General features: G+C 37.6%; 1 protein-coding gene across 1 annotated transcript; it reads right to left on the reverse strand.

Annotated features, from left to right (window-relative positions):
- Window positions 1-15787: 15787 nt before the first annotated feature.
- zfpl1 (zinc finger protein-like 1) lies at window positions 15788-51019 on the reverse strand. The gene is made up of 8 exons (XM_052591328.1): window positions 50854-51019; window positions 50399-50507; window positions 49889-50000; window positions 49210-49403; window positions 48842-48917; window positions 17175-17327; window positions 16600-16723; window positions 15788-16311 (listed from the first exon to the last, which is right to left on the reverse strand). Exons 2-8 carry the CDS (start codon window positions 50498-50500, stop codon window positions 16125-16127), a joined length of 948 nt encoding a protein of 315 aa, XP_052447288.1. The 5' UTR covers window positions 50501-50507; window positions 50854-51019; the 3' UTR covers window positions 15788-16124.
- Window positions 51020-72089: the final 21070 nt, after the last annotated feature.

Consider the following 72089-nt stretch of genomic DNA (forward strand, 5'->3'; position numbering starts at 1 on the left):
TTTGAAGATCAAGGTAAATTGTACTTAATTTGTGTACCGGGAAACATACAAGTATCTTCTGTTGCTTAAGAAGGGCAGAACTAAATGGAAAACAATTATATTTCAACAAAATAAGAAAAATTTGGCCATCTTCATTGTGTTCAAAAGTTTTCACCCCCCAGCTCTTAATGCATCTTGTTTCCTTCTGGAGCATCAGTGAATGTTTGAATCTTTTTAAATAGTTGTGTTTGAGTCCCTCAAATGTCCTCAGTCTGAAAAGATGCATCTCAAAATCATACAGTCACTGCTGGAAAGGGTTCAAATATGCAAAGATGCTGGAAAACTGAAGAATCTGCAGGACTTTAAAGATTTTTCTGAAGAACGCTGCTCAGTTTAACTGTTCAGAACAAACAAGGGACTCATGCACAACCATCACAAAACAGAAACACAGCCGAGGATCATCAGGTAACAGAACACAGTACTAAGAACCAAGGGTTCCCAAACTTTTGAGTGGGAAAAGTTTTTTTAATAATTTCAGCAATTCTTTTGTCTTGTGGACTAAATGTTAATATCTTTTATGTACAATATCTTACTCAGGACAGTACTAAATAAAAAATAACATGCATTTAGTATGATCTCTCTTATTTTTTGAAAATTACTCATATTTTCACAGATTCTGCAAGGGGTGCCCAAACTTTCGATCCCCACTGTAAATGCATAAAAACTATCATATTGCATTATTTGTCTGATGATGTTCAATTATCAATCAATCCATCCATAACCAAGATAATTACTAGACGATTTTCATTATAGTTATTATTACTATCATCATTATCATAGATTTTGGCCTTTATCATAGACTTTGGCCTTTTCAGAACTTTTACTATTATGATCATTATTATTATCAATATCTTTATTATTATTATCATTACTATTACTATCATCATTATCATAGATTTTGGACTTTTATCATAGACCTTTCAGTGTCCCACATTATCACTAAAGAAAAATGAAATGTTGGGTTTAATTAAAAATATTATGTCAACAGGTTCCACACAATTTGTTTAACTAATCTCAACAAACAATAATTTAGTTCATTTTACAAAAGATGTTAAAGTAAACTAAATTAACAAGCCTTAGTAGAATCAACAAACAATTCAGTTCATTGTACATAAAAGTTATAATTAATGATTCCACTTCAGAAACACCGCCCTCTATAATAAGGATATAATAAGACTATAACACCGAATAAATAAGAGTGCAGTCGTTCAATACAATCCAACATCGCCTCTCAATTAAAGTTCATCAAACAGACCACAAAAAGACGTTTTGAAATGCAATGTTACATTTCTAACAACTTATTTGTGTGATTTGTTCTAAATTACATTAGAACAAGTTCATTAACACAACTGTGATCTGTTATTACTCAGGTACCTATCTAATGGTGCTACACTTCTGCAAGAGGGTGACAGAACAACAATTACCCATAATACACTGCAAAATCCTCAGCCAATGAGATTCAAGTCTGTATTGGTTTTATTAATCTGTTACTTTTATGCAACAGTTATGTTGGCTGAACAAATCATTTTTAAGTAAAGCTGACAATACACACTTTTTTGTTGAATGAACTAGACTAAATTAAGTTCACATTGTTAAAGTAAATTGGCAAAAGTGAAAGTACATTTTTTTGAGTGTAGGAAGCACCAGATTGTTTTTAGACAACTTGCACTAAGAGCACTAATATGTCTATAATTTCTTTTATGAATGTGTTATCTGCATTTTCTCTTTTTATTTTGTTAGGAGATGTCCTGGGGTTTTTAAAATGGTATTGTGTTTGAATTTAATGTTTTGGCTACAAATCGCAGATATTGCAGACTGCTCAGACTGCTCAGCCCTGCCTCTCCACCGTGTACTTCGTCCATGTCAGCTGGGGGCGCCAAAATTTCCCGCCTTCCTGTTTATATACCCCAGTTGAATATGCATAAGGCACGATTAGCATAATGATATGTCGCCGATTACAGAGCTCTGTAATGCAATTGTTAGTAGTAAGAATTGCTATTGTAGAGCTCTGTAATTCAATTTGAACTAGTAAGATTGCAATTACAGAGCTCTCTCATTCTAATTGTTACTAGTAAGAACTGAATTATGGAGCTCTGTAACTTAATTCTTACTAGTAACAATTCAATTAGAGAGCTCTGTAATTTAATTATAGAGCTCTATAATCAAATTGTTACTAGTAAAAATTGAATTAGAGAGCTCTATAATTAAATTACTACTAGTAAGAATTATGGGAGGCCCTTTCAGCATAAAAACGTCCCAGCGTTACTCGTCGTAATTATATTTTTACTAGTAACAATTCAATTAAAGAGCTCTATAATTTAATTTCTACTAGTTACAATTACAATTATAGAGCTCTATAATTCAATTGTTACTAGTAACAATTACAATTATAGAGCTCTCTAATTGAATTCTTACTAGTAACAATTACAATTATAGAGCTCTCTAATTGAATTCTTACTAGTAACAATTACAATTATAGAGCTCTCTAATTGAATTTTTACTAGTAACAATTATGATTATAGAGCTCTCTAATTCAATTGTTACTAGTAACAATTCCAATTAGAGAGCTCTACAATTCATTTATTACTAGTCATATGTCTCCATTGACTTCCATTCATTTTTAATTATAGAGCTCTGCAATTCAATTGTTACTAGTAACAATTCGGATTATAGAGCTCTCTAATTGAATTGTTACTAGTAACAATTACAATTATAGAGCTCTGTAATTCAATTGTTACTAGTAACAATTATGATTATAGAGCTCTCTAATTGAATTCTTACTAGTAACAATTACAATTATAGAGCTCTCTAATTGAATTCTTACTAGTAACAATTACAATTATAGAGCTCTCTAATTGAATTATTACTAGTAACAATTATCATTATAGAGCTCTCTAATTGAATTCTTACTAGTAACAATTGAATTACAGAGCTCTTCAATTGATTTATTACTAGTAAAAATACACATTAAAGATATGTGTAATTGCAGAGCTCTATAAATGAATTACAGAGCTCTCTAATTCAATTGTTACTAGTAACAATTGAATTAGAGAGCTCTCTAATCGTAATTGTTACTAGTAACAATTGAATTACAGAGCTCTCTAATCATAATTGTTACTAGTAACAATTCAATTAGAGAGCTCTGTAATTCATTTATAGAGCTCTATAATCAAATTATTACTAGTAAGAATTCAATTGCAGAGCTCTCTAATTGCAATTCTTACTAGTAACAATTAAATTATAGAGCTCTCTAATTTAATTGTTACTAGTAACAATTTGATTATAGAGCTCTATAATTAAATTACAGAGCTCTCTAATTGAATTGTTACTAGTAAGAATTAAGTTACAGAGCTCCATAATTCAGTTCTTACTAGTAACAATTAGAATTAGAGAGCTCTGTAATTGCAATCTTACTAGTTCAAATTGAATTACAGAGCTCTACAATAGCAATTCTTACTAGTAACAATTGCATTACAGAGCTCTGTAATCGGTGACAAATCATTATGCTAATCGTGCCTTATGCATATTCAACTGGGGTATATAAACAGGCAGGCGGGAAACTTTGGCGCCTCCAGCTGACATGGACGAAGTACACGGTGGAGAGGCAGGGCTGAGCAGTCTGCAATATCTGCGATTTGTAGCAAAAACATTAAATTCAAACACAATACCATTTTAAAACCCCCAGGACATCTCCTAACAAAATAAAAAGAGAAAATGCAGATAACACATTCATAAAAGAAATTATAGACATATTAGTGCTCTTAGTGCAAGTTGTCTAAAAACAATCTGGTGCTTCCTACACTCAAAAAAATGTACTTTCACTTTTGCCAATTTACTTTAACAATGTGAACTTAATTTAGTCTAGTTCATTCAACAAAAAAAGTGTGTATTGTCAGCTTTACTTAAAAATGATTTGTTCAGCCAACATAACTGTTGCATAAAAGTAACAGATTAATAAAACCAATACAGACTTGAATCTCATTGGCTGAGGATTTTGCAGTGTATTATGGGTAATTGTTGTTCTGTCACCCTCTTGCAGAAGTGTAGCACCATTAGATAGGTACCTGAGTAATAACAGATAACAGTTGAATTTAATGAACTTGTTCTAATGTAATTTAGAACAAATCACACAAATAAGTTGTTAGAAATGTAACATTGCATTTCAAACGTGTGTTTGTGGTCTGTCTGAGGTCTCTTTGACGAATCTTAATTAAGAAGCAATGATGGTGTTGAGTTGTATTGGGTGACTGCACTCTAGTTTACTGATTCGGTGTTAAAGTCTTACAAAATCCTTATTGCAGGGGGCAGTGTTTCTGAAGTGGAATCAGTAATTTGTCTTTGTCATCATTAATCACAATTTTCATGTACAATGAACTGAATTGTTGTTTGATGATTCTACTAAGGTTTGTTAATTTAGGTTTACTTTAACATCTTTTGTAAAATGAACTAAATTATTGTTTGTTGAGATTAGTTAAACAAATTGTGTTGAACCTGGTGACATAATATTTTTAATTAAACCCAACATTTAATTTTTTTTGATGTGGGACACTGAAAGGTCTATGATAAAGGCCAAAATCTATGATAATGATGATAGTAATAATAATGATAATGAAAATCATCTAGTAATTCTCTTGGTTATGGATGAATTGATTGATAATTGAACATCATCAGACAAATAATACAATATGATAGTTTTTATGTTTTTACAGTGGGGATCGAAAGTTTGGGCACCCCTTGCAGAATCTGTGAAAATATGAGTAATTTTCAAAAAATAAGAGAGATCATACTAAATGCATGTTATTTTTTATTTAGTACTGTCCTGAGTAAGATATTGTGCATAAAAGATATTAACATTTAGTCCACAAGACAAAAGAATTGCTGAAATTATTAAAATAACCCCACTCAAAAGTTTGGGAACCCTTGGTTCTTAGTACTGTGTTCTGTTACCTGATGATCCTCGACTGTCTTTCTGTTTTGTGATGGTTGTGCATGAGTCCCTTGTTTGTTCTGAACAGTTAAACTGAGCAGCGTTCTTCAGAAAAATCTTTAAGGTCCTGCAGATTCTTCAGTTTTCCAGTATCTTTGCATATTTGAACCCTTTCCAGCAGTGACTTTATGATTTTGAGATGCACCTTATCACACTGAGGACATTTGAGGGACTCAAACACAACTATTTAAAAAGATTCAAACATTCACTGATGCTCCAGAAGGAAACAAGATGCATTAAGAGCTGGGGGGTGAAAATAGTATTTGGTAAGATTTAGATTTTTTTTTTTTTTTTTGCAGTGGACCTATGAATTTAACATGATTTACTGAGTTAAAATACTCAACAGCACTCCATTTTCTGTTTTAATGTCAGGAAATAAAGTTGATACCCATGTAGTGGAGTTGGAGGATTTAGATGAGAGCAGATCTGAGAAAGAAGGTAATGGCGTAGACATGGGGCAACAGATAGAAGAGAAAACAGCCAGTAAAGCCTCCAGAGCAGAATCAGATCCTGATTTATCGTCAAATAGTGAAATCGATGACACTGTCTTGGATGAGGACTATACACCTGAGAAAGATGACAGCCCAGATAATGGTAGTGATACAGACACAGCTCAAGGAGCTGTCAGTGAAGGAGATGCAGGAGATGTACTTGAAACTTCTGCTGTTCAACGTCATAGGCGCCCAAGGCCAGATATGTGAAGCGAGAGCTGATAAAGGAGAAGCGTCTTAAGGGGGAGAATTAGAAGAATCCAATGGGACAGGAGAGACCACCAAAGACCATGGGCCCACCCTGCACATCACATCACTGCTTAAAGTCAGAGAAACTGACAGAAGAGCATGGAACAGATATCTTCAACAATTTCTGGTCCATGCCTTTCTGGGAGACACGCAAGCTGTATATCCAGACTCTAGTCCAAAATGTGCCCATAAAACAGAAGAAAGGTGGTGTTGCATCTTGGAGAACAACGTCCCTATTATACCACCTGCAACTGGCAGATAGACGTAAACTACCTGTGTGTAAGAATCTTTTCTGTTCAACACTTTGCATCGCCCCCAGAACCATCGGATCATGGTTAAAATCCAAAACTGATCCATGTAAACCCGAGATCAACAAGACTGGCCCATGTGTGTCCATATCAGATGCTGACCAGACCTTCCTGAAAGAATGGCTCTCTGGACTGCCTACAGTCCCATTCCATTACTGCCGTCAGGACAAATTACACATCTTGGTTATATTTAGGAGAATAAAAAAAACTTTGGTTATGTTTGCACAGCACCTAAGTGGAACTTTGATTAAGGGTAGAAAAGTAAAACAGTGGTTAAGGTTAGACATTAATAAGAAACAACTTGGTTAGGGTTCACAAGTTACACATCTTGGTTACATTTAGGAGAGTAAAACAAGTTTTGTTATGTTTGCATTTTATATGTAAGAGAAAGTCATGGCATATTCTGCCTAAGTCACTTTTATTGGTTAGGCAATTGATGATGGATCTTTTTCTTTTTGCATACTTGTTCACACATCTGGTTGAATGTACTGTTATAATATCAATAAAAAATAACAATGTGATTTCTAAAAAATTTGTTTTTTCTTGTCTACCAAAAACATTGAAATATAACTTTTATCAATTATGATATGAGACTAACGATAATATATATTTTTATATATACAAAAGAGTTAAATGCACAGTCAGAATTCCTCAGTGTTCGCTTGTTCATTTTACTTAACAACAAACACATGAGAAAAAAAGAAGAAGAAAAAAAAAAAACTTGAAAAAAACTTTAGGCTAGATTTAACCTCGAGTCACAATTTATAAAAAAGTTTAAGACTATTCGGCCTAATATTTTCTATTTTACTAAACAACAAACACAATCATTCTATTATTGCATATCAATTCTAAACACTGTAAATATTCATCTCAGGCATCATCTTAATTTTGCTTTAATGTGAACATGATTAATGTTACCTAAGTCTGTAAAATATTTCAGGATACTTTAGAACCACGCTACAGGGCTTTTATTTTGAAACGCACTGTTGTAGGCGGGATATCTGCAATCTGTTTTGCATCTCATGAATTGGAGTTTCTACTAGTAATAATACAATTATAGAGCTCTGTAATTGGAATTGTTACTAGTAAGAATTGAATTAAAGAGCTCTCTAATTCAGTTTTTACTAGTAACAATTACAATTAGAGAGCTCTGTAATTCAGTTTTTACTAGTAACAATTGAATTAGAGAGCTCTCTAGTGGAATTGTAGAGCTCTGCAATTGGATTATTACTAGTAACAACTGAATTACAGAGCTCTGCAATTGTATTCTTACTAGTAATAAATGAATTGTAGAGCTCTCTAATTGGAATTGTTACTAGTAAAAATTGAATTATAGAGCTCTTTAATTCAGTTGTTACTAGTAAGAATACAATTGCAGAGCTCTATAATTCAATTAGAGAGCTCTACAATCATAATTGTTACTAGTAAAAATTGAATTATAGAGCTCTATAATTGTAATTGTTACTAGTAAAAATTAAATTATAGAGCTCTTTAATTGAATTGTTACTAGTAAAAATATAATTACGACGAGTAACGCTGGGACGTTTTTATGCTGAAAGGGCCTCCCATATAAGAATTGCAATTAGAGAGCTCTGCAATTGAATTCTTACTAGTAATAATTTGATTATAGAGCTCTATAAATGAATTACAGAGCTCTCTAATTGAATTGTTACTAGTAACAATTATGATTAGAGAGCTCTGTAATTCAATTGTTACTAGTAACAATTACGATTAGAGAGCTCTCTAATTCAATTGTTACTAGTAACAATTCAATTAGAGAGCTCTGCAATTACACATATCTTTAATGTGTATTTTTACTAGTAATAAATCAATTGAAGAGCTCTGTAATTCAATTGTTACTAGTAAGAATTAAATTAGAGAGCTCTATAATGGTAATTGTTACTAGTAATAATTCAATTAGAGAGCTCTATAATTGTAATTGTTACTAGTAAGAATTCAATTAGAGAGCTCTATAATTGTAATTGTTACTAGTAAGAATTCAATTAGAGAGCTCTATAATCGTAATTGTTACTAGTAACAATTGAATTAGAGAGCTCTATAATTGTAATTGTTACTAGTAACAATTCAATTAGAGAGCTCTATAATCCGAATTGTTACTAGTAACAATTGAATTGCAGAGCTCTATAATTAAAAATGAATGGAAGTCAATGGAGACATATGACTAGTAATAAATGAATTGTAGAGCTCTCTAATTGGAATTGTTACTAGTAACAATTGAATTAGAGAGCTCTATAATCATAATTGTTACTAGTAAAAATTCAATTAGAGAGCTCTATAATTGTAATTGTTACTAGTAAGAATTCAATTAGAGAGCTCTATAATTGTAATTGTTACTAGTAAGAATTCAATTAGAGAGCTCTATAATCATAATTGTTACTAGTAATAATTGAATTATAGAGCTCTATAATTGTAATTGTTACTAGTACAAATTAAATTATAGAGCTCTTTAATTGAATTGTTACTAGTAAAAATATAATTACGACGAGTAACGCTGGGACGTTTTTATGCTGAAAGGGCCTCCCATATTTGCTCGCTTTAAAGCAAGGTTGAGCAGCTACATTAACAACTTGCTATCAGAACCCCTTGCTTTTTGAGCCACGTCTGCTGCTTTGGAGGAAATAGAACTGATTGCTGTGATTCCATCCCGTTTGCTGTTCAGGCGAGCTGTTTTAGGCTCGAGTGGGCCTGAATGTGTTTTCTTTGGTTTCATGACTTTGTTTATCTTTTTTTTTTTTTTGTATTCCACAGGAGCTGAGTTTTCCTGGAAGCAGGCTGGTGATGGTAGCTGCATGGCCTTCACCTTAACTGGGGTTCATTAGTGTTGTGTTATCTTTGATCACAATTTGTAGTGGAGTGATTTTTTTTTTTTTTATCGTGTTTTCCTTGCCGTGTGCAGCTATAGCTAGCCTGCTTGTCGGGTGCCTCAGCCCCTGCAGTGATCTACTTTTTTTTTTTTTTTTTTTTTTTGTCTTCGTTTAGGGATCGAGAATTTATTGTGATTTAATTGTTTTCTTTAATAAAAATTGCTTGTGTAAATAAACTCACGTCTCTTGCCTCTCCTGAGCAAACTGATTTGTGTCCCGTTTATTAGATTATTTCCCCAGTAAATTGGGGTGGCGTAGTCACTATATAGTAGTATACTAGTCGAGCCACGTTTTGCTACACATGGAAAGGTTTTAGCACGACTATATGAAATGAGGTAAAAACATTTCTCATTTAGTAAAACTCGGGATTTGCATAGTGTCATTTCAGATGTGGAGTGTTCAAAACTCCCCTTTCGATGATCTTTTTAATCATCTCAATGATTGAATACAAAAATGCAAGGCAAAGATGAAAATATTCTCACCAAGTTGTGAGGCTTCAGGACCTAGCTCGCCCTCTGCCTTTATTTTATTTTTTTTGATAAACAGGGCCAACTTGATATATTATACATCACTGGTTGGAGGTGACCAACATTGATCTGCCATGAAACAAGTCATTGTGGAGCTGGAAAACGTGCCATCTTCTCCTACTCCGTAGTTTGTCTTTTGTAGTTTCAATAATGATTTTTGTCATTTGCAGCACGTTTAGCTCTCGGCCACTGTAGGAGGTCCTGTTGGGGTATGGGTGTGTTTGTTTTGGTGCAGGCTGAAGCACAATAATAATCTAACCATTACTTTGTACCCACTTTCTCACTACACGTTGTTCTGTTGTCAAACACACGACGATGGTGCTGCCACTGACGTTTATGTTCTGTGTGTGTGCGCTATGACTCCTGACCCCGGGGTCCTACGAGGAGCTGGTAGCTGCCTCAATTGTGCCTGTAGTGTAAACATAGTGATCTTATACAGGTGCATCTAAAAAAAAATTTGAATGCCACAGAAAAGTTCTTTTATTTTTTTTGTAATTTAATTAAAAAAGCAAACTTTCTTATATCCTAATATCACAGACTGAAATAGGTCAAGAGTTTTTTGTTTTAATTCTGATGGTGACTTCCAGCTTAGAAAAATTAAAAAAGTAGGAAACTTTGAAAGAGAAAGAAAAATTAAAATCCAAAGTAGGTTTAATTATGCACTGAATACTCAAATACAACCTGGGCTTCAGTGCGGCGTGCCATGAAGGCAATTGGTCTGTGGCACTGCTGAGGTGTTACTGAAGCCCAGGTTGCTCTGATAGCGGCCTTCAGCTCCTCCGTATTGTTCGTTAGATGTTACTTATCTTCCTCTTCACAATAACCTCTGTGAGGTTCAGGTCAGGTGAGCTGGCTGGCCAAACAAGCACAGTAGTTTCATGGTCAGCAAACCACTTGGAAGTGGTTGTGTCACTGTGGGCAGGTGCTAACGTCCTGCTGGAAGAGGAAATCAGCATCTCCATAAAGCTTGTCAGCAGATGGAAGTTTACCAAAATCTCCTGGTAGATGGCTGCATTGACTCTGGACTTGATAAAACACAATGGAGCAACACCAGCAGACATCACCGCACCCAAATCATCTCTGACTTCAGAAACCTCACACTGGACTTTGGATTCTGTGCCTCTACAGTCTCCCTTCAGACTCCAGACGTTGATTTCCAAATTAAATGCTAAATTTACTTTTATCTGAAGAGGATTGTGGACCACTGAGCAACAGTCCAGTTCTTTTACTCTTCATCCCAGGTGAAATGCTTCAGATGTTATTCTGAGGTTCAGGAGTGGCTTGGTTCTAGGAATGTGACAGCTGTAGCTCCTTTCCTGAAGACGTCTGAGTGTGTTGACTCTTGATGCACTGACTCCGGCTTCTGTCCACTCCTTGTAACACTCTCCCAAGTTCTTGAATCGGCTTTTCCTGATAATCTTCCCAAGGCTGTGGTCACCCCGTTGCTTATGCACCTTTTCCTACCACACCTTTTACTTCCAGAGAACTTTCTATGAATATATTTTGATCCAGCACTTTGTGAACAGCAGCCCTTTCAGCAATGACCTTCTGTGGCTGACACTCCTTGTGGAGGGTGTTGATGATTGTCTCTTGGACAAATGTGAAGTCAGTAGTCTTTCCCATAATTGTGGTTGCATGTTCTGAACTATCCCAGGAGGTACCCTGTATCAAACTAATCAAGCTCAAAATTGAATAATACTGAATTTTCTTAAACTGCAAGTCATAGCCATCAGAATTAAAACTACTGAAATATTTGTGCAATGAATCTAGAATATAAGAAAGTTTACTTTTTTGAATTAAGTTACAAAAAATCGTCTGTCTTAAAAAATATGACTGCTGGACAGCTTTGTCCCCCTCAGGTTGCCCTGTTGTCTTCGTCATCAGTTAGGAACCTAGGTGTGCTATTCGATCGCAATCTTTCCTTAGAAAGCCATGTTTCTAGCATTTGTAAAACTGCATTTTTCCATCTCAAAAATAGATCTAAATTACGGCCTATGCTCTCAATGTCAAATGCAGAAATGTTAATCCATGCATTTATGACCTCAAGGTTAGATTATTGTAATGCTTTATTGGGTGGTTGTTCTGCACACTCAGTAAACAAACTACAGCTAGTCCAAAATGCAGCAGCAAGAGTTCTTACTAGAACCAGGAAGTATGACCATATTAGCCCGGTCCTGTCAACACGGCACTGGCTCCCTATCAAACATCGTATAGATTTTAAAATATTGCTTATTACTTATAAAGCCCTGAATGGTTTAGCACCTCAGTATTTGAATGAGCTCCTTTTACATTATAATCCTCTACATCCACTACGTTTTCAAAAATCAGGCACAAAACTCAACTGCGGGCGGCAGATCCTTTTCCTATTTGGCGCCTAAACTCTGGAATAACCTACCTAACATTGTTCAGGAGGCAGACAAACTCTTGCAGTTTAAATCTAGATTAAAGACCCATCTCTTTAACCTGGCTTACACATAACATACTACTATGCTTTTAATATTCAAATCTGTTAAAGGATTTTTAGGTTGCATTAATTAGGTAAACCACAACCGGGAACACTTCCCATAACACCCTATGTACTTGCTACATCATTAGAAGAATGGCATCTACGCTAATATTAGTCTGTTTCTCTCTTATTCCGAGGTCACCGTAGCCACCAGATCCAGTCTGTATCCAGATCAGAGGGTCACTGCAGTCACCAGGATCCAGTACGTATCCAGACCAGATGGTGGATCAGCACCTAGAAAGGACCTCTACTGCCCAGAAAGACAGCGGAGACCAAGACAACTAGAGCCCCAGATACAGATCCCCTGTAAAGACTTTGTCTCAGAGGACCACCAGGACAAGACCACAGGAAACAGATGATTCTTCTGCACAATCTGACTTTGCTGCAGCCTGGAATTGAACTACTGGTTTCATCTGATCAGAGGAGAACTGGCCCCCCAACTGAGCCTGGTTTCTCCATTCTGTCACTGTTGGAGTTTCAGTTCCTTGCCGCTGTCACCTCTGGCTTGCTTAATTGGGGTCACTTCATCTACAGCGATATCGTTGACTTGACTGCAAATAAATGCACAGACACTTGAAGGAGTGGATGCCGAGTTGCCATATCCTTCATACTGATATTAATTATATTATTACATGATTTCGTGTTTGATTATTAATCAAGTTATGGCAAGAGTGAAATGTGTACTTTTATGTGCGCTTATGAGATATTAAAGAATCCTGTTCTACCCTGTATTTCTTTTCCTCAAGATTGTCCACATATTACGTGTGTGTATCCAACCGTAATGATAAGACACTCGCCAGTGCTAGAAAGCCTGAATTAAAGATAAGTTCTCTGTGTATGTGTGTTAGTATCTGTCTGTACATGGAGAAGCTCAGACAGTCCCAGGACAAACGATCAACTGCCAGGGTCCAGCGTATCAGATATACGTCTTTGGAGAGTTTATCTAGGTTTTGGAACCAATCAGAATTTTGTTGACTTATGTATTGACGCAATTAGTATCCTCTGTCAGGGTATAACTGTGGTTGATTTGGAGTTGTACGGGGGCGGCCTACGAACTCCGTCGAGAGTATTGAAGCTGACTTCTGCTGATGAAATTGCACACTATTTTCTTCAAGTAAAATTTTTTTATTATTAATTGAACTCATCTCTGACTCCTGGTCTTCATTGCCAAATATATGGTCCTTGGGTTTTAACTGTAAATTCCCCTACACACTATTTAACTGAACAGAGATGACATCACTGAATTCAAGGGGTCGAGGGAATGGGATGATGGTCAGGTTGATCAGGGCGTCTTGAATTGAGGGCTCTGAGAGACTCAGGGTGGGGGTACCGTCTCTAGCTTATATTAAGGCCAGACAATGAGGACCCCCCCCCCGATACAACCTGATAGAGATAAAATGTGGGAGAAGGTTGACTAAATGGATGAGAAGGGTGGGTTCGAGAGAACGAGACTAGCAGTGCGGTGTGACGTGGCCTGGTATATATGGAGGTTCTTAGAAGTCAGGTGATTGTTTGGGCGTGCCCCAGCCCCGAACTTTAGTTAATACCAATTAACTCCATTTCACAATCTAGGACCACGCCACAAACAAACTAAGGAACTGGGGAAGAGTAGAAAGAGGATGAAGGGGTCGAGAGAATGGGATGAAGGGGTTGAGGGAATGGGATGACGGTCAGGTTGATCAGGGCGTGAATTGAGGGCTCAGAGAGACTCAGGGTGGGGGTACCATCTCTAGCGTATATTTAGGCCAGACAATGAGGACCCCCAAAGATGGGAAGAGCTGAGTCAAGTGTGAGCTCGGAATGCCCGATCATACAGAGAGGACACAGAGGCTGATTAGTTCAGGCGTTAAATGTTTAACGCAGGTTCTTGTTTTCATGAGCCTTTAGAAGTATGAATGTGTGAGAATGAGAGAAGCTGGGCAATCGCATTCAGTTGTTATTCGAAGGAATAGATGATCCCTCAAGTAGGTTTAAATGCACGTGAGGATCTGAATTCTGGATGCTGTTCAGAATTGACCCGGGCAGCCACCATATTACTGCCAAAGTCTATGATGGATAGGCAAGACTTGGCATTTAGTGGTATCGGCTTTGGTCGGCAAGTTCCTTGGCTTACTAAGTGGATGAGTATTCTGTGGTTGTGATATAGTTGATGGCTGGAATGAGAATGTCATGGAGAGAAGATAAGTTGATTTAATTCAGTCTCTTCTGCTAGTAATCAGACGACCATGTCAGGTTCTTGATAGGACTGCGGAGGTGCCTTGCAAGTCAGTCTGCTGGTGTTGTAGGGTTATGAGAGCAGGAGTTTCTCGCGTGGCTCTGTCACGGAATGTGCAGGTGTGAAGGCGCCTGTAGACGATAGGCAGCCCTGACAGTGGTTGAAGGAAGGGTGGAAGAAAGGCTTATGGGAAGAAAGGATGTCTTTGAGTGGGGGGGGGGGGGTTAAGGATGAGAGGATATAGGAGGGGGGGGGGAGGTAGGGAGAGAGAAAGTTTGGAAGAAGGGATGTTGGGATGAAAGGATGTTTGTGAGTGGGGTGTATTGCAAGAAGTAGGGAGGGAGGGGGAGAATGGAAAGAGGTTTGGGGATAGAATTGGAGGTTGAAGGAGACCAGCTGGTCTGTGTGAGCAAACACTATAGAACATGCTATGTTCAATAGGTCGCTTAAAATCGCAGGAAGCCCCACCTTCTGAATCAAAGAACCAAACAGTAAGTCAGCGTGTCACTGCGGCTGCCTTTAGAAGCTTCCCAGTTGCCATTGAATCAGTCAGTAGTCTTAGACATGCACTTAGGACTGCGCGTTCACACTGATTGATCTAGCCTGAATAAGATAACAGTGCTGTTGTTCGCTGCAGGCTCATCCACTTGAGGTGCTGCTGTGGTGGTGCTGTTGTTAACTGTGGGATGTCCACCTGAGGCGCCACCTTGGTGGTGTGGTTGGCTGCGGGCTCTTGCCTTGCTGGTTGTTAACTGTAAGACTGTTCGCCTGAGGCTCTGCTGAGGTGGTGCTGCTGTAGCTGTATGATCGTTTCACCTGAGGCGCTGGTGGCGGTGCTGTTGTAGCTGTATAATCGTTTCATCTGAAGCGCTGGTGGGGCTGCTGTTGTAACTGAATGATCGCTTTGTCTGAGGCGCTGGTGGCGGTGCTGTTGTAGCTGTATGATCATTTCGCCTGAAGCACTGGTGGCAGTGCTGTTGTAGCTGTATGATCGTTTCGCCTGAGGCGCTGCTGTTATAGCTGTAAGATTGTTTCACCTGAGGCACTGCTGGCGGTGCTGTTGTAGCTGTATGATAGTTTCACCTGAGGTGCTGCTGTTGTAGCTGTATGATCCTTTCGCCTGAGGCGCTGCTGGCGGTGCTGTTGTAGCTGTTTGATAGTTTCACCTGAATGTGGTGATCGAACGCAACCGCTCTGAAAGAGACTGTGATCGGAATGATGAGAGGTGATCCTCGAGTGTCGTCAGTGACATTGAATCAAATAGTGCGCCATTCAGACCAGCCAAGTACACCTGTTCTTCGAGAAAATGAGACTAGTAGTGCGGTGTGACGTGGCCCGGTATATATTGAGGTTCTTAGAAGTCAGGTGATTGTTTGGGCATGCCCAAGCCCCTAACTTTAGTTAATACCAATTAATTCCATTTATATGCAAAATCCTTATCACAAATGGGGGTTGCTAATTGATCAGCAATTAATAAATGTTACCAAAATGTTTACACCTCAGAGAAGCAATAACCCCAACAATTCCATGTGTAGTCCTAAAGAGTTATGTGCATATTATAAAAAATAAAGATTTCAAAATAGTGACAAAATCTTTTATCCCAATTTTAAGAAGGGTATGCAAGGAATAATTACAAAGCAGAATAATACACAGTTGCACACTTATAGAGCTTATATAATCTCAATCAATATAAATCGGAGATTTGTTGTGTGACAACTACTTGACCATGTCCATCTTTATCTTCTTTATGGTTGGACACCAAGTCACGCTTTCCTTCCACAGTCCAAACAGTTGTTTCACACTAGTCCAAGAATGATGAGGAAGATTCTTTCTCCAGATTTTTCAAATCATGTTTTATAAGTAAAATGTTAAACTGCAGGCTGAATCCACACAGAGTTTTAGTAGGAAGTGGATCCATCACATGTTGCCTACCCTAATGTGGGGATTCAGCATGGGATCCAGGTTCGGATCGGTCTCAGCCGAGGCTCGACCAAGTTTGGCCATGATTATAATGAGTGTAAAGAAACCAATTACTCCAACCAACAGCAACATGAAGATTCGCTGTTTCAGTGTGAGGGTCTTTTTCTTAGTGCCAGTACGATTCCTTAAAAAAAGAAAAAAAAGAAAAAACAAATTATATACAATTATATTATTACATTTATTGGGAATACAAAACATTTTTCCCCTTAATAAATATAACTAAGTACATCAATTAAATTAGTGAAATATGTAGCAATTAATACAATTATCCTGGATTTACACATACTAGTTGTTACACATACTAATTGTGTAAAATCAATGCTGGTAAAACTGCCAATGAAAATATATAATGGCATATGACATTCCTTTTTTTTCAATAAATGAATTTGAGCCAAAGACTAAGGAGACTCACTTTAGAACCTGTGCAAACCAGCTAAGTGCAGGCCGTCTGCGGTATTTGTCATCATCAAAGTCAATCTGCATCACTGTACTGTGTCCTGAATCCCTCGTGTCGTATACCTTTCTTGGGGATACAGCTGAGAAGACACATTGGAAAGAATTAGCAAATATTATATTAGAGCAGGGGTCTCCAAACTTGGTCCTGGAGGACCAGTGTCCTGCAGAGTTTAGTGCCAACCCTAATTAAACAGTCCTGAACCAGCTAATCAAGATCTTACTAGGCATACTAGAAACTTCCTGGCAGGTGTGTTGAGGCAAGGTGGAGCAAAACTCTACAGGGCACCAGCCCTCCAGGACCGAGTTTGGAGACCCCTGTATTAGCGACTATACTACTATATATATATAATTCCACATATGTTAATTCATAGTTTTGATGCCTTCAGTGTGACTCTACAATTTTCATAATCATGAAAATAAAGAAAACTCTTTAAATGAGAAGGTGTGTCCAAACTTTTGGTCTGTACTGTATATAAAAAAAAAATATATATATATATAAAAAAAAGACAATATGCCAGTGCTGATGTATACCTGTGTTAATGGTGATTGTATCGGTGGTAGTGGTCATACTGATGGCAGAGTTATTCTGGACACTCATTTCTCCATTTTTGTGCATGTGTTCCACATCCTGATCAGGTGGTAGACTGGTGGGTGTGAGGTTTGAAGTTAAATCCACTGTAGGGGCTGGACCACAGATGAATATATTAAATCAGTTTAAAATGTTTGAACAAAACTTAATGTATTTCTTTTTTGAATTATTCTGTTATTAACATTGTAATCTGTTTTTAATTTACATTGTGGTGGTAATTACAACAAAAATAATAATTATTTATATATATAATTGGATGGCTTTGCTGCAATGCTATAGTGTGATCTTGTGTGTTTTATTTATTAGAATATTTCATTTATTTTTTTTAATGGTTCTGTCTAGTGCCCATTGTAATAAATAGACTTCTTTGACTGTGACAACTTAATATTAAGTATACAGGTGCTAGTCATATAATTAAACTATCATCAAAAAGTTGATTTATTTCACTAATTCCATTCAAAAAGTGAACCTTGTACAGGTCCTTCTCAAAAAATGAGCATATTGTGTTAAAAGTTCATTATTTTTTCATAATGTAATGATAAAAATTTTACATTCATATATTTTAGATTCATTGCACACCAACCAAAATATTTCAGGTCTTTTATTGTTTTAATACTGATGATTTTGGCATACAGCTCATGAAAACCCAAAATTCCTATCTCAAAAAATTAGCATATTTAATCCGACCAATAAAAGAAAAGTGTTTTTAATACAAAAAAAGTCAACTTTCAAATAATTATGTTCAGCTATGCACTCAATACTTAGTCGGGAATCCTTTTGCAGAAATGATTGCTTTAATGCGGTGTGGCATGGAGATAGTCAGCCTGTGGCACTGCTGAGGTGTTATGGAGGCCCAGGATACTTCGATAGTGGCCTTAAGCTCATCTAGAGTGTTGGGTCTTGCGTCTCTCAACTTTCTCTTCACAATATCCCATAGATTCTCTATGGGGTTCAGGTCAGGAGAGTTGGCAGGCCAATTGAGCACAGTAATATCATGGTCAGTAAACCATTTACTAGTGGTTTTGGCACTGTGAGCAGGTGCCAGGTCGTGCTGAAAAACGAAATCTTCATCTCGTCACCCAAGGTCTGGAATCAGTCCATCTCCACAATCTTCCTCAGGGTCCGGTCACCTCTTTTCATGGTGCAGCGTTTTTTGCCACACTTTTTCCTTCCCACAGACTTCCCACTGATGTGCCTTGATACAGCACTCTGGGAACAGCCTATTCGTTCAGAAATTTCTTTCTGTGTCCCTCTCGCTTGAGGGTGTCAATGATGCCTTCTGGACAGGCCTTCAGGGTCTGTGTTGGACAGAGTTTTCTCTACTTCCTGTTGGCCTTCTGTAGCTAATCGTAGCTCTGTGTAGCTGTTTTTATTTTACTTTTTCTCTAGAATCTTTATCTTACTATCACTCTCGGTTTTTTTTAAGTGGTAAAATATAACTTAATTCACACCATATTTCTGATATTATCGATCAATCTTATCAGATTAACTTTGATTGTTCACTTTTATTTTATATCCGTGAGTGCAGTACACCTGCAAAGCGTTAGGACTCGTTAGCGTTTTCTTTTCTCCTCTCCCTCGCTCCAGTTTTTCACAAGTTCATCAAACAACCGCAGTAAGAATATTTCATCAAGCACGGCGAGTAATGGCTTCTCCTGCTATCGTTATTTGCACCTCTTGCCACATGTACAGTTTATCTATCTCTGTCGCTGATGATGGATTCACATGTGATAAATGCAGGGAAATAGTTAGGCTGACAGAGAAGATTTCAGAATTAGAGACACGCATCCAAACTTGAATTGAGGACAGTAAGAATGTTAGGGCTCAAGATACGGCTTTGGATGCGTCTACCTCAGGGATTCCTGTGCATTGTTCGGTTCCGGAAACAGAGCCCCTGCAGCAGGGCAACTGGGTGACGGTAAGGCAGCGTAGTCATGGGTCAAAACACCGCTCTTCTGTTCTGATCAAAACATTAAACAGGTTCTCCCCACTCAGTGATGCACCCACTGAGAAACCTGATGAAAGTGCTCTAGTTATTGGTGATTCTATTGTACGGAACGTGAATATAGAGACACCAGCCACCATAGTCAAATGTTTACCAGGAGCCAGAGCGCCTGACATCTTGGCAAATTTAAAAGTGCTGGCTAATGCTAAATGTAAATATAGTAAGATTGTTATTCATGCCGGCGCAAATGATGTTTGACTTCGCCAGTCGGAGATCACTAAAAATAACTTTAAAGAGGTGTGTGAACTTGCAAGCACGATGTCAGACACTGTAATATGCTCTGGTCCCCTCCGGGCTTACCGTGGTGACGAGATGCATAGCAGATTGTCATCACTCAATGTCTGGATGTCTAAGTGGTGCCCACAGAATAACATCGGTTTCATAGACAATTGGACGAGCTTTTGGGGCAGACCTGACCTGTTGAAAAGAGATTTTCTTCATCCCTCCTGAGGTGGCACCACTCTTCTCTCTAGAAATATGGCAAATAGTCTTAGTATTTATACTTGACTAACTGGGGCCCAGGTCAGGAAGCAGACAGACTGGCTAAACCGACCATCTGCTAGCTGTCTCCCGTCACAGAGTTCAGTTAATTCTCAGCACATAGAGACTCTTTCACCTAGATATCACACTATAGAGACTGTGTCTGTTCCCCGAACTAGAAAATACAAAAAAACGTCCAAACCAAGTTAAGATTAACAATTTAATTGAGGTTCAACAAATAAAAAACAAATGCAATATGGATAAACAAATGGTGACATTCAGCCAAGTATGGTGACCCATACTCAGAATTTGTGCTCTGCATTTAACCCATCCGAAGTGGACACACACAGAGCAGTGAACACACACACACACACACACACTGTGAACACACACCCGGAACAGTGGGCAGCCATTTATGCTGCGGTGCCCGGGGAGCAGTTGGGGGTTCAATGCCTTGCTCAAGGGCACCTAAGTCGTGGTATTGCAGGTGGAGAGAGAACTGTACATGCACTCCCCCCACCCACAATTCCTGCCGGCCCGGGACTCGAACTCACAACCTTTCGATTGGGAGTCCGACTCTCTAACCATTAGGCCACGACTTCCCCACGAATTGAATATCAGATCCCTTTCTACGAAAACACTTTTTGTAAATAATATGATCACTGATTAAAATATAGATGTACTCAGTTTGACAGAAACCTGGCTAAAACCTGATGATTACATTATTTTAAATGAGGGGGTTGCTTCAATTTATAACAACGTTTTCAGGATTTCTCAAAGGGCAGGCTTCAAGTATAACTCGTTTGAAGTAATGGTGCTACATATAACATTATCCAGAGAAACAAATGTTAATGATAAATCCCCTGTTATGTTTGTACTGGCTACTGTATACAGGCCACCAGGCCACCATACAGACTTTATTAAAGAGTTTGGTGATTTTACATCCAAGTTAGTTCTGGCTGCAGATAAAGTTTTAATAGTTGGTGATTTTAATATCCATGTCGATAATGAAAAGATGCATTGGGATCAGCATTTATAGACATTCTGAACTTAGACAACACGTTTCAGGACCTACTCATTGTCGAAATCATACTCTAGATTTAATACTGTCACATGGAATTGATGTTGATAGTGTTGAAATTATTCAGCCAAGTGATGATATTTCAGATCATTATTTAGTTCTGTGCAAACTTCATATAGCCAAAATTGTAAATTCTACTTCTTTTTACAAGTATGGAAGAACCATCACTTCTACCACAAAAGACTGCTTTTTAAGTTATCTTCCTGATGTATCCAAATTCCTTAGCATATCCAAAACCTCAGAACAACTTGATGATGTAACAGAAACTATGGACTCTCTCTTTTCTAGCACTTTAAATACAGTTGCTCCTTTACGCTTAAGGAAGGTTAAGGAAACCAGTTTGCCACCATGGAATAATGAGCATACTCGCACCCTAAAGAGAGCAGCCCGAAAAATGGAGCGCAGCTGGAGGAAAACAAAACCTGAGGTATTTTGTATTGCTTGGCGGGAAAGTTACATATCCTACAGAAAAGCATTAAAAACTGCAAGATCTGATTACTTTTCTTCTCTTTTAGAAGAAAACAAACATAACCCCAGGTATTTATTCAATACAGTGGCTAAATTTATGAAAAATAAAGCCTCAACAAGTGTTGACATTTCCCAACACCACAGCAGTAATGACTTTATGAACTACTTTACTTCTAAAATCGATACTATTAGAGATAAAATTGCAAACATTCAGCCGTCAGCCTCTCATCAAAAAACCACAACTTGACCCCAAAGAACTAGTTAATTATAGACCAATCTCGAATCTCCCTTTTCTGTCCAAGATACTAGAAAAGGTGGTATCCTCACAATTATATTCCTTCTTAGAGAAAAATGGTATATGTGAAGATTTCCAGTCAGGATTTAGACCGTATCATAGTACTGAGGCTGCTCTCCTTAGAGTAACAAATGATCTGCACTTATCATCTGATCCTGGGTGTATCTCTCTATTAGTTTTATTGGATCTTAGTGCTGTGTTTGACACAATTGACCAAAACATTCTTTTGCATAGACTTGAACACTTTGTTGGCATCAGTGGAAGTGCATTAGCATGGTTTAAATCGTACTTATATGACCGCCATCAGTTCGTAGCAGTGAAAGAAAATATGTATCATATCGATCACAAGTGCAGTATGGAATACCTCAAAGCTGAGTACTAGGGCCGCTACTCTTCACGCTTTATATGTTACCCTTGGGAGATATCATCAGGAAACATGGTGTTAGCTTTCACTGTTATGCTGATGATCCTCAGCTCTATATTTCTTCGCGGCCCGGTGAAACACACCAATTTGAAAAACTATTGGAATGCATAGTCGATATAAAAAACTGGATGACGAGTAATTTCTTACTGCTAAATTCTGAAAAAACAGAGGTGTTAATTATAGGACCTAAAAACTCAGCTTGTAATAACCTAGAACACTGTCTAAGACTTGATGGTTGCTCTGTCAATTCTTCGTCATCAGTTAGGAACCTAGGTGTGCTATTTGATCGCAATCTTTCCTTTGAAAGCCACATTTCTAGCTTTTGTAAAAACTGCATTTTTCCATCTCAAAAATATATCTAAATTACGGCCTATGCTCTCAAGGTCAAATGCAGAAATGTTAATCTATGCATTTATGACCTCAAGGTTAGATTATTGTAATGCTTTATTGGGTGGTTGTTCTGCACGCTTAGTAAACAAACTACAGCTAGTCCAAAATGTAGCAGCAAGAGTTCTTACTAGAACCAGGTATTATGACCATATTAGCCAGGGCCTGTCATCGCTGCACTGGCTCCCTATCAAACATCGTATAGATTTTAAAATATTGCTTATTACTTATAAAGCCCTGAATGGTTTAGCACCTCAGTACTTGAATGAGCTCCTTTTACATTATACTCCTCTACGTCCGCTACGTTCTCAAAACTCAGGCAATTTGATAATACCTAGAATATCAAAATCAACTGCGGCAGATCCTTTTCCTTTTTGGCGCCTAAACTCTGGAATAACCTACCTAACATTGTTCGGGAGGCAGACACACTCTTGCAGTTTAAATCTAGATTAAAGACACATCTCTTTAACCTGGCATACACATAAAATACTAATATGCTTTTAATATCCAAATCCGTTAAAGGATTTTTAGGCTGCATTAATTAGGTAAATCGGAACCGGAAATACTTCCCATAACACCCTATGTACTTGCTACATCATTAGAAGAATGGCATCTACGCTAATATTTGTCTGTTTCTCTCTTGTTCCGAGGTCACCGTGGCCACCAGATCCAGTCTGTGTCCAGATCAGAGGATCACTGCAGTCACCCGGATCCAGTACTTATCCAGACCAGATGGTGGATCAGCACCTAGAAAGGACCTCTATTGCCCTGAAAGACAGCGGAGACCAGGACAACTGTAGCCCCAGATACAGATCCCCTGTAAAGACCTTGTCTCAGAGGACAAGACCACAGGAAACAGATGATTCTTCTGCACAATCTGACTTTGCTGCAGCCTGGAATTGAACTACTGGTTTCGTCTGGTCAGAGGAGAACTGGCCCCCCAACTGAGCCTGGTTTCTCCCAAGGTTTTTTCTTCATTCTGTCACCGATGGAGTTTCGGTTCCTTGCCGCTGTCGCCTCTGGCTTGCTTAGTTGGGTCACTTCATCTACAGCGATATCGTTGACTTGATTGCAAATAAATGCACATACACTATTTAACTGAACAGAGATGACATAACTGAATTCAATGATGAACTGCCTTTAAATATAATTTAGCATTATTGAGACACTGTTTTCCAAATGAATGTTGTTCAGTTGCTTTGACGCAGTCAGATCGGCAGTCTTACCCATGATTGCGGTTTTGAGTAATGAACCAGGCTGGGAGTTTTTAAAAGCCTCAGGAATCTTTTGCAGGTGTTTAGAGTTAATTAGTTGATTCAGATGATTAGATTAATAGCTCGTTTAGAGAACCTTTTCATGATATGCTAATTTTTTGAGATAGGAATTTTGGGTTTTCATGAGCTGTATGCCATAATCATCAGTATTAAAACAATAAAAGACCTGAAATATTTCAGTTGGTGTGCAATGAATCTAAAATATATGAAAGTTTAATTTTTATCATTACAATAATGAACTTTTTTCACAATATGCTAATTTTTTGAGAAGGACCTGTATATTACACACATATTCATTCATTACACACAGACTGGTATATTTCAGATGATTATTTATTTTAATTTTGATGATTTTAACTGACAACTAAGGAAAATCCCAAATTCAGTATCTCAGAAAATTTGAATATTACTTAAGACCAATATAAAGAAAGGATTTTTAGAAATCTTGGCCAACTGAAAAGTATGAATATGAAAAGTATGAGCATGTACAGCATTCAATACTTAGTTGGGGCTCCTTTTGCCTGAATTACTGCAGCAATGCAGCCTGGCTTGGAGTCGATCAGTCTGTGGCACTGCTCAGGTGTTATGAGAGCCTAGGTTGCTCTGATAGTGGCCTTCAGCTCTTCTGGATTCTTGGGTCTGGCATATCACATACAATACCCCATAGATTTTCTATGGGGTTAAGGTCAGGCGAGTTTGCTGGCCAATTAAGAACAGGGATACCATGGTCCTTAAACCGGGTACTGGTAGCTTTGGCACTGTGCGCAGGTGCCAAGTCCTGTTGGAAAATGAAATCTGCATCTCCATGAAGTTGGTCAGCAGCAGAAAGCATGAAGTGCTCTAAAATTTCCTGGTATATGGCTGCGTTGTCCTTTTTGTCTTTAGCCCAGGCGAGATGCTTCTGATGCTGTCTGTTGTCCAAGAGTGGCCTGAAACCCATGTCTTGCATATGTCTGTGCATAGTGGATCTTGAAGCACTTACTCCAGCTGCAGTCCACTCTTTGTAAATCTCCTCCACATTTTTTTATGGGTTTTGTTTCACAATCATCTCCAGGGTGCGGTAATCCCTATTCCTTGTACACTTTTTTTTTCTACAACATCTTTTCCTTCCTTTCGCCTCTCTATTAATGTGCTTGGACCTTTTTTGCAATGCCCTTTTGTGTGTTGCCCTCCTTGTGCAAGGTGTCAATGGACAACTGTCAAGTCAGCAGTCTTCCCCATGATTGTGTAGCCTACAGAACTAGACTGAGAGACCATTTAAAGGCCTTTGCAGGTGTTTTGAGTTAATTAGCTGATTAGAGTGTGGCACCAGGTGTCTTCAAATATTTTCACTTTTTCAACCTTTTCACAATATTCAAATTTTCTGATATACTAAATTTGGAATTTTTCTTAGTTGTCAGTTATAATAATCAAAATTAAAGTCTAAATGTTCAGCTGTGTCCTGTTGCATTATTTCCTCAGATTTTAAAAGCAGGGGATGAATTTTATCAGTTATATCCATTGCTTCTGCATTCTAAGTCTTTCATTTGATGATGACACACACAAACCAGGACGAAGATGAGGAAGCCGACAATAAGAACTATGGGAAAAACAAAGGGCATGGAGAAATCAAGAGTTTGGAAACTACCGGAGACATTACAAACCAAGATCTGATTGGCTGAGAAAAACAACAGTAGTTGATGATAGACAAATCATAAAAGTTGAGAAAATTAACCCTAAAGTACATGTCTGTAAAACCACCAACAACCTCCAGAAAGCTGGGGTGATGCTCTGTCAATCTACAGTCCGCAGGAGAATTTGACACAGAATTACAGAAGCTGCACAGCAAGATGCAAACCTATGATCAGCACCAAAAATAGAAAGGCAAGTTTCTTAACAAATGTGAGCCAGTAGAGTTTTGGAACTGAGTTGATTGACCAATGAGACAAAGTGATAATCTTTATCTAAGTGATTGAAAAGCAAAAGTGTGGAGAAAAAAGGGAAGTGAAAATTATCCTAAGCATACAACCTCATCTGTAAAGCCTGGTGGAGGTCGTGTCATGGCATGAGCATGTATGGCTGTCTGTAGAACAGGACCTCTTAACTTTAATGATGACTTAATGTATGATTGCAGTAGCAGAATGAATTTGGAAGGGTACAAAATAATCTTGGCTACTAATATTCAAGAAAATGCCACCAAACTCATTAGAAAGCACTTAATATTGGATCAGGACAATGACCCAAAAAACCCTGCCAGTTCAGTCAAGGACTTTATCAGGGTAAAGAAATGTAAAGTCTTTGATTGCCCGAATCAATCTCCAGATTTAAATCCGAATGAACATTTCACCAGCTGAAGAGGAGAATAAAGACAGAAACTCCACAAAACTAGCAACAGTTGGAATTGGCTGCATTAAAGGCTGGAGAAAAGCATTTCAAAGCATAAGACAATATAAAATAGTATAGTGGGATGAACTCTAAAAGTTCTGTCCTTTTTAATTTGGTAAACATGTGTGTCGAAAGACCTAATAATAAAATGTGACATTCTGTAGTTATGTTGCATATTCATCTTTTAATTATATTTGCAAATGTCTTGACTCCACAGCAGAGAAAGCAATTTTGTCTTTACTGTTCCAATACTTATGGAGGGCACTGTATTGCCCTACCAAAGGCAAAGTGCAGTAACTACGCAAACAATGAAACTGACAAAAATGCTAATAATTATTAAGTTGTCAGAGTGGATATGAAGCAATGCAGGTAGGCTGTTTAATTTGCTAGTGGCTGGCTAGTTAATGTTAACTGATTATAAAGCTGTCATTTGCCTTGCTATGAGTTATTTTTTTTTTGCAATCTAACTTACCCATCTTTGTATATTTGCATTTAAACACAATCTAATGGGAAAACAAAGCCAGAATTCAGTAACTTCACTTACTGCAGTTTGCCTTGGTATTAGTTTGGATTTTGTAATTTCTGCAATTTTAACACTCTCGTTTCTTGGAAATGGGACAAAATTGAACCAGGAGACTTTTGTCACAAGACAGATGTCACAAAGCCCATTTTAGTACTTAACTCAATTTTGACCAGATGTGTAGTAACTGCGCTTTGCCTTTGGACGACAGTGTATATGATAACAAAAAATATAATAACATATTAATATAATATTACCCTATATATTATTTTCAATAGTGCTTTATAATTAACATATCACACAACTACACACACACATATAGTGTTGTCACGGTACCAAAATTTCAGTATTCGGTACCGATACCAGTGAAAATCCACGGTTCTCGGTACCAATTTCGGTACTGAAGCAAAACACAAAGATATTTTAATAAACAAATAAATTAACCCTTGTGCGTTGTTGGGGACGTTTTCGTCCACTAGGGGGTAAAGTTGAGTCTTATCTTGGCCACAACTTTCTCTGTGTTTGAGCTAATGGAATGATTTTTGGTGACAAATCTTATTTTGGCCCATATTATGGGAAAATGCTTTGAATTTTTTCAAAAACTCAACGGTACACTCTGGGCAAATTCACTACCCTTTCGAGTTGTTTGTGGATGAAAACATCCACTAAATTAAACTGCTGTAAAAATGTACCAGATAAATATTTTTTTCAAATTTTTTTGCATAAATCTATTAACCTCAGTCCTGATCAAAACTACCAAATGTTTGAAAAAATTCCAAGATTTTAACTTTTTAATTACCAAGTTCATAAATGAAGTCACTGATTTGGGAAATTTTCAATATAAAAAGTGATTGTGGACTGGATATTTTTTTACCTTTTATCACAGTCTTGGGCATGTCAAAGATTAGAAACAAAATTGGCTTTGATGCATTGTTAGTTTTTGTGCAGCATTAGATTTAAATCTTTTCTCCCTAATTAGTTGTTGGTGGCTGTTTTAGCCCCATTGACTTCCATTATAACGACATTTTTTGATTGCAAAGCCATGACACCATATAATCATGCATTCTTGATTGTTTGTGGTTTTCCCTTTTGGGAAGAGGTAAAAAATATATATTTTTACAGTTGATCACTAGGTGGGACCATTAACCCTTTAGATAGGCCTGTGCAAAAAAAGGCTTATTTTCTGGCTTGTATATGGAGTTATATGGAGTATAATAGCAAATTATAGTGTGTGTGTGTGTGTGTGTGTGTGTGTGTGTGTGTGTGTGTGTGAGAGAGAGAGAGAGAGAGAGAGAAAAAGAGAGGGTGTGAGAGAGACCTTTGTGCACTTACCTTGATGTACAGTAACGGAAAAAATCCAAATATGCACCTCATGCTCTCAGAACTACATGGAGTAAACAATAAAACAAGAAGTGTGTTTATGCACATGCTGCCTTTTGATGGTGAAAAGTACAGATGGCCTATATGTGAAATGCTTGTCTTTTCTTGATGGTAAAGCCAGTTTAAAACCTTAAAATCCTGTAAAAAAATCTGCTTTGCATTAAATTTATGAACATAACTTTTTTTGCACAGGCCTCTCCAAAGGGTTTATGGTCCCACCTAGAGATCAACTGTAAAAATAACGAATGTTACCTCTTCCCAACAGGGAAAACCACCAACAATCAAGAATCACACACACACACACACACAAACACTATAACTTAAAAACTTTAAAAAAACTTTTTATCACTAAAAATAAAACCAATAACTTTCTTTATACTTATTTACAATTATGTTTAACGTTTTTCTACAAGTAATATAATTATGAAAAACAGTAAACAAGTTTCACCCAAATTTAATTTGTCTTTTAATTAATGAAATGTAAACATTTCAATTTTAAACATGGAAAAAAAAAATGTGATTTATTTCTTTAAAAAATGAAGTTTTATAATTTTTTTCCACAGTAGTAGCAGTATCACATACATTCTACTAAATAATAGTAATATCTAGCACAATGCCTTTATGTAAAACTGAACTTTTATTTTGACGGGCTACTTTTATTTTTTAAAAAGATTTTACTCAGATGAAACTGTAAAATGCTTGTGAAGTGACTCAGAACAGTTCTGGTGATGGAGTTTACGTTTTTATGTCCTCATTGAGACGGCAGATGCTGAAATTACTGCAAGCGTCACGCGCTTCAGTCTATGTAGTAAACAAACCCGCATGTCTCTGCCATTCATTCATTCACAGAGAGGTGCACAGAACACGCAGGATTCATATTTCAACCAATTTTTGTGGCTTAACATCTACCTTCATTATCTTCTAATGCGACCATGCCCCCACACTGAACGCCCTATTCAGATTATAATGTTTCACTGAAGAGCGCCGCTTGAATACGCCCACACAACAGAAGACAACGCAGCGAGACTGTTCAAATTTTTTTAATTATTTTACTGTTTGCTTTGCAATGAGAGGAATAAGACATAATTCACCCCAAAAATATTTGATTTGGACCTCAAGATTTGAGATTTGGATTTCCTCAGAAAAAAAAAGAATGAAGCGCTTTATTCAACAGAGATCATAAACATATATACACACACACGTTTTCACATAACGTGTAAACATTTTACAAGTTCAACTTTTTCCAAACTATAATTCCGGACTAAATGTATAATCAAGTGAAACATTATGAAGTTTCAATGTCAATATAGACTACCATTCAAAAACTTGATGTTAATAATATAAATGTAAGAAACAATGCTGTTCTTTCAATTTATCCCCCCCCCCAGAAAAACCAGAAAACTCCGCTCTTTTCAAAATTATTATTTTTATTATTAATAATAATGCTAATAATAATAATAATAATAATAATAATAATAACAACAACAAATTTTTTTGTAGAAAATCAGATTGTTAAAAGGATTTCTGAAGGATTGTGTGACTGGAGTAATGATGCAAAAAATTCAGCTTTGAAAGTCAGCTTTGATTGATCCTAATAAACTGTTTAACTGCACTCGCAAATGAATATTAAATTATGTTGTGGGATAATTAAATATATATATTTTAAATAAACTACAAACATAAAAGTATATACATTTATTTTGTCCTTGCATTCTTTCTTGTAACTCTTCCCTTTCAGTCACACAGCTGACTGAAAGGCTCATTATGCAGCTCATTATTTGGGCCTTTGTCTTCTAAGGTGTAAATCACAATTATTTTCATGATAGTTAACGCATATGACTTTTACCAACAAAAAGTGTCTTAGAAAATTTAAATCAATATATTGTTTTCTGTGAGTGAGTAAACAATAATTTTCAGATAATTTAGAAAGAAAAATTCAAGGCTACAATCTCCAGTTCTAAAAAGTCCCGGGAACCAATGTTCTGTATGTGTTTTATGGCCTTATTCAAGTGATTTAAGATTTTTTGATTTTCGGTAACCACGCATACATTTTTTTTTTCTCAAAAACACAATCATGTACATACGGAAGTTCTATGCGGCCATATATTTTATTTTTTTTCCTTCTTGTTTTCTCGTTATAATGACGTAACAAAAGTCGTTTTCTCATTTTAACGACTTAACTTTCTCTAAGAAGTTACAAAACTGTGCCAGCGGGTGGCACTATAGACCTGAATATAACTGATGGGGTGTTGTACACTATCCACTGTACACGGACCTTCCAAGTGATCGGTATAATTTGTGCAGTCTTGTTCATTACTGAAATTTAATTAATTCAGAAATGTTAAATGCTTGAATCAATACGATTATTTTGTGTATTAAGTTCTTGCTATATGCATGAGTTTCACCAACGCGTTCTGTGTCATAAAATAACTGCTTATAAAAACCAAGGTTGACGTCACTGTATTCTGTTTACACCTATATCTTTATTTGTGCTTCTTTTAGGGACATGATTAGGTAGTTAATAAGCGGTGATTTTCAGTTCTGTCCTAATCTACAGCAGGATGGGATTTAACGATGTAAGCTATTTGTTATATTCTTTTTCTTATTATAAATCTTTATTGTTAATCATATTGATGAGAAATGTGATGTATATGTAAAGTGCATAGGCTAATTTAATTCAGTTTTGTTCTATATTGTTGTAATCTTTTTTTTCTGCACACACACATACACTACACGTGCACATGAATGCTCTTTTCAAACAGAAGCTTGTAACACACATGATATCGGTCACAGCATATAATGACTACTAAAAATTACAAAATTATATATATAATTTTCTTTCAAAAAGGGAAAATTAAAAGAGAGTTTAATCCAAGCAGCTCTAAAAGATCTTAGAATAGTTCTGCATCCTTCTGAAGGCGCTCAGCCTGTGTTCGTGGTGTTGCCATTTACACATGCTAATTACAAAAACAGAACATTTGGTGTTCTGTCTCTGGAAAAATCAACAGTGATTGATCAGCTTTTATTTATGTACATTATTGTAGACGTTATTACCTAGGCGAAGTAAAATTTGCTGAAAAATAGGCTAAAGTAAGAGCGCCTGCATAAGTGTCCATCAAATGCCTGTCAAAGTTGAGTTTGTTACTATAGCAACAGTAAAAACTGTCATGTCGTTATAACGATAAAACAAACTTTCGTTATGTCAAGATAACGAGAAAACAAGAAGGAAAAAAATATATATAATGCAGTGGCGAGTGGGGCGGGGCCAAGGGACGTGGGAACAAGGAGTGAGGCCGGCGGAAGTATTGGGAAATCAGCGACACCTGCGCCCCACCGCCAGTCTCGAGTCCCACGTAGGAGATGGAAGGATATAAAAATGGAGCAAAGACAGTGAAGGACGAGAGAGGACCAGGCCTGGGCCTTATTTTATGTTTTGGTTTTTATTTGAGCGCACCAGTCGTCCGTGAGGGGCTGGTGTACTGTTTTGTGTTTATTTTGAAGTATTAAAAAGTTATTTGATTGTCCGCCGGTTCCCGCCTCCTTCTTCCTAATGAATACGAAGGTTTTATTATTACAAATGCATAGCCGCTTAGAACTTCCGTATGAACATACATGCTGTTCACATATTATTATAGCCCAGTTTGTGCTGATTACAGTGAGATTAGACTTTAGCCATTTAGATATTTATAAGAAACTGAAAAAAGCACAAATGTCAGGGCATGACAAAACTTCTCTAGGCCCAAAAATACCCTCCTTAGACTTCAGAGGGTTAAACATTCCCAGGTATGTTACATAATGTGCTTTCCGGAATACCCCCCAGATCTCACTCTTTCTGTGTGTGTATTTTGCACTCATGTCATTTTAGAGTTTAACTCATTCATTAATGGGAGTCATGTGGGTCATACTCCTCAGATCAGAAAAAATTGGCAAGCCATATAAATATGGGGGGGGGGGTATACTTATATACTTTCATGATCCATGATGAATGTTTGTTTGATATTCATAGTATTGACAGAGAGGAGTGTTTACCACAACATTACTATAGTTAAAAAATAATAAATGGCATCTAGCGGTGAGGTTGCAAATTGCAACCAACGGCTCAGTCCCCCTCCCACCCCTCCATTTAGAGAAGCTAGGTGGCCGACACAGGTAAAGATGTCATCTGTAAAGACAATACGATTTCTTAACAAAGGTAAAAATCATGGAATTATATTTAACTATTCAATTATATTGCATTTCTGTAAATAGACTTAAAAAAAATTCTTAGTCACATTTTAGTCATGTGAGTCTTACAAAGTTTTTGTCATCGAAAAGTCGCTGCATTATTATAGTCCAGCTGCAGTTACCAACTTATCTGAGAAGTTACTTTTCATATCTATATCATCTTCAAACAAAAATAGTCATTAATTCTTCTCTCTTTAGACAAAGAAATTAAGCTTATGATAAAATTGAATCGAGGATTGAATTTGGAAAAAACCTTGAATAAAATTACGACATTTTCATTTTTCTGTAAACTATCCCTTTAACAGTAGTGAAAAGGGAGCAACTTATAAAAATTATAGTTGTCCATATAATATTTAATATATAATGTTTGAAGAATAAGCAGAATAAGACAATAATATATTTACAAAATAGATACAAATTAAACTAATTTTTCACATACATTAGGTTTTACATCTTTTGTTGGTTAACATTATAATGACAAAGACAACTAGGAATTAGGGCTGAACGATATGGACAAAATTTCATATCTCGATTTTCATGCCAGATATCTCGATATCGATACGATATGACAACGTGTTCTTTTGCTAAGCACGACCTGCACAACACGTCACTCTGGTTTACATCGTCTTTTCTGTATCCAAAATACTTCCAAATTATGGAAGATGATTTAGGTTTTGGCACCAAGTCAGATTCTGCACTGCCACCGGCTGCATTATCTCCCGCACTCGTTTCTTTCTTTCTAATTTATCTGCTGTCTCTGTACAGTGTGCATAGACGTTGGAACAGGGGGGGCTTGGGGGTGGGGGGCAGAGACAGGCGCGCTCAGAGCTAGTGCTGTCACTTTTGTGAAAAAATCATTTTCAATTTTTAAGACATAAGTGTTCATTGAATCGATTGTAAAATCGATTTTCCATGTCAAAAAAAAAAAAAAAAAGTTTCCTTTTTCAACGTCGAATAACGGACGAACGTAAAGAGAGCACTGGAAACGCACAAGTCAGCAATATTTCTTATTTATTGGCATGAACTTTTGTGAAGAATAACAAACGGCAACAGGAGTGCAACATTCTCAAAAAAATATATATGCAGAGGGGACGGCTGCCATAACAAAAGAAAAACATCACTGCAGGCTTCATTTATGATTTAGGCAATTCAAAAATCTACAAGATTATTTTTAATAATGATTCAATCCATTAAAAAAAACTGTCCAAAAAATGAAACTTTAAATGGACTTGAGAACAGGCCATGTGTGTTTTTTTTATTGAACGTTTTTTATTGACACGCTCCGACCGCACTGATGTCCCAGGGACACTCAGGTACAACTGCGCAAGGTGGCGGTATTACTGCCAATTTCCACCACAAAAGCCGGTCACTCTCAGCTTGCAATGGTCCTTTTCATAACTCATAAGTCGTCTACTGCGCCGCGAGACCTCCAGACGTGCGTAAACTTCGCCCATCGCGCATACAGCTCAACTAACGCGATCGTTATAAAGGTGTTTAAACAACAATATACTTCCACTTGCATGTATTTGACAATCGGAATATCAGATATTTCATGCCATAACTAACACATTTGTGTATATTTTGAATAAAAAAGGAAAAATGATATAAAAGCAGAACATCATTCATTCAGCGCTGTTGCTGCTGCAGTGTATCACGTGACAAGCAATGACGCGTCACCATGGAAACGACCCCCCCCCCCCTCACAATATAGTTCCCACGTCCCTAGTGTGTGCGCGCTGGCTTTAGCGGTGCAGTCAAAGGCACTCGTAAAACTGATGTTTGTTGTGACTGCCAGAGTTGTATGCAGGGCGAGCGCGGAGAGGGGAAATCTATATAGTCTATATCGTTGCTTTTTTCGATATTAATATCTTGAAAGTTCATATCTAGATATAGATACGATAACGATATATCGTTCAGCCCTACTAGGAATGGCATGCATGTAATACTGACACACGTTCAATTTTCACCCACCTGTTCATGTTCACTTAAAGGGTTAGTTCACCAAAAAAGGAAAATTATGTCATTAATGACTCACCCTCATGTCGTTCCAAACCCTTAAGACCTCCATTCATCTTTGGAACACAGTTTAAGATATTTTAGATTTAGTCCCTATAGCTTTCTGTCTCTCCATTGAAAATCTATGTATGGTATCGAAAATACATTTGTCAAAAAATAGAAAACTATGACTTTATTCAGCATTGTCTTCTCTTCCGGGTCTGTTGTGAGTGCGTTCACTGCAGTGTAGTGATATCCGGTTCGCGAACGAATCATTCAATGTAACCAGATCTTCTTGAACCAGTTCACCAAATCGAGCTAAATCGTTTGAAACGGTTCTCGTCTCAAATAAACATTAATTCACAAATGACTTAAGCTTTTACCTTTAATGCGGCTGACACTCCCTCTGAATTAAAACAAACCAATATCCCGGAGCAATTCATTTACTCAAACAGTACACTGACTGAACTGCTGTGAAGAGAGAACTGAAGATGAACATGGAGCAGAGCCAGATAAAGAACAAAAGATTGACTCGTTTAGTTTAGTTAGAAAGGCAAGGGTCTACTGAACAACATATCATGGAGCACGTTTAGTCCAATGAAGCAATAACGTTGTAATATGGATCATAATTCCTTTGTTTACATTCAGTTCTTCAGCGACAGATCTGTTTGTGTCTGTTATGGAATAACATGGTAAGAAACTGAGTCTTGGTAGTAGAGATCGACCGATATGGGTTTTTCTATAGCCGATGCCGATGCCGATGTTTAGAGGTCAGGGCCATCCGATGGCCGATATGTGCTGCCGATTTTTAGGGCCGATATCTTGAAGTTTTCCCCTTCATTTGCATGCTAAAATGTCACACTAATAATAAGTGGATGCACAACATTTCTAAACTTACCATCATTTATTGAGCACTGACTCGAACCATCTATCGAATATTACAATAAAAAACGTATCCAAAGTTAACCAAACAAATCAATAAACTGACCAAGATATATAAAACAGGTTATATATATATATATATATATATATATATATATATAGTCAATCATTTACAAAGTTTTAGAGCATTTATCAAGTAGAATTTTTCAAGTTTGTTGGAACATAAATGTAAACTTAAATATACATTTAAATACAATTTTAGAAATAAAAATGAATTAAACTGAAAAATATAAAAAAATAAATATATAAAAAAATAAATAACAGTAGTGCTGCAAACACACTAGCAACCAGCAACATTTGTGTTTGGTATAAATGACACAGAACATCTAAAGTGCATTCTAATTTCAAACTTACATCGCAGTCTGTTCATTATTAAAATAAAGTACAGTCAACCAAACACTTAAAAGGTTACACTGGTCAGTTTAAATAGACCATAGTATACCGGTCCTCTCTGCTGTTATGCCAAGGATGTTTTTGCTCATGTGAAGAGGATGATCTTTTCCGTCTTGTTTAAATTGAATGTTAAACTATAATATTTTTTATTTATTTAGATACATTGCGAATATGGAAACATTTGGATATTTGCAGAACGAGACGTGAGCAATAACCTCCAAATACATCTAGTCAAACCCGCGCTCGCTCATCCTCGTATGGATCGGATCATTTTTCGGATCAGCAAAAAAAAAAAAAAAAAAAGGCCAAGACAAATAAACATATGTTTTGTCTTTTTTTTAATTAAAATTAAATTAAAATATATGAAATCAAATTAAAGTGCACATGGCATAATATCTTCTTTTTAACATAATAGTCAGACTTCTCATCTTTCAGTCTGCTGTGATGAAGAGAGCAGTTATCGTCACATATATCTCCGTCCCCTTGGACGTCCACCCTTCTGTCGTGAGCGCAACAGAGGATCCTCGGGATAGTTCATCCACAACTTTTTTCTTCTGTTCATAAAGATTTGGCACAATCTTTTCACTCTAACCCTTTTCCTTCATCATTATATCTGACAGGGAAGCCAAAATGCGCGGGGCGTTCAAGCTCCTCCGTTCCTCCGCTCGCCATGACCACCTGAGTGTGGACTGAACATGCGCTAATTTTTGTTTTTTCATAAATTAATCCGCGGATCACGTGCCGAACCAAAGATATTGATCAGAACGGAACATGGATCAATGATGATCCGTTGCACCACTACTATAGTGTCATTTGAAAACATTGCAGCTGCGTTTTAAAATACAACAACGAGCACCACGAAACCATTTAAAGGGGCGCATTCAGCGCCAGCGGTCTCCTTGACTGGAAACAGTCAACAAGTAACATGATCTCAAACATATGGCGCGCTCTCTTCATTTTATCAAATGATCATAATCACATTCATTTTACAGAACTGCTACTAGCATTTTATTCAGACTAAAACCCCTTTAATTTGGGTGAGAAAGCTTTTTTTCCAAGTAGCTTTTGCACATAATACCGCTGCAGACGCGTTTTTCAGCATTAAGGTTATTAATTGATCATTAATTTAAACGACGATCGATCATGGAAATTCATGGGGTGCTTCACATGCAGCATCAGCAGCACTTTCCACCGCACCAATAACACGGGGCTGCCCGCCGACGTGCCGGACTTTAAATCGGCACTACTAAACATGTATATGCCGATATATTTAAAAAAAGACAAATATCGGCCCAATATATCGGCCGAGCGATATATCGGTCGACCTCTACTTGGTAGTAAAAAAATGGCATGGTTTTGCAGTGTACAGTGTCACAAACAGAATGAGACGATCCACCGAAAAAAAAAAAGTGAATGAAAGATAAGCGAAATATAGTATATTTGAATTTTGCCGCACCTTTGTTATGGCTCGTGACGTGCTCTGACGCACCTTTCGCTGGAACTTACAGTGATCGCCTTTTTCCTTGTTTTTTTTTTCTTTTTTTCAACAGTTTTTATATATGTGAGAGTGTGTTTTATGTTGAATGTGAATGTATCTGCATGATTACAATCTGTTTGAGTGCAAATCAGCCCAAATCAGCTCGCTATTACTGTATGATCATGGCTATCAAAGTTAACGTGTCTATATGAATAGAGAGAGTGGATTATTTACTTTATGGCGCATTTGTGTTATTACCATCTGTATAAGTGGCCATCAGCACATCAGCACTTATTTGCATTGCAATTCATTGTAAAAGCTGCATTTCTAGCAAACTCAGGATTTTTTGTAATTGGCATACAAAGTTAAATCTTATTAGGGCTCAAGCCCAAAGGGCGAGAGGCCTATTGTTTTCCTTAGGATTATTTTTTATTATTATTATTATTTTTTTTTTCCAACGTCTCGGGGGCTTTTGGGGCCCTTAACGTGCTTAAAAAGTCTTGAAAATTGGCACACAGATTGGAACCTGCGGCCATTAGGGCCGGGCAGAGACTGATACACGGGCGTGGCACAGGGGCTCTACAGCGCCCCCTGGAATATGGAGGGCCATATATCATACATTCTTGCTCGTAGACGTATGAAACTCGGTACACATATAAATCTCATCAATCCAAACAACTTTTGTATTGCATATCATAGGCTCCGCCCAACAGGAAGTTGGCTATTTAGGATTTAGTATTCAAATTTTTCATCAAAGTTGTGGGGGCTTTTGGGGTCCTTAACATACTCAAAAACTCTTGAAAATTCGCGCACACTTTGGAATCTGTGGCCTTTAGGAGCCTGCAGAGGCTGGGACCCGGGCGTGGCACAGGGGCTCTACGGCGCCCCCTGGAACACAGTCAGAAATGTTGATGTATAGCTCACACATACTTGCACATATTCATATGAAACTCAGTACACATATAGATCTCATCGTGCCGAACAACTTTCGTATTGCATGTCATAGGCTCCACCCAACAGGAAGTCAGCTATTTAGAGTTATGTAAAAAGCGCATGCTCTGGAATTTGAAATACTTGTCATAGGTTTTTTTCTCGATTGCCGCCAAACTCGGTCAACATGATCTCAAGACACTGGGGATGAAAAATTGCCAGGGGATTTTTGATATCTCGAACGGTTTGCTCGTGGCGAGGCGTTGAAATTATGGCAAGAAATTAGAAACAGGAAGTGTCTAATACCATCCACATACATTTCCTGATTTTAATCAAACTTCATCAGATTATTCGTTGTATAATGTCGATCGCATATATGTGACTATTAGGAGTCAAAGTTATAGCGCCACCAACTGGCAGAAGGAAGTGTGTAATTTTCAAAATGATTTGAATTCAGCATCTTATTATTACTCGATTTGCTTCAAACTTCATCAGAATAATGTTAAAACACAGCCGATATAAATCTGCAAGGGGGATATTGATATCTAAAAAATTGTTGCCGTGGCAGCATGTCAAACTGGAATACTTCTCAGGTGATTTTGAGGCAAATAACATACTTAGAATTTCACAAAACTCTGAACACACATCAGTATTTCTGATAGGAACTTAAATTGTGAATGGATTTTGGATAGCTTGAATGGTTTTGCCGTGGTGATTTTTTTAAATGACCTTACAAAGGGAATCATTAATGTATTTTTAAATTGCAGCTTCCAAACACGTCAAATAATTTTTTCATACAGATGAAAAAGTCATTCTGAGGAAATATGCATAGTTTCACGACTTTACAACACTGTATGGATAACAGAAAATTAAAAAACTGTCAGACATCTCATCTCACGCTGTCCCTCTGTTTGAGTATATGTGCTTAGACTTCCATTGTCTGAGAGAAATAGCGCCCCTACAGGTTCAATTCCCGAACTTTTACTTTCACTTTTAAATCGGTTAAAAATACAAACAAATACTTAGATTTAATTCACACTGACAAGCTAAACCAACATATCTGATTATTACCGGTTCAGGGCTCATGGATAAATTATTTCTGGCCAGAGATATGTGAGAAATAGGAGAGATTAATCACCGCTGTGATCACGAGCGTCTGGAGTAAAGAGCTCAGAGAAAACAAATTTATTCCTGTTTTAAAGCTTTTAAAAATAAATTATTACAGCGATATCACACAATCAACCAATTAGAACACACCAAGAGCTAAATTAAGATGTTTTTGAACTGTTTGTGTGAAAATGAAATATTTGTGGCTGCCTAGCTGAAATCACCGCCTCCGATCAGCGCGTACAGTGTCCAGCTCAAAACAAACGAATTATTCTTGTTTAAGAGCTTTTTTAAATAAAATATTACCACAAATGCACACAATAAACCCATTGTAACACAACAAGAGCTAAATGCAGGTGTTTGTGACCTGTTTAAGTGTGCAAGACTATTTGAAAGCGCGACTGGCAGAATAACATGTATCTCTGGAGCTGCAGGATTCTGCCTTTCGTCGTAAGAACGAACACATCACGGACAAGATTATTTCAAAATACATAATAGCTTGGCGAATATAAACGAAAACAGCCACGTGAACATAAACTGGATCTACTGGATTTGAATATTAAAGTGACCACATTTACCACTTGTTTCTGTCTTCAATTTTAATCTATATAAAAAAGGAAACTCATTCGACTTGGCTGCTTTTTTAATGTGTGCGTATTTATTTATTTATCTTTTTATACATTTTGTATAATTTCATAGTTTGTGTATTACAATTATAAAAACAAAAATAAAATTAGCCACTCACATAGAAATAGCTTAGGCCTTAACCTTTTTCTGACAGTTTTAGGGATTTTTAAAAATCCTAAAAAAACCTTATTTGTGCTGCAAATAATAATTTCAAACTCATTTGATACTGACCTATGACATCCTGTGACATTATATTTATTTTAATTTACATAATCTCATGGATGTAACAGTAAATCTGTTCAGCTCACAGATCAATACTAAGCTGTAATGCAAGCAGAACTTTCACAAATGCTTATGAGTCATTTAAGGATTTGATAACACTGTAAAATAATGTCTAATTTGTTAACATTAGCAAATTCATTGATAACACTTTATAATAACTGCACTCATTAGTAAATAGTCAGTTCATGCTTTATAAAGCCTTGTCCCAATATCAATAGTCAGTAGTAAGCAGTTTATAAATACAGCTATAAATAGCTTGTCATTGGTTTATAAGCACATTTATTAAAAATGAGATTAAGTTATCTTCCTATGAAAAATAAAAGATAAAAATAAACAAACAACAACACAGATTGATACAGAACTCAGAAATTTTATTGTGGATTTATGATAAAGCCTGCAAATGAATTCATACTCCTACTCATACTACTCCATACTCCTTTTTCAACATTATGCCTATATACTGAGATGTTAAATTGTGAATGGGTTTAGGATAGCTTAAATGGTGTTGCCATAGAGATTTATTAAAGTAACATAAAAAAAATACAATAGTTATTTTACTATATCTTTACAATTTTTCATTCTAAATCTTCATAATTTTTTATATAAGTAGAAGTCCTCATTTGAAGGAAGCACAGTAAGTTTCATAGCTTTATCACTTTCAAGAGCCAGCATAAAATTTAAACTATCATAACTTATAAATCAAGCTTGCAATTCTTAGTACCTATAATGGCCACCAGAGGGAGCTATAGGATTACTTTTAAATAATTATTGTAGAAACGAGTATGATTTAAATCATTTATAGAAATCTTTCAAAAAAAAATGAATTGTATATATTTTACTGATAAAATGACCCTCACTTAATTAGAATAACAAGCTGAAGTATTTTGAACTGTATATTAAGAATAATTATTTATAGGCTTTATGGACAGATAACGTTTTGAGTGACTCTTGAAGGTTCAGCACCACATCCTCTTTTACCACTGTTTAAAGAATTTATCTTACAGAACAGGTGCGAATGAATTTTGGATAGCTTGAATGGTTTTGTCGTGGTGATTTATTGAAATAACAGTAAAAAAGTAACCAGTAAATGTCTTTTTATTTTTTTAAAGTGCAGCTTCTAAACACTTCAAAAAAATGTACACATAGAAGACAAGTCATTCTGAGGAAATATGCATAGTTTCATGACTATACAACGCTATATGGATGATAGAAAATTAAAAAACTATCAAACATCGGATGTAACTCTGTCCCTCTGTCACTGTGGGTAATGTGTGTGTGTGTGTGTGTGTGTGTGTGTGTGTGTGTGTGTGTGTGTGTGTGTAAGTGAATTAGGTGTGAAACTATCAGGGAGCATTTAGTCTCCAGCGCCAACATTTTACAGAACTGCCACTTTCCTGGAGTCTCCAGAATTACTCTGTGTCAGGTTCTGAGATATCTAAGATTCAAAAAAATGATTTAATTAGAATACCATGAAGTATTGTGAAATACTATATATTAAGACTTTATATATAGGCTTCATGAACAGATTAGAGTGACTCGTGAAGGACCAGCACCACCTCCTCTTGTCCAATGGTTTAAAGAATATATCTTCCAGAATCCGGGATTAAGATTTAGGAGCTCTTTTTTATTCCACCTCCTTTCCTGAAAGTCTGTCTTGCAGAATTGACTAAAAATTAATCTTCACATTAATTTCTAATTATTTTGCAATTCTTTTTGTCAGTTCTTCTTGACCTGTTTTTTTCTTCTTCTTTTCTGACCTCATGACTCAGTCAGCATTTTTTGTACAATGGTCAAGTCTTAACTTATCAATTTCTGTATTGCATTTGTGTTTGATATTTCTCACAGGCTTTACAGAGTTGAAACTCTTTTTTTAGCGCATTTCATCTGTAAAAGAAAACATGCCTAATGATTCTGCACACATGAATATAAGGAGTTTTTCTCTTCCAGCTTTCCTGGACTATTGTATAGCACTCATAAATGATTAAATAAAAAATAATGGTAGTTATTAAGATTGATATGGTTTGGAATTGGTAAAATGTGCTTGGAAAAAAATCACAATAAAACAATGTTTTAATGTTTAAGTTTGGAATATTAACTGACATGAATGAATGCTATATAAATATTGTTCATGTTAACATAATGTTTAGAAATGAAATATTATTGTAAAGTGTCACTAAAGTTATATATATTGTTCTGTGAATGTGATTTTAAAGTCTTGATGATTCGGATTAACCCTTTAACTGCCATATCCTTTAAAACCTCACTGCCAGAGGGATATTGTGAATGCATGTGCCCGCTGGGCACAGTTTACCTGATGCCACCGGGGTGGCGATGGCATTGGTGGCTTGAGCCCGCCATCGCTGCTTGCAGCTATATTTATTATTATTCTTCTTCTTCTTCTCCCGAATGAATCGCATTTTTGAGGGCTTTAACATGCTCAAAAAGTCATGAAACTTTGCACACGCGTCAAACCTGGTGAAAATTTTCGTCTGATATAGGATTCAGAAGAGGGTGTGGCAAAATGGCTCGACAGCGCCACCTATACCAAGAAAATCAACAGCCTTCCAGCTATGTTTCACCTACATGCACGAAAATTGGCACACATATGTAACACACCAATACCTACAAAAAAGACTCTTGGAGCGAAATTCTAAACCCAACAGGAAGTCGGTTATTTTTAATATTATGAGCATATTTTGTGTAATTTTGGTCATTTCCATGTGTTGTATTTTAACGAACTCCTCCTAGAGAGTTTTTCAAATCAACACCAAATTTGGTATGCCTAATCTAAAGGCCTTTGCGATGTTAAATTGCGAAGATCTTGAGTTTTCGTTGAAGGGCGTGCCCGTGGCGGCCTGGCGAATTTCTATGATTCGCCATGAAAAATGAAGTTGCTATAACTCACACATACAATGTCCAATCTGCCCCAAACTTCACATGTTTGATGAGACTCCGAACCTGAACAGATTGACATGCCCATATTCAGTTATAGTCATAGCGCCACCTATTGGCAACAGGAAGTAACATATTTTACGCTGCGACGAACTACTCCTAGAAATTTTATGACATCAATGTCTTTTTTGTGGTCAGTCTAATCTAAAGGCCTGTGCGATGTTCAGTTGTGAAGATCTTGAGTTTTCGTTAAAAGGCTTGTTCATGGCGCCATGGCGAAGTTCGATGTCTCGCAATGGGAATAAAAGATGTTATAACTCAGGCATAAAATGTCCGATCTTCCCCAAACTTCACATGTGTGATAAGAGTCCTGGCCTGAACAGATCTGCAGGCCAATATTCCACCGGGTGTGGCAGAATGGCTCTATAGCGCCACCTATACACTTTCAACGGAGTGCGCCTCGAGCTATGTTTCACGTACATGTACAAAAATTGGCACACACATGTAACACTCCAATACCTACAAAAAAGTCTGTTGGTACGAAATCCGGATCCCAACAGGAAGTCGGTTATTTTGAATTTTCCCTTCAAAATTGGTGTTGTTTTTGCCATTTTCAGGGGTTGTACTTCAACGAACTCCTCCTAGAGATTTATTCAGATCAACACCAAACTTGGTCAGTGTAATCTAAAGCCCTTTGCGATAATAAATTGCGAAGGACTTGAGGTTTCGTTAAAGGGCTGGTCCATGGCGGCCTGACAAATTTCGATGTTTCGCCATGAAAAAGGAAGTTGCTGTAACTCAGACATATAATGTCCAATCTGCCCCAAACTTCACATGTTGGATAAGACTCTTGACCTGAACAGATCTACATGCCAATATTCAGTTATAGTCATAGCGCCACCTATTGGCAACAGGAAGTTACATATTTTACACTGCGACAAACTACTCCTAGAAATTTTATGACATCAATGTCTTTTTTGTGGTCAGTCTAATCTAAAGACCTGTGTGATGTTTAGTTGTGAAGATCTTGAGTTTTTGTTAAAAGGTGTGTCCATGGCGCTGTGATGAAGTTTGATGTCTCACCATGGGAATAAAAGATGTTATAACTCAGGCATAAAATGTCCGATCTTGCCCAAACTTCACTTGTGTGATAAGGGTCCTGGCTTAAACAGATCTGAAGGCCAATATTCCATCGAGTGTGGCAAAATGGCTCGATAGCGCCACCTATACACTTTCAACGGAGTGCGTATACACTTTAAACGGAGTGCGCCGCGAGCTATGTTTCACGTACATGTACAAAAATCGGTACACACATGTAACACACCAATATCTACAAAAAAGTCTCTTGGTACGAAATCCGAATCCCAACAGGAAGTCAGTTATTTAGAATTTTCTCTGCAAAATTAGTGTTGTTTTGGCCATTTTCAGGGGTTGGACTTTAACGAACTCCTCCTAGAGATTTATTCAGATCAACACCAAACTTGGTCAGTGTTATCTAAAGCCTTTTGCGATCTTAAATTGCGAAGATCTTGAGGTTTCGTTGAAGGGCGTGTCCATGGCGGCCTGACAAATTTCGATGTTTCGCCATGAAATAGGATGTTGTTGTAACTCAGGCATAAAATGTCCAATCCTCCCCAAACCTCACATGTTCGACAAAAGTCCTGCCCTGAACACATCTGAAGGCCAATATTCCACTATAATGATAGCGCCACCTGCTGGCAACAGGAAGATTGGCACATATATGGAATAAACATTGATATATTCTACTTATATTTATGAGTTTAAACGCATATTTCTCACCGTTCACCTATTAACTAAAGCCACTCGCTGCCGGTGAGCCCGGGTGCGAGGGCCCGTTCATCGCTGCTTGCAGCTTTAATTAGGGCTCAAGCCTGGAGGGCGAGAGCCCTATTGTTTTCCTTAGGATTATTAGGGCTCAAGCCTGGAGGGCGAGAGCCCTATTGTTTTCCTTAGGATTATTTTTTATGGACAGATAACGTTTTGAGTGACTCTTGAAGGTTCAGCACCACATCCTCTTTTACCACTGTTTAAAGAATTTATCTTACAGAACAGGTGCGAATGAATTTTGGATAGCTTGAATGGTTTTGTCGTGGTGATTTATTGAAATAACAGTAAAAAAGTAACCAGTAAATGTCTTTTTATTTTTTTAAAGTGCAGCTTCTAAACACTTCAAAAAAATGTACACATAGAAGACAAGTCATTCTGAGGAAATATGCATAGTTTCATGACTATACAACGCTATATGGATGATAGAAAATTAAAAAACTATCAAACATCGGATGTAACTCTGTCCCTCTGTCACTGTGGGTAATGTGTGTGTGTGTGTGTGTGTGTGTGTGTGTGTGTGTGTGTGTGTGTGTGTGTGTGTGTGTGTGTGTGTGTGTAAGTGAATTAGGTGTGAAACTATCAGGGAGCATTTAGTCTCCAGCGCCAACATTTTACAGAACTGCCACTTTCCTGGAGTCTCCAGAATTACTCTGTGTCAGGTTCTGAGATATCTAAGATTCAAAAAAATGATTTAATTAGAATACCATGAAGTATTGTGAAATACTATATATTAAGACTTTATATATAGGCTTCATGAACAGATTAGAGTGACTCGTGAAGGACCAGCACCACCTCCTCTTGTCCAATGGTTTAAAGAATATATCTTCCAGAATCCGGGATTAAGATTTAGGAGCTCTTTTTTATTCCACCTCCTTTCCTGAAAGTCTGTCTTGCAGAATTGACTAAAAATTAATCTTCACATTAATTTCTAATTATTTTGCAATTCTTTTTGTCAGTTCTTCTTGACCTGTTTTTTTCTTCTTCTTTTCTGACCTCATGACTCAGTCAGCATTTTTTGTACAATGGTCAAGTCTTAACTTATCAATTTCTGTATTGCATTTGTGTTTGATATTTCTCACAGGCTTTACAGAGTTGAAACTCTTTTTTTAGCGCATTTCATCTGTAAAAGAAAACATGCCTAATGATTCTGCACACATGAATATAAGGAGTTTTTCTCTTCCAGCTTTCCTGGACTATTGTATAGCACTCATAAATGATTAAATAAAAAATAATGGTAGTTATTAAGATTGATATGGTTTGGAATTGGTAAAATGTGCTTGGAAAAAAATCACAATAAAACAATGTTTTAATGTTTAAGTTTGGAATATTAACTGACATGAATGAATGCTATATAAATATTGTTCATGTTAACATAATGTTTAGAAATGAAATATTATTGTAAAGTGTCACTAAAGTTATATATATTGTTCTGTGAATGTGATTTTAAAGTCTTGATGATTCGGATTAACCCTTTAACTGCCATATCCTTTAAAACCTCACTGCCAGAGGGATATTGTGAATGCATGTGCCCGCTGGGCACAGTTTACCTGATGCCACCGGGGTGGCGATGGCATTGGTGGCTTGAGCCCGCCATCGCTGCTTGCAGCTATATTTTTATTTGTATTTTTATAGTGCTCAAATAAATCACTTATATGATGTCTAAGTTTCTGTCTAGTGTTTTATAATTGAAAAAAAAAAAAAAACTATGCAGTGGTATGTTTAATGACTAAATAGTTTGTAAAAGCCTTCAATATTATTGGGAAATATATTTTCTTATATTTGGGGGGTGGGGGGTCTAGACAGTCTCAGAAAAATATTTGCAGGAGTCTCATTTTTCATGAGATCTTCTTCAGATTTGAAATAGAAACTCATGAGACATGTGACTTTCAACCCATTACTTTTCTAGATTGCTCCCGGGCTGATTTCATGTATTTTTATATCAAATAAATAAAATATTTAAGTGTGGTAAAAATAAAAATAAAAATCAAGGCACTTCAGTTTCTATAACTTTTAATATTTTTGAGCATTATGAAATTTGGTTGATAAAAAGTAAAGCCCAAAGGGTCTTCTTTCCCAAGACACCAAAATTATGTTTGTAACACACTGAAGTAGGAAACTGTTACAATTATAAGTTAGGTAGAGCACAGGCTAAAAGGTTAATGACATAATTTTCCTTTTTGGGTGAACTAACCCTTTAATCCATAAACTGTATTTACATGAGATATTCTACATGAAAGAAATCTGAACTGCTGTGTATGTTTTAGAGCAATGAGAACTGATTGCGCACTGTACAAGTCCTTCTAAAAAAATTTGCATATTGTGAAAAAGTTCATTATTTTCTATAATGTAATGATAAAAATTAAACTTTCATATATTTTAGATTCATTGCACACCAACTGAAATATTTCAGGTCTTTTATTGTTTTAATACTGATGATTTTGGCATACAGCTCATGAAAACCCCAAATTCCTATCTCAAAAAATTAGCATATCGTGAAAAGGTTCTCTAAACGAGCTATTAACCTAATCATCTGAATCAACTAATTAACACTAAACACCTGCAAAAGATTCCTGAGGCTTTTAAAAACTCCCAGCCTGGTTCATTACTCAAAACCGCAATCATGGGTAAGACTGCCGACCTGTCTGCTGTCCTGAAGGCCATCATTGACACCCTCAAGCGAGAGGGTAAGACACAGAAAGAAATTTCTGAACGAATAGGCTGTTCCCAGAGTGCTGTATCAAGGCACCTCAGTGGGAAGTCTGTGGGAAGGAAAAAGTGTGGCAAAAAATGCTGCACAACGAGAAGAGGTGACCGGACCCTTAGGAAGATTGTGGAGAAGGACCGATTCCAGACCTTGGGAGACCTGCGGAAGCAGTGAACTAAGTCTGGAGTAGAAACATCCAGAGCCACCGTGCACAGGCGTGTGCAGGAAATGGGCTACAGAGAAGTAGGGCTGTGTATCTTTGGCAAGGCAGCGATTCGATTCGATTACGATTCATAGGTTTTCGATTTGAATCAAGAACGATTTTTGCAAATTTAGAACGATTCAATTCAATTAGATTCACAATTAAATTCGATTTGATTATAGCGTTTCGATTCTGCATTCTTTAAGTGCATTCACGGGATTATTTAAATGCTTCTACTAAATTCTTTAAATGCTTAGTCGGGGGCAAATTACAGTAGCATTTATGGTTAGAGAACCATAGGCTAGAAAAAAACAAACAAAAAAAACCTGTCCATTGTTAAATGCTAGTTTAATGATGCGACATGGCATACGTAAAAATGTATGTAAGCCAAGTTTTTAAAAAAGAGCTTAAAGAGTATTATGTATAAGCTAACATTTTGTCACACCAGGGGCGTAGCCATAATTTCAGAAGTGACAGAAATGTCAAATACAATCATTTTATGTATGTAGCCTATATAATAATAATAATAATTATTATTATTATTATTTATTTATTTTTTTTTACAAGGAATTATCATCTTTTTTAATTACTTTTAATTAGCTGTAATAAATCAAATACACTGCTGGACAATAATCAATCATTTGTAATCAATATTTCTTTCCTAATGGCAATTTTATGATTGTTTTATTTATAAGGCTACATTTAATTAGCAATTATTCACATTTTCTTATTTCTTATTTAATTTTCCATCCTGATTCAGATCATCAGCTCATTAGTAGAGACTCCTAGACCTTAATTGGGTGTGTCAGACAAAGCAGAAATGCAAAATGTGCAGTGTTGGGGGGCCTCCAGGGGAGTGGTTGGGAACCACTGGCCTATAGGATGCATTTTGAATGTCAGGAAATCCTCAAATAACATTATAGTCCCCATCTCGTCTTGTTAACGAAGACGTGCCGTATATTTCCTCATAGTTTTTAACATCAGATATTAGTTTTAGCTTGTCAAAATCTTGTCTTTGTCACAGAAAAAAATTTCATTAACAATTTTTTTTTTTATTAACACTGTTTATGTTAATACTTTTAACAAATACTACACTTATGTATGTACTACATGTATATGCACACGTGTTATATAAAATAGCTTATTAACGTACTAAATATAATGCATATCATTTGCAGATTCTAGTAGGTTTATGTAAACTTATGACCGATTTTTTTATGCCGGCAAAAATGCATCACAGATTTCTATGTTTTCCAAGACAAGTGGGAACCCTACCAAAAATGTAAATTACAATTTTGTCAAACTCACTCTCAAAAGATGACCACTCAGAGTAGCATGTAACGTCATGTGGTGTGCTTTCCTCACTTTTAGGTGGATCTTCAATCTAGATAGAAGGAAGTAACATTATATCATTGCAAATGAATGGCTAAATAAGTTTTAATTCATTTTCAAAGGCAAATGTCTTGAACATACTCATGAAGGTATATATACTTTAAAAGTTGCTTTCTCAAGCCAATTTCAAAGTTTGTACACAAACTTTACAAATCTAGTTTATTAAGGTTTACTAATGCCCTACTATTTAACTCAGATGTGCTAAATAGTATTAATAAAGGAGCGTGTGTGTCTATAGTTTTGATGTAAGTGTATCAAATCCATATAATCATATTCTCCCTCACCAGTGGAAGGCCCAGTCCAGCTCTAGCCCAGTTGACATAGGACAGTTGTTCTCTCAGCATGTCTGCAACAGGACTGGCCAGGTTTGGGGGTGGGAACACAGGACCCTGGCATGATGGGCACTGGTACCCAGCTGGTGCCGTGTAGAGAGGCTGACGGGAGGCGAGCTCATTCAGACATGACCAGTGGAATAAATCTGACATGATAAATAAATTAGATGTAATGAGAGAAAAAAAAAAAATATTCCACTTAGGGGTGTAAAGGTATACACAATCGTACCAAATATATTTGGTATACTGAAGGTCTTTTGGTTCAGTTTGTGCGTGGACCAAATGAATGCAGTGTTGTTTTAACCACTGTTTGTGCAGAACTTTTGTGTGTGCAGAATATTATGTTGAAAAACTATTTAATAGAAACTACTTTTAAATGTAATGTAGGACAACAACAAATATATCAATATACATCTTAGAATTAAACACAGGAGAGGGTTTGCTGCTGTGTGAAAATGACTGCTGAGAGTGCCTCATATAAAGTGTTTCAAAGCATACAGCTTAATTCCACACATAATACAGCTTTAAAATACTTCTTTTTAATAAACAGCCTAATATAAAATGCCTACTTTTTTCTTTTGTAAACTTTCAGACTGAATTCACTGTAAAACATTATGCCTGCTGTACTCACCATAACAAACTAGCCGAACAGTATCCTGCGAATCTAAGGGCTGGCTGCACAGGCTGCAGTTTGGGTTGTAATCGCTGTCTTGTAGCCACTGTAGGTATGACTGTACAATACACTGTACAAATATAAAGTAACAAAGTGTTTGTGTTTATACATTTTCAAAATATATTTTCTCCTTAAAGAGATAATCCACCCAAAAGTGAAAATCCTGTCATCATTTAATCACACTCATGCCATTACAAATTCATGCAGTTTTGTTTGTACAAAGATGATAATTTTGAAGAATGCCAATCAGCCAAGTAGTTTGACTTCCACTGAATTTTGTCCATGCCATGGAAATCAATGGGAACCAAAACTGCTTAGTTACCAACATTTTTCAAAATATTATATTTTACATTCTACTTAAGAAAGAAAGAAAGAAATATAATGATATGAGGCTAACATAATTTCCATTTTTTTGAGGCACACTATCCTTTTCGGTCATGAATTTTAACTAAATATTAGAGAACTAACCTTATTGTGATTGGATACAAGACAGTGCTCACAAACGTTGACACGATGTTCAAAGCAGAATAAGTTCGTCACCCTCCTCTTAGGACACTTGCACAAACCCATGGTCTTTCTGTCAAGGAAAAGATCAATATATAATCATCAAGAATATATCTGTTAACTCGAGTACACTAAATCCACCTTGAGTCGAGGGTGGATTCTTATATACTCCCAAACATACGTTTTAAATATAAAACATTTAGCCGATGCAGCTCTTCTTGACACTTTAAAATATAGCTTGAATATAAACGGTCAACTCCGGTAGTTAATACATATATAAAACTGTGCCATTATTTAGTCCGACAGAAGGTAAATGTAAGCAAGTTGACAGTGACAGTACACGGATGTTTAGCTGTTCAACTGCAACATACTTCTCGCACCTAATCAACATATTAATAGTGAAACAATACCATATTTACCTTAAAAGATCAATACAAATACCAGTCAACCACAAACTGATGCAAATATTAGCATGGAACTATACACTCTCAGGTTCTATCATCTATATTTTTTTTAGAATCTAGGTTGCATTTTTGCCACGTCTTTTCCGCTACCGTCGCAGTGCGATTACGTCACCATCAAGCTGAAAAGTAGGCTGTCACCATAGATATACATAATGGCTATCACCATAGAAAAAAAAAAAAATACCTAGACGCATCATCGTTGAGGTGCGGTCGAGCGGCCAATGAGGCGTCTAGGTATATCTATGGCTATGCACATGCCCGGATGCATAAACATCATAAAGGATGGGCCGATGAGGTCTAGCACTTTTTTTTTTCAGATATGATAAAAAAATATGAAGAGGAAGGAATGAATGCAATTGATTTTAAGACCATGGATGGTGTACTTAAACTAAAATGGCTCCAGTCGTTTTTGAATTGTAGTGAAGACTTGTGGTTCTCTTTACCTAAGTTTGTGTTTAAAAAATTAGGCGATATAGATTTTCTATTGACATGTGATTTTGAGGTTTCAAAGTTACCCATGAAATTCTCTGCCTTCCACCAACAAGTGCTGCTCTATTGGAAAATGGTTTACAAGCATAACTTTAGTCCACATAACGTCCCGATTTGGAATAACAGGGTGATTTTATATTAGGAAGGAAGAAATCAATATACTTGGAAGGATGGTTGAAAAAACAAATTTGGTCCATTGTTCATATGATGAATGAAGAAGGAAATCTATTAAAATGTGATGAATTTAGTAATAAATATAAAATAATTTGTACGCTGGAGGACTACAGAAATGTAGTTGATCACATTCCAATGGCTATGATTAATATAATAAGGAATAATTTGGATCAGTCCCTAAACCCGAAATTACATAAAGCACAGATCAATGGTATAAATTTTGATGACAAAGAATGCAATAACCGGTTGCTGAGAAAATTTCTAATTGATGAGATCTTTCCTGGGTCCTCTAAAAGAACATATTATTTAAAAAACTTAAACAAACAAGAAATAATATCAATTAGAACTAAGTTTTTGAAATTTCCTATTCCTCCTAAATTTAAAGAAATCCATTTTAAAATGGTAAACGAAATTTATCCTTCACAGAATTTATTCAAAAATTATTCAAATTTGAAACGGAGAATTGTTATTTTTGTAAATCATTGTCAGAATCAACAGAACATCTTTTTTTTGAGTGTGAGATTGTACATAATTTGTGGAAGGAAATACTACTGGCTGATTTCTAAGTCTATTCAAATAGATTTTTTTTTTCCTGGAATGGGATCAAATATGGACTTTTAATGAAGAATAAAAAAGTTGAATATTTGATAAATAATATAATACTATTTGTTAAATTCTATATCCACAAATGTCGTTTCACAAAATCTCTTCCAAATGTGAATGCATTAAAAAATTATTTTTCTTTATTTTGTCAATCCTTAAAGGAAATTGATACAGTCCCTGCTATTAACCTCTTCTCACTTATATCAGAATATCAGTTGATATAAACCCCTATGTTAGGGAATTTGAATTGTTCTTATGTTTATTTATTTTTAGTTATATTTCTTTGGTTAAGTTGTTATTGTTTTATGTACTTATTAATTTAAATGCATTATAGCTGATAAGGTCAAACTATTTTGTTCAAATAACTGGTGCTTACTACATTTTTGGTTAGGGAGAATTTTTTCTTTTAAAATTTTTTGTATGAAGGTGTAATGTGAGACAGTCGTTTGTTTTGTGGTATGTCTTTCTGTTTTGTATGGTTTGAAGTTTAAATAAATGTATAATAATAAATAATAAAAAAAGGTCTAGCACTTTTTTCCTCCTTTTACTGACAGTGTCGACGCTTTTTCCAGGGATTTCAGAACCATTGACAGTAAAAGAAATGGACAGAGCGACCCCATTGGAACTCAATTGAGACAAGTGAAGCCCATTTTTAGCGTTTTTTAGCACTTCCTTTTCTGACGCGCAGACTCTTTAAAAATCTTTAAAAATAAATAATGGACAAACGGAGTCTTTAAACGCCTCAGATGTAGCCTGGTTCTGAACTATGTTCAGATCAGCGTAAAAGACATTGCGTCATTGAGCAGGCGTGGCCTATTTGCTAATTTGCATAGGTCAACGATCATGCGCAGATTGGGGATGAAATCCGTTTGCTAAAATTGCTTCAAATAGTGTTACTTCTCTGAGATTGTGGCTGTTTTTCATATTATACTCATACTGTTACAACTTATAAGGTAACCTTTGCGCGATCGCAGGTCGTGTCAAATTACATCCATACTGTTAAAATTGCATTAACCTGTTATAACTTCAAATACCTCTCCTGATCTCAGGTGTTTCATGTCGAATTACATTAATACCGTTAAGACTTCAGATCCCTGTCCTGATCTCAGTTGTTTCATGTCAAATTACATTAATAGGTATAACTTTAAATACCTGTCCTGATCTCAGGTTTTTCATGTCAAATTACATAAATACAGTTAGAACTTTAAATACCTGTCCTGATCTCAGGTGTTTCATGTCAAATTATATTCATACAGTTATGGCTTCAGATCCCTGTCCTGATCTCAGGTGTTTCATGTCAGATTGTATTAATACAGTTATAACTTCATATAAGTTATAACTTTATTCCCTTACGAAAGGAAAATATATTTACCAATATATTTCTTAAAATATATTGTGATATATTGTAATATATTATTTTCCCTTTTTATTTTCTAATATTTTATATATTTGAATTCATTTAATAATATATTGATGATGATGATATATATTATATATATTGCAAAATATACAAATGATTGCTGCTTTCAATGTATTGCAATATATTGGAAAAAATAAATAGAATATATGCCTAATATATTACATGATATGTTCCAATATACTGCAATATATTTTTGTTTCATAAGGGCCTGTCCTGATCGTTTCATGCTCACAATACACTACACTGTCAGAAATAGGGGTACAGTAGGGGTCCATTTCTGTCCCCCAAGGTACAATCTACACTGATGTACCCCATAAGGCTTATTATTGGACCTCAAGGTACATATATGTACCTTTTTGAGGGTCAAAAAGGTACATATATGTTCCCAAGCATTAAAAGGTACATATATGTACCATTTCTTTGAAAGGTTAAGGTACAATATCAAGAGCCAGCCCTGATTGGCTGCTTGATTTCCATTTGAAAAGAACGTCCAGTTCGCGGTCTTTCTTTTAGCAGAGACGAAGTCATAGCATGGTTCTTACAGGGCTTTGAGTAAAATCAGCAGTGTAATATTTGCAGTGTTAAAAGTCATTAATTTCCAAATAGTTTAATTAAATATCTACAGTGTTAAATAGTAATCATGTTCAGTGTTGTTATATGGTGTAATTTCACTTTTACACTAAAAGTGCGGAATAAAAAAACCCCGCCGAATTGTCTGGACTCAGCCCCTCAGTAACGGCTGCCTTGCAAGGCAAGGATGACATTCTTTCCTCAAGCCACCGAGACGGTAAGTTGGATTGCTTTTCCCTTGATAAATGTCATGTCTGTCATTTCATATTTGCGTCAAGGCACAAACGCGCTGTCATCAAGTTTTTCTTAAGACAGTTAACATTACGTTTATGCAAGTATCGTGAAAGTACGCGCAGCCCGGCACGGCATCTGTAGGAGAAGAAAATACAGTCCGTGGCGACGGTTTGCAATCCATCCTGTCAGTTCATAACCGGCACGGTTTGTTAAACAGAGGGAACAGTTTCAGAATTCGTGAGTACGGTTTGCAAACCGATGGGACGGATTGCAAAACCGTCGCCACGGATTGTATGTTTTTCTCCTACGGGTGACGTGCCGAGCTGCGCATGAAAGTGAGTTAAAGGTAACGTAGGTGTAACTGTAAATCTGTCAGGATTAATTACACTTAAAACAACCTCAGGGGTGTTAAATACACTTACTCAGTAGATGATCGTTTATATGTCACAGTTAGACATCGTTTAAAATGAAATGTGAAAATGAAAAGTATTGAATAAATTCTTATTTTAATTCAGCGTGTGTGTGTAAATTACATATATATATATATATATATATATATATATATATATATATATATATATATATATGTATGTCATATCAAGGATTGTACCCCGTCGAAGCCAATTTTGTACCCTTTTTGAAGGGTCCATTTTTGTACCATTAAATAAAGGTACAAAATTGCCACCACAGGTACAAAAATGGTCTCTTAAGGTACAAATCACAAGGGTACAAATTTGTACCCTATGCCAAGGGTACAAAAACTGTACCCTTGAGGGTACAGCCCCAGTGACAAGCCATTATACCCCTAAGGGTACAATTATGTACCTTCTTTTCTGAGAGTGTATTCAGTTATGGTAAACCCATTTCACTTGTAACAGAAATGAGTCGAACCAGACAAATTAAAGAGTCTATCAAAGCTGTATGCATTGAAACACGAGAGCCGAATTCCTCAGGAAGTCATATATCAGTTCTAGTGCCACAAGAACCAAGCAAGATGACCAACCAACTTGTTCACACAACAGCTTTCAACATGAACACCACTAGAGCAATTATTTACAATTTCAATTCGAAGAAGAGATTGTCAAATTTGTTGTTCATAATTGAAATGCAACGCTGGACATCACATGAAAACCCATGAGAGTACTGCACAAGTCCCATTGACCCCCCCACACCTAGCAGAACCAGACTGAAATTCCTAAGGGGGGGGGGTTGCTTTAAACCTCTGTCTTCACAGAAAAGTCCTTTGCCAGAGAATGGCAAAGAAACTTCTTTTGTACATATATATGGACCAGAATGAACTCAAAAAGACTTATAAATGAATCATTCCATTGCTTAACTCCATATTCATTTATGTGTAACCCACACATTTGACTATCATGTATAATCACTTATTGTGTATGTCTTTTGATAACTATAGGATACATAGTCATGTCTAGTATTGATATAATCGAATTTTCTTGCTTGATATTGTCCTGACAATCATTTATTTGTAAAATATATCATAATCGTGTTATAGGAATCATGTCCAAAATTAGACCCTGCCAGAGCAGGAACATTCGGACCACATGCTTGGTAAGATAAACATATGATTTATGATACCCCCCGAGCCAAGACAATATCTGATTGGTCAAGACAACATTTGAGGTGTGGCCAACAGGCCAGTTTAAATACCTAGGACATCGTAAAATCTTTTGCTTTTAGTTCCAGCCTTGCTTGTGCTATCAGTCATGCCTTGCTTTTAGTTCTAGTCTTGCTTGTGCTATCAGTCATGCGGGCTTTCAGTCTGCTTTTAGTCTCCAGCTATGCTGCTGCTATTAGCCATGTTTGTTTCTAATCTCTAGCTATGCTTCTGCTAGCTTGTAGCTCCTAGCCATGCTGTGTAGTCATCACTGTTATTTGAGCGCGGTTCCAGCGTGCCCGCCTGCTGCTACTATGCCATGATGAGAAGGAACACAACCTCGTCAAACTTTATTTCTTTTCTTTTCCGTTTAAGAGTTTTGTGTTCTGAGTTAAGTTTTGTAACGTCGAGTCTCCGACGCCTGACCTCGGGTGCCCGTTCAACTTCGACCAGCGCACACGACTCTGCACTTTCAGCCAACGCCCAACAACCACGGGCTTCCCAAGACGTCACTTCAGCCAATACTGAACTTCCAGTCAATCAGCGACACCGGGATACCCCTTTCAACGGGAGTCCCTTTCACAGGAAACGAAGGCAATGTATTCCCAGATATTTTTTGTGCTGGTGTATCTAATATAATTTTAACCTCACTGAGGAACTCAATGCGAGGGCTAATTACGTGATTGATGGTTGTTCATGTTTATGCAATTTAACGTATTGCTGTGAACTTGGGATTCCATATTTCCATTCTCTCAAACTAATCTTTCCCTAACTTTCGATCTTCCTGCAACTTGTGTGAATGTGTGAGTGCGTGCGTTTATGTGTTAGATTAGTTTATACGTCTTAGATTTATCTAATAAAGCCTTATTCATATTGAAAAGAGAAGTATCTTGTGTTTTGTGCTTACAAGTTAATGTCTTAAACTGCCATTCTTGTTACTGTGCTAACTGATAGTGTTTCACTATAGTTTGGATATTAATATCCAGCGCAGATTTGATGTTAAACGGCTTGTTCAGTGAATCTCTCAGTGATCAGCCGTGAAACAGTGATTCTGTTCAAATTCCCCTTTAAAATCTTAAATGATTCCCTTTGAGCTAAATTGACCTGTTTCCCTTACACACTTCAATAAGCTTACTGACTTCACATTCATTCTATCATGATTTCTATCAAGACAAGTCTGCAGTTAAACCTCATATTTTATTCATCTCAGTACTTTTCCAAAGCCCACTGCTTGTAAAGAAAACCCTTGTAATTATTAATAATTACATCCTAAATTTAATTTACACAGAAAGAACCAGAGCTAGGGTGTGTTTCCCAAAAGCATCGTTAGCCAACTATGGTCGCAAGTTCCGTTGTTACCAACGTAGTTCAACGATTCGGTGTTTCCCGAAACCATAGTTCAAACGAACATTCGCAAACTGCATCGCAAACTTGTGTCGTTGGAACAGCTCTTCTCCTGTGGTTAGAGCCATAGTTCGTCGTTAGTTTGCTGTGTCGACGACATTGATTGCGCTGCACCTGGGCTGTGTTCTATTCAGAGTTATCGACCCTGCGCCCTATTCTTTTAGAAGATTGCACCATCCACTTTGAGTGATTTAAAAGACTTAAAGTTGTGGTTTAAGTTTATTACATAATTCGCCTTTTTTATTATTATTACAAATTCAGTTTGAAACAATAGCAGCGTGGCCCTCGCGATTATTCTCCCTTCGAAGTGCCCTCTGAAAGAAATTATCTTGCCGATTAGAACGAAGCCATTGTTTCATTTGTGTGAAGAAACAGTGACTTTGTCGAGTGTTATCTTTGTAAAAACGTTCCAAAATACATATGTCTCATATAACAATATTGGTAAAACAGTGTGTTAAAGGTTTTCACTTATATGAAATGTTAACACTCAAATTACAGTATTTTTATAGTAAATTAATTTTTAATTTTATTAAATGAATGTACCTAAATAAAGTAACAAAAAAATGTATAAATAAGTGAGTGATTTTGTTGTTTTTACAGAATTAGAATATAGAATACTCTCTACAAATGTGTTTGTGTGTGAATACATACACAAATATTTAACAGAAATTATGTCAGCTTAAACAAATGGTTTAAACTGCAGTGGTGGCTGGATGCTGCACAGGTGATTGGACGTATGGGCTAAGAGGACATGTCTCCAGCAGCCAGCTGTCACCAAAGCCATGCAACCTCTTCAGCCACCTGCAAACTGCAGAAGTGGCCCACACAAAAGCATGTGTGCTTCCATAACCCACCCATCAGGCCATCACCCACCACCTCCATAAATTTCCAACAGCATAATAATTCAGTGTAGTGAACAACTGAATTTAAAGCATTGTTTCTTCTTATTGCCATCTTAAGATGTGGAGCCTGATGTTGAAGGGCCAGACTGGAGAGGGCCTGATGTTGGAGGCCAGGACTTTGAAGGCAAAGGCCTGGTTGATGCACATGTATCCATATATCCAAGGATCCTTCCATTGCAACAGGCCCCAGGATGGCCAAAACTTTCTCTTCCTCTGTAGGGACAGGAGTAACTGAACTGATACCCCATCAGTCTTGTTTGCTTCCCTCTTACATGCCACAGCCCTCTGTTTTGTCACACTTGCGAAGTCCCTCCACTTATTCCTGACTTCGTCTGGGCTTTGTCCATATCCATAGTTACCATCGTTTATTTTTTTTAGTGATTTCTGCCCAGATTTCATTTTTGTCAGCATTTGTAATGCTATTTTTCAGCTTTGAAAATAACTGGACTTTACTATGTTCCACCTCCTCGAAAAGAACTGCAATTTCAAAAGCTTTCAAAATTGGGGTTTTCGTGTAATTTTCATTAAAGGGGGGGGGGGGGGTGAAATGCTATTTCATGCATACTGAGTTCTTTACACTGTTAAAGAGTTGGATTCCCATGCTAAACATGGACAAAGTTTAAAAAATTAAGTTGTACCGGTTTGTCACAAGTTTCGGAAAGTTTTTTTTTCGAGTTTGGGTCTGTGTGACGTTAGATGGAGCGGAATTTCTTTATATGGGTCCTAAGGGCACTTCTCCCGGAAGAGCGCACGCTCCCGTAGAGCAGAGCAGAGAAATTCACTGATCAGAGCGAGAGCGAAATGTCACAAAAGAAGTGTGTTTTTGGTTGCCAGCCAGGGCAAGACAACCCTGCACAGATTACCAAAAAAAAAAAAAAAAAAAACAGCATTAAGGGACCAGTGGATGGAGTTTATTTTTACAGAGCATCGACGGAGTTGTGCAAGTGTTTTTGTTTGTTCCCTGCATTTCGAAGATGCTTGTTTTACAAACAAGGCCCAGTTTGACACCCGATTTGCATATCGTTTATTCCTTAAGGATAATGCAGTCCCAATGAAAAAGGGTCACGATCGTGTGTTGAAAGGATAATGAGTAAAACTGTAAATGAGTAAAACTGCTTCAAATATCTCTGTTGTTAACTTAGCTATCGGCGCGTAAGAACATCAAGTAAACAACATGCGATGCTGGCATCAAACTGCACTTTCCACATGTACACCTTAAAAAAAAAAAAAAAAGACGACATAAAGTGGAATTTAATTATTTTCCAAAACCGCTAAGCAAATATATACAGTTTCAATACATACTACATAGAGACGTCCTGCTGTAGTCGTTGCTGCTGGCAAAAGGCCTCGTTCAATTTCAGCCTCGGGATCTGATTCTGGATCATATTCTGGATCATAAATATACGGCTGAATCTGACTGTTAGCCATGGTTTGTTTTGGATGATGTTTTTTTCCTCACGGTAATGTCACAGCTTCCAGCTCTCAACGCAAAAGAAAAAAAAAACGGTACAGACTTATCTTTCTCTTATAAATATAATAAAACTAAAGACTTTTTGGAGTTATGAAGGACTCCAAAAAGTCCTTCATAATTGTAAGAAGACATAAAAAGGAAAGATTGAGCAAAATAAGCAATCCACAACAGTACATCACAGTTTTCCAAAACCCATCTTTTTTCAATTGTGGTTAGCCTATCAATATTACATAAGAAATGGTATTTATCTGAAATTGTGAAAGTATTGACATTGGGATCAGAAAAGAGCAAATTTTTAACTCTGTGTGTGTATAATGTATTGCAGATCAAACAAATTATTTGTTATTACTTGACTCCTACGTAACATCATTTCAAAAGTGTAATTCGAGTCGAAGAAAAGAGAAAATAAAACCAAATTACTGTAGGTGGCGGTATTTGCTCATGTCTCCAGTCAGCCATTAGATCGAAGAAGAAGAAGAAGAAGAAGAACGATGGCTCAAACCAACGTAGTTTGAACTATGGATCTGCGACACAAGGTACCTGTCACGGTTTTACGCTGCCTGAAGGAATACGGAGTCGAGGATAAACGGGATAAGGCTTTTAATATATCCAACACAGGGGATATCCAACATGGAGCACAGAGGTAGACACACGTAAGTAGCAAGTGATCACAAGTGAGAAGACCCGACCAAACAGAACTGAAGGACAAGGCTTATGTACAACAGATAATTGGGGAAACACAGGTGGATGGAATCATTAAATTAACAGGGACATGGAACACATGAGGAAGATAATAGACACCTGGGAACTAATCAAACTAAACACGGAAGACAGAAACTGGGTCACGGGAAAAAACAAGCTAAATGAGTCCAGGTGTGTGACAGTACTCCCCCCTCCCGGTAGGTGCGTCCTCGCACCGTAGAAACAACAGAGGGAGGCATGGGTGGGAACCTGGGAGGAGGTTCCGGTGGAGGACGGACTCCCAGGAGGGGGCCAGCAGACAGGGACCACAGAAGGAGGAGCCAAGGAGGAGACGACGGAGGAAGGAGCCAGGGAGGAGACAGGAGCAGGAGGAGCCAGATGGTCCACCAGAGACCAGCGAGGACGGAGATCCAAGGTGGGGTCGACGGCGGGAGGAGCCATGGTGAAGGAAGGGTCGACGACACCAGGGGGCCGACAGGCGGAGACTGCACCGGTGGGTGAGGAGCCCAAGATGGAGCAGCACAGCCGCAGAGCCAGGGTGACGTCGAGGATCCGGAGGGCCTAGGTGGAGCTGAAGGCTCAGGCGACCAAGGCAGAGGCGGGGTCCTGGCAGACCGCTGTGGAGCCGGAGTGACCGAGGATGGAGGTGGAACTGGAGGGAAGGAGGAGCCTGACAGAGCCGGAGGGATGGAGTGACGAGGTGGAACCAGAGGAGAGGAGTCCCGAGGTGGCGGATGGTCGACGACTGACCAAGGTGGAGCCGGAGGGACGAGGGAGCCCGGTGGAGCAGGTGGGATGACAGGCCACGGTGGAGACGAGGGAGCTAAGAGCCAAGGCGGAGCCGCTGGGTCGAAGGACCGAGGAGGAGTCCAGGGCTCGGAGGCTGGAGGCGGAGACAGGGCCTTAACACGCCAAGGCGGAGCTGGAGACTGGCAGTCCAGCGGCGAACCACCGCGCCCCGATGGCGCGGACTGAGGGTGAGCTGCGGGACTGACTGGCACCAGCAGGGATGGCGAGGAACTGGCTGGTCTAGGAGGAGGAGAGAGGAGAAGGATGGGAGGAAGGACAGGAGGATCAGGACTGGACGGAACCAGCGAAAGAGGAGTAGAGGGACCAGCAGGTTTGGGAGGAGGCGGGAGAGGGAGGCTGGGAGGGAATACAGGAGACACAGAAGATTCAGGGCTGGGCGGAACCAGTGGTGAAACAGAAAAATCATGGCTGGGCGGAACCAGCGGAGACACAGAAAATTCAGAGCTGGGCGGAACCAGCGGAGACACAGAAGATTCAGAGCTGGGCGGAACCAGCGGAGATACAGAAGATTCAGAGCTGGGTGGAACCAGCGGAGACACAGAAGATTCAGAGCTGGGCGGAACCAGCGGAGACACAGAAGATTCAGAGCTGGGCGGAACCAGCGGAGACACAGAAGATTCAGAGCTGGGCGGAACCAGCGGAGACACAGAAGATTCAGAGCTGGGCGGAACCAGCGGAGAAACAGAAAACTCAGGGCTGGGCGGAACCAGCGGAGAAACAGAAGATTCAGAGCTGGGCGGAGCCAGCGGAGATACAGGAAACTCAGGGCTGGGCGGAACCAGCGGAGAAACAGAAAACTCAGGGCTGGGCGGAACCAGCGGAGAAACAGAAAACTCAGGGCTGGGCGTAACCAGCGGAGAAACAGAAAACTCAGGGCTGGGCGGAACCAGCGGAAATGGAGCAGAGGAAATGACTGGAGGAGGTAGGAGTGGGAGACTGAGAGGGTATACAGGGGAATCAGGGCTGGACGGAACCAGCGGGGAAACAGGAAAATTAGGGATTACCTCCATAGACCAGTCCATCAGATCCAGAGCTTGCTCCATATGACCTTCAGAGACTGTATACAGCTCACCCTCAGTCGTAGGAGTGTGGGCAGGGCTTTCCTCCACGCCCTCGATCTCCACGAGGACTCCCACGATGCACGGTGTTGCCGGCTCACACACCTGGTCAGTCGCGCTCTCGAGTTCCGGCTCCCTGTCAGTGGATGGCTCGGGCTCTGCGGCTGCGGTGGGCTCTGGCTCCGTGCGGCGTGATGGTGGCTGGCTGGTCTCTGGGTCGGGAGTGGGGCTGGCGAGGTCCTCTATGGGGCAGACGGTGAGAGGTGACCCATTTCTCGCCAGAGTCCACTCCACGTATGCGGCGAAATCCTCTCGAGGACCATCTTCGGACGACAACGCTCTGCATTTGGAGTTCAGGCTGGTGTTGTAGAAGGTGCAGAGCACGTCGTCCGGGTAGCTGGTGGCATTAGCTAATAGAAGAAACTGTCTGGTATGGTCCTCGAGAGAACGTCCTTCCTGCTTCAGCAGAAGGATGAGGAATTCGGGACGATAGAGGGGATCCATAGAAACACTACAAAACAAAAAGACTTTGAAAACACAAAAACAAAACGGAGGAAAAAAAACACACAGTTTTCTATTTTCTTCTTTAGGTCGGGTCTTCTGTCACGGTTTTACGCTGCCTGAAGGAATACGGAGTCGAGGATAAACGGGATAAGGCTTTTAATATATCCAACACAGGGGATATCCAACATGGAGCACAGAGGTAGACACACGTAAGTAGCAAGTGATCACAAGTGAGAAGACCCGACCAAACAGAACTGAAGGACAAGGCTTATGTACAACAGATAATTGGGGAAACACAGGTGGATGGAATCATTAAATTAACAGGGACATGGAACACATGAGGAAGATAATAGACACCTGGGAACTAATCAAACTAAACACGGAAGACAGAAACTGGGTCACGGGAAAAAACAAGCTAAATGAGTCCAGGTGTGTAACAGTACCATGGTTTCGGGAAACAGTTGTGACTAGGTCGTTCATTTTCATAACGATGCATCGCACTTTGGTGGTTATTCTGCGAGCTACGTCGTTGTACGGGAAACGCACCCCTGGGTAGTAACGGATTAAATGTAATCTGGATTACGTAATCAGATTCCAAAACTCAAGTACTTGTAGTTAGAGTAAACTACTTTTTAAAATACTCGTAATCAGACTACAATTACTTTTTTATGGATTACATGATTACATATTATTTACACAATGGTAATAAGTCGTTCACAATTCATTGAATCTCCTAAAAAAAAAAAAATTAACGTTTATATTTTTTCCTAATAAACCTGCCGCTTATATATTTCAGCTCGATTGCAAATGTGATATTGATTTTATACATCTTCAGTTAAATAAACAAGTAATATTAAATGACTTACATTTTAGAAACATTATGGGTCGTTTTTGTTCCATTTCAATCAAAAATTAGTTCTAAGCAAAGCCAAAACAGAACAGTCAGACATCTGCGAGTAAGAGTCTTTTGTTACTAAATGATTAATTTTTAAATGAGTCAATGATTCAGTGAGCCATTCATAAAAACGTTTACTTGCTTAATTTATTGAATGAATCAGCCGTTTGACCGAATCGGTTGAATCAACGATTCACTCATTAAGACAGTGACTTGTCACCACCTACTGGTGGTTTAATATCATATTTAAAAGTATAAGTGTACTTTTCTAGCATTTCATATTTTGTAAGTCAAAAAAGTAACATTATTCTAATAACATAATTTATTCAGTTGGACAGATGGAGTTTGTTGATACTGATTTCATTTTAATAATAATAACAACCATAACGTCTTATTATTCTAATTTAATGTAAGGATAACATGTAAGAATTCAACGTAAATGTAGACATCTCCATTTAACTTTTAAAAGTTAGGAAGTTTAATCTTTTTATGTTAAATGCATAACAGCAATCAATTTAAGGCAAATATAAAAAATATACTGATTAAAGTAATATCTGAAAGAGCACTGATTTAGTAGCCTGGTAATACCAGACTCTGCTACTTCACTTTGCTTCGTAGACAGAGTCTGGAATGGCATAATAGAGAAGTGTTTTCTCTCTCGCTAGGGGGTGCTTGTCTGAAGTTTAAAATCATTGGTTACCCGTAAGCCAATCAGATACGTTTAGTTATGACTTATGTTATGCGCCTGTACAGCCCAGGGGGCAAGGAACTCGACCGGAGGTTGAAGTCTAGTGGGGGCTGCCATCTTTTAGCAGAACTTCACTTGCGTTAGCATTCCCATTGACTCCCATTCATTTTGGCGTCACTTTGACAGCGAATAACTTTACATCTGAGGCGTTTAAAGACTCCATTTGTCCATTAATTATTTCTAAAGATACACGACAATGTATAAAGGGCTCCATTACCTTCTATGTTACATTATGGCCCCGTAGAAACAGTTTTTGTAAAAAATAGGCTAACGATTGCGTCATAACCACTTGACTCTCTGTCGCATTACTGTACAGACAGGAGGAGAAGCTCGCAGGCAATTAACTTAATATGGCGTACTGGCGTTACAAAATACTATACAAAATAATTAATCAGAATACTTACTCCTGCTCACTCACGCCAAAGAACTCCCCGTTCAAGCTCGCCGTCTCTGCAAGATTAACGATGGCAGTTTTCACGCACAGCTACTAGAAGATTTAAATCTGTCAGACAGGTTACTGATGTCATCAAGCTTCGTTTGAGTCTGCGCGTCAGAAACGGAAGTGCTAAAAACGCTAAAAATGGGCTTCAGTTGTCTCAATTGAGTTCCAATGGGGTCGCTGTGTCCATTTCTTTTACTGTCTATGGTACAGCCGCATCGAAGCACAGACATCATGCATCGAACTCAAATCTATGATTGAACTTCCACTGTAAACCTGTTGTTAAACAGTCTTCTTGTTCTGGCTTCAGTTTGAAAAAGAGTTGAATGTTCTCCATAACAGAGCGAATTGCATCCCGTGTCTCGTTTCCCATTTCCGCGGTCGTTTCGGTTTTCGATTTCTCTAACCTACAATTTAAAACTCGGTGCTTAGCATCTATGTCACGGCTCTCAGCCCGCCCTCTGCTCGTTGATTGGCCCGGCTGTTTTCAGACCGGTGGCAAACAGAAAGCTCTGATGCTGTATCAGACTGAGTACAGAAGCTAAATGAAATTGAGCGGAAGTAGGAGGTCTGACGTAGTCAGGCTACTGATTTAGACTGCTTCAGAATAAATTACATTTGTGCAAAAAAAAAGTAACTTTTTTACTCTGACAAGTGCATGATTGATTTACTTGTACAAAGGACATGTAAAAGCTTTTTTTTTTTTTCAGTGTTACTAGCAAACTCTGACAGCAAGGTAAATTAGTGTTAGTATTTTGTAAGTCTTAACTCTCCATATATTGCAGTTGAAAAAGAAGCTACTGTGGCTCTTCTTGCTGAATTATATATATATATATATACATTTTGCAAAAAAGTACAAGATCAGGCTAACTGAATATATGTGATATCAAATTAGGGTTAGCACAAATGTAATCTAAATGTAATCCAAAAGTAATCAGATTACGTTACCAAAAATGTGTAATCTAAGAGATTATATTACTGATTACAATTTTTTTCATGTAATCTGTAATCAGTAACTGATTACAATTCATAAGTAATCTACCCAGCTCTGGAAAGAACATATTTAGTTTGATAATGTTTGAAGGACTGGTTGCTCCGGGGCTTACAGGATCTTCTGATGTATTATCTCCCAAACCATCACTTTTCTGAAAAGTGAAGTGTCACACTACAGAGAAAGAGATAAGAGCATAATAAAGTGTTTGAGGAGGTGTGAGGAGGTGTGAACAGGAACACTGTTTTACCTGTCTGAATGTGAGTGGCTTATCAAACACATGATTATTTTGTGATTACCATGGACGTCAATAACCATGTTTGGTTTGTAGTAAAACATACAGCATGTAGAGTACTAACGTTACGGCACGTTTTACATTTTTTGGTTGTTTATTTGTTTTTGAAAATTGCTTAACTGTAAAATAATAAAACAAGATATGAAATATAATATCTACCTGTATGACTGTTTTCTCCTTCATTATCCAGGCTAGGTATGCTTGAATTTCTCCATTATATTATCCATGGAGTTGATCCTAGGATTCACTCCAAAAAAAAAAAAGAAAAAAAAAAAGAACATCATACTGCGCATAATCGGTGGTAACCTTTTTTTTTTTTTTTTTTTTTTTGAAAGAGGGCATTTTACTAAGATCTTCAGAAACGCCCATTTTACTGTCATGGTAATGAAACCCCTGGAATTTAAATCGGGTCCAGTAGGCCCCAGGGCGGTAGTAGCTGGTTTAAATGCCTGATCTAAAGTTATTATCACGATCGGACTTATGAACGAACAATTATTTCAAATGAGCAGTGGAGATGATAAAGAGGGGGAAAGAGAAATCAAGGTCCTAATTACTTTTGCTAAGCAGTCAGAACAACAAACTCATCCTGTTAGATTATCAAAAGTAGTTGATAAAAAGATAGGAGCAGTGAAAGCTGTAGCTTGTCTAAACAATGGAAGAATAATGATTAAATGTAAGGATGAAAAGCAAAAACAAAAAAATTCTGAAAATGGAAACGCTGGCAGGAGGAAAGATATCATGCACAGAAGGTAATGGAATCAGAGGGGTTATATGTAAGTGTGGATGATATTAAAGGAAATCTGAATATGGCAAGTGTGAAGAGGGTGTAGTGATTAAATGCTGTAACTGTGGCGATGGACATAGCACAGCATACGCAGGATGTCCTGTACAAAAAGAAGCCCACGAAGCACAAACAATAAAAACTGTGCAAAATTTAACATATGCAGAAGCTATGCGCAAGATAAAAGACAAAGGTAAAGCTGAACCGAAGGTAAATAATGTGCGTGGAAAGAGGTTAGAATCCTATTCTCAGAGAGAATTAAATCATGAGAGGAGTGAGCCAGATCTGCATATCACAGTAAACAAAATTGACTTTGTGGCATTTATTTGTGTGGTCGTGAATGGTACCACAAAAATGGAAAAGAAATCTGACAAATTAAGAATAATTGTAGGATGTGCTAATAAATTTCTCAAGTTAACAGGAGTCTCAGCTGAGGAGGTGCATGGGATTTTGAAAGCAGAAGAAGTAACTACTGCCATGGATATGACTCAGAGTAATAATCCTTAACTGTAAGATGTCTTTCCCACTACTACATTGGAATGCTAGGAGTTTAATAGCAAATGGTGAAGAATTTAAAAAACATCTCAGAAATGGAAAAGGCATCTGACATCATGTGCATCCAAGAGACTACTCGGAGGTATGAAGAAATTAGAATTTCAAACTATTATAACCCATGCAAAAAAAAAAAAAAGGATTCTAGAAGGGTGATTCAAAGGGTAAAATTATTATATGTGGGGAATGCACATAATGGTCTATGGGGTAGTAAGAATACAAACAATAATGGGTTGGTTGTAGAATAATTTATAGAAGAACACTCATTAGTATGTTTGAATGATGGGGAATCAACAAGAATGGATATAGTTAAAGGCGGCTTGTCATGTTTAGATCTCACAATAACATGAGCTGCATTAGCAGGTAAGTGCACTTGGAGTGTACAAGAAGATAATTTGGGTAGTGATCACTGGCCTGTAGTTTGTGAGGTTCAAAGTGTCAACTAGTGTGCAAGGTGGGGATTTAAACAGGCAAGGTGGGAGGAGTTTTATGTGTGGAGCTAGAAGGGAATGTTGAGGAGAAATATACAAAAGTAGTAAATGGAATTATTTTAGCAGCGAATATATCTAGACCATTAATAAGGAAATGGGAAAAGAAAGAAAATTGTTCCATGGTGGTCTGAAGAATGCACAATGGCAAGTAAAGAAAGGTACAAGGCATTCCGGTTCTTAAAAAGGTTAATAACTCAAGATACAGTAATAGATTATCAGAAAAAAAGGGCAGCTGCAAGAAGGGTAATTAAAAGTGCAAAGAGAAAAGCATGGAAGGAGTTCTGTAAACACAATTGGGAGAGAGACTGGAATTCATGTGGTATGGAGAATGATAAGGGAAATTAATGGTATTAATACTCATAAATAAATTCCTGTAATTGAGGAAGATGGAAAGGTGGCTAGTACAGATAAAGAAAAGATAGAAACTGTCAAGTTACTTCTTGGATACTATTTGGATTTCACACATCAGTTTTTGCTTCTAACTTGAAAAGGGGCTTAGTCAACCACAGACACCGGACTTAGGTAAAGTTGGTTTTATATTCAGACTTCCACGTTCAATAACTTTGTTTCTGTCAGGTCCATTAAGTCAAGAGAACACAGACAATAAAAATAATTTAGAATTTTTATTGAATAGATTGCAAAGCTAGGTCAGAATTTATGTCCAGATAGGTATCTAGTTCGTCTCTGCGCGCTGGTTGGACCTCACAAATAATGTCCCTGTAAACTCCAAATGCGATACAGAACTCGGGAAAAGTTAGAATTTTTGAAAGTCTAGGGTCCCCATCTTTTAGCTCGACATGTATGTCACCACAGTCTACTATAATGTCATTACCTGCCAATATCTGTCCCCTCAGCTGATGAGAGATGGCAGCAGCTGGTGGGAAAAAAGGCGAGCCAGAGGAAAGAGGTACGGCGGTTGCTAGGGTCCTTTTAGGTATAAATTCCATGGTGACGTCATCAACTTGAGGCTGGCGCGGATGGTGATGCAGGTCGGAGACAGCAGCGGCGGTTGAAGCTGGGGTGGATGTCGATTGAGCAGAGATGGGGGTTGATGAAGGTCTGGAAATGGAGCCGTCTTCCAGTGTTGATATCCTAACGGACATGTCGAGTAGAGAAGATTGGATATCAGAAAGTGCCAGAAGCACTGGATCATCTCCTGAAGAAGCACTTGGGCCCGGACGAACAGAGCAGCTGGCTCGTTTTTGTGCTGGGGCTTTGATGGCCATCTCAGGATTTTTTCGCTTTGAGGTGTGCTTTTTCCCAGAGGGCTGGGGAGGAGGCACCGGCGGAGATTCAACAACTGGGATGATTAGAGAATCGCAGAGGAGGACGAATAGGTCCTCGTGAGAGGCGCCGCGCGGAGGCTGGATGTCACATATGAATAGGGTTTCCAGTATTTTTGCCATGGGCCAATCGCCGATGTATGGTTGGGAAGAGGATTTATTCGCTAACCGCCGAGAACTCCTACGAACGGTAGTGTTATCTTCTGGGCAGGCATCCTGCCCTTGATTCGATTGGAATGGTGATGGCCGGGTTTCCTCAGAGGAGTCTTGCCATTCTTCCTCGACAGTGGCGGAAGTCATAGCCGACCATAGGGTGAGTAGAATCAGTACTTTTGCGTTTGACCACATGAATGATTTACCAGCGATAGATCAGCAGAAGCGAGCAGCAGCCTGTGTGAGCAACTGAAAGTGCTTTAAATAGGGCGCCTTGTTTGAGCTTTGGCCATTGAGCAGCGAGAGGAGTTAACCAGCTGGAGCAGATCAGCTGGAGCAGATCAGCTGACAGGACAGTGTTATTGATAAATAGCATTAGCAGCGTCTTGACTACCTGGCCTGCCAAAACTGACACTGACGCTCAATTTATATGCACTTGAAAAAGACACTTTCGGTCAAGTATCATTACCGACCATGATGAGCACAAATCAGAACACATTTTTATGTCAAACTCTAAATTTTAAAGAAGCCGATTAACACGATTACCTCTATGGAGTGTCGTGACGTCATTGCTTATCTGAGGGACTATCTACAAATTATTATTTATTTATTTGCCTCCAAATGAATTAGAACTGTGTTGATTTGTTGGTTTTAACAATGATATTTATTTCAATAGGTTTTGAAAGCATGGGTCAACTTCTCTGACGAAAGTTGGAACATCTAGTCTGGGCCCTGGACCCTAGAGAACATACTACAATCCATGTCTTGCTGTTTTATTCACCTCTGTTTTTTCTGATTTTAAGTATGACAAAGACTTAACAGTGTAACAGTGTTCTCCAGGTGCTGAATGAAAAAAAAAAATGGCTGAACTCTTTTATGTTTTCTGTTTTATGACATCTTTGTTTAACATTAAACTCACAATTCGTGTGCATTAATTAATGTTTACATTCCTGCAGAAATGTCACTTTGCATGTTACTGAATCTATCAGATTATTGACAAGTACTCAGAAATCATGACAGCAAACACAATGTTGATTTAGGATTAACTTTTCTAAAACTATGGCAAAACTTTCTTCAAGATAATTTATAAGAATTTGTGCTTCACATATATATATACAATTTGTACCATCACTGTTTTTATGGGTTTCCACAATGACTTTTCCACAATCCACTTCAACAGCTTTTGAAAGAAGGAACCTAGTGCTAAGTTGCAAAATATTTATTTGACTCTCAATGACATACATTAAGTCTTGAATGTACAAGTATTTAGTATAGATGTTCAAAAAGTACAGTACCATCACTTTATTCAATTTCTCTATTTACACATCTTCAGTTCAATAACTTTTTAAAGGAGTCTCAAAACAAAACAAGCTACTAAATAATTATCTGACCCTCTTCATCATATCAGGAGTACTGAAAGAACAAATATTTGCTCTAAAAGATACATTTGCAGCGTCCCTGTATTATACTGTATGTTTTTCTTCATAGAGATACCCCCTTCAGTTCAAAAACTTTTTAAAGAAGCTCACACTGTTACAAAACAAGTAGCTAAATAATTATCTGACCCTCTATAACATATCAAAAGTCTTGAAAGTACAAGTATTTGCTCTAAAAGATACATTTACAGCATCTCTTTATTATACAGGTGCATTACAATACATTAGAATTTCGAGGAAAAGTTCATTTGTTTCAGTAATTCAACTCAAATTGTGAAACTCATGTATTAAATAAATTCAATGCAGACAGACTGGAGTAGTTTAAGTATTTGGTTCTTTTAATTGTGATGATTTTGGCTCACATTTAACAAAAAACCCACCAATTCACTATCATTATATACTATATTCAATATTTTAGTGAATTTATGGCCCTCTGGAAAGTATGTTCAAATACTGAACATGTAATGTTCTTTAATTACTGCCTCAATTGGCTGGGCATGGAGGTGATCAATTTGTGGCACTGCTGAGGTGGTATGGAAGCCCAGGTTTCTTTAACAGTGGCCTTCAGCTCATCTGCAAGTTTCTTATCTTCCTCTTGACAATAGCCCATAGATTATCTATATGGTTCAGTTCTGGTGAGTTTGCTGGCCAGTCAAGCACACCAACACCATTGTCATTTAACCAACTTTTGGTGCTTTTGGCAGTGCGGGCAGGGGCCAAAAATTATTGTGTAGCCTAGTGAACCAAACTGAGAGACCATTTGGAAGGCTCAGGAAACTTTTCCAGGTGTTTTGAGTTGATTAACTGATTGGCATGTCACCATATTCTAATTTGTTGACATGAAACGAGACCAAACAATTGCGATGAGGTGAAGGACACTGTTAAAGAAACCTGGGCTTCCATATCACCTCAGCAGTGCCACAAACTATTCACCTCCATGCCACACCAAACTGAGGCAGAAATTAAAGCAAAAGTAACCCCTACCAAATATTGAGTACAGTAAATGAACATACTTATACTTGGCTTGAGAAAGCCAACTTACTGAAATCCTATTTAGGGCCCGAGCACCGAGGTGCGAGGACCCTCTTGTATCTGCTTTGTTTATTATTAGGGCCCGAGCACCGATGGTGTGAGGACCCTCTTGGAATTGCTCCGTTTATTAGGGCCC

Source organism: Carassius gibelio, chromosome A5 (genome assembly GCF_023724105.1).
Source record: "Carassius gibelio isolate Cgi1373 ecotype wild population from Czech Republic chromosome A5, carGib1.2-hapl.c, whole genome shotgun sequence".
NCBI classification, from domain to species: Eukaryota; Metazoa; Chordata; class Actinopteri; order Cypriniformes; family Cyprinidae; genus Carassius; species Carassius gibelio.

Coding starts and splice junctions, on each gene's coding strand:
- zfpl1 (XM_052591328.1), bottom strand. CDS start 50,500: ATGGGTTTGTGCAAGTGTCCTAAGAGGAGGGTGACGAACTTATTCTGC. Junction 48,918..49,209: donor CTGGACTGGGCCTTCCACTG/GTGAGGGAGAAT, acceptor CCTTCTATCTAG/ATTGAAGATCCACCTAAAAG. Junction 17,328..48,841: donor TGAGTGGTCATCTTTTGAGA/GTGAGTTTGACA, acceptor TCTGTGGTCCAG/CCCCTACAGTGGATTTAACT.